Genomic DNA, 72,089 nt, shown 5'->3' on the forward strand with positions numbered 1-72,089 from the left:
AAGTGAGTTGTCCACTTTCATGCAGATCAGTGGTCAGTATGTGATGACGTTGAACGGATATTCTAGAAATTGAGAGCACAAAGTAGAGTAAAGAGGAACTTAATTTTGATTGAGTGTTGATTGTGATGAAGAAGAGAAGGGACTACAGTTGCAGGTGGACTTACATGGTGTCTGGGAGTAGCAACAACACTCATAGGATAAGTTCAAGTCCAATGTACATGAAAGTTTGATGCATTGATGAATTCAATGTGATGGAGAATATTTGTCAATGTGGACTTTGTTAGAGTTGTGAAGAATATTATGTGCAATGTAGGTTACACTTGGACTCTGAGCCATATGGTATGTAGACACTGTATATATGTAGTCATGTCCTGATAGAACACTTGTATTCCGGGACTCTTATGTAATGTGGGGTAAACGGAAACTGCATCGATGAACCCGGATATATATGAACCCACTTTGGAAAACACATCTCTAAATGCTAAAATGATCTGAAAAAGATTGCACGGATATGTCTTCATGTTTTATGTGCGTACATAAAGTTTCACGAAAAAATAACTTTTTTGTGGCCTATGCAAAAAAGACAAAAATTGTGTCGTAAAACAATATTTAGAAGCACTAAAATTTGTCTTTCTTGCGAAGACAAAATGAAAAGACATTTTTCACAAAACTTTATGCCGTGCACACACATTTGCGAACATGTATGTGTGGAATTTTTTTTTTGAATTTTTCGACATTTGAAAATGTGTTTGAAATGTGTTTTTCAAAAAGTGGGTGCATATGCCCATGGGTTCAGGACGTGCTGACTCAGGGGTACACTCACGATTTAACACATGCCAACATAATAGTACAGACACACAGGAGGCGTCGACGACGTGTGTCGGTGCCCGGGTGGCTGGTGTGCTGTATTGTAGAGCTATCATGGGGAGTAGCGCACATAGTTAGGCTCTGGGGATGTAGCCGATGTTCGGTGAACCTCGTTAACAAATCTCGGTGCCCTGCATCTTGTGATTGCTTCCTCATAAATCGATTATGCACCTCGAGTTATTCTAACATAGTGTTGTGTATTTTATCGGTAAAAAACATATCCGATTATTTGTTTTTATCATCGACCTGGTTGAAAAATATTTTTTCCATCTGATATGCAATAGTCTTGTTCTGGACGGTGATGTGTTATTAGGTGCTAAAATTAACATAAAATTATATTTTGCCTTAGCGAACTATATTTGTTTTTGAACATTAGAGCCGAAGCTTCATTAAGAAATCAGTTGGGCATACCGCTGAATACAAGTTCAGTGACTTGCGTCGGACCATTAACATTCATACTCAACGTACATTGGGTCCTCATAGCGTAAACCCATATTTGCTAAGGTGCAAGGCACCTGATAGGCATCTACACATGAAGAGAACCAGGTTTTATCAAACTATATTTTGAAATATTTGAATTGGTTTTTCTCTTTTAGAAGTAATCCAAATTGGTGTTTTTAGGCCAATATGGATTATTATTTTTAAGGTAAATATGGATTAGTTTGTAGCGTAGTCAAGTAATTATAGGAGGCGTGGAGGTTGATGGGCACATGACTAACAGTATGATGGAGCATGTTCCAGTCAATTACAGCTGCCACGTAACTTCGAGGAGGGTGCCCCCTCACCAAAAGGGGGTCACGGTGCGTAGGCTTGGACGGCAGCTTATCAAAAACACAGGGCTTCACAAAGTCGTAATATCATGTGTGGGCTTAGCTCCTGCCTACTGTCGAAAGGTCAAGAAAGTTGATGAACTGGTGACAGGGAAGTCGAAAAGTGAAGCCTTTGTGAACATCAAATGTAACTATAACGGTTTTAAGGTGACAAAATTCGTTGTAAGATAAGTACCGACCCACATGAAAGACATAAAGATGTGGGTACTATCTCAAAGAGACGGTGCAAAAACCTGTGTAAAAGAGAAATATAGCGCTTGGTGTAATGGCCAGGGCAAAAATACATTGCTTAAAGTGGCCGAGATACCCAACTACATTTTTTTTCATGACAAATGGTGCTTTTATTAACTTAAAATATAGCATCAAGAGGATAAAACTCATAATAAGCATATATCCATTCTCTACATGACTAGGATGCACACAACCAAGATAATTAGAAGTACAAAAATATAAAAGACGTCAGTCAACAATAAAGTCGTTCATGACCCAAACCATGCCTATGACAACGAATGTGGGAGGCATATCCGTAGACTATGCCGCCACTCATGTGGGGTAAATATATCCTTCACCACCTGCTCCAAGAGTGTACACACCATTGTAACATTGATTGGTGCTGCAAAAAACCTAGAGTAAAACCACAAACGAAGTTAGTGCGTATACGAGTAGATAACCTGCATAGGAGATGAATTTGTACCATTAAACACCATGTCCACCATGCTATAGCTGGCGTTCAGACTTCGTTAAGCATTTTTTTTGTTTCTATTTAATTATAGTATTTCAAACAATATATACTGGTAATAGAAATTGTTTTGAATATATCCAATGATGTTAATTATATGTCGTATAATTTATACTCTAGAATATGTGGAATTTGAATTTTATATTAGTATAATTGTTGATCAAACTTAGTTCTTGGAATATGTGTATTATGCCATAAATCTGAAACAAAGAAGTAAAAGGGGATGAGAAAGCTTCCTAGTCTCATTGGACGTTTGACCCAATGAGTCAATACAATTACCAAGGCGTGCAGTAATTCCTAGTGCCTCGTGCAAATCCATCGGCACTATAAGGAGTCACCTTTCACACACTAGGTACTACAGGTCAGCAGCAGTGCCATCTCCTGAACGCACACGCCATGGAGAAGGCCACACAAACACAAGGGCATCTGGGCAACGGATCGGTGGAGAAGCCATCGCTCACCTTCGAGTTGGTGTCGAAGTTTTTCTGCATGCTGATCCATGAGGCGGCGCGGGAGCTCGGTGTGGGGATGACGCTTCTGAAGAAGAGATGCAGGGAGCTCGGGATCCGCCGGTGGCCGGCGCGCAAGGTGAGAAGTCTACAGAAGGTCATCGATGATGTTAAGGTGCTCTCCCTGTTACAACTCTTCTAGCACTCCTGATTTCTTCAGCATACGTTTGCAAATCTGCAAGGTAGGTGAGTATCAATGTCATGTCCTGCAGGAGCTCGGGAATGAAGGCACCCTGGAAAGGGCAGGGCAAACTAAGATCCTGGTGCGGAAGTTGCAGCAGGAGATGAAACTGATTGTGGAGAGACCTGATGTTCAGCTGGATGAGAAGACGAAGGAGTTTAGGCAAGCATGTTACAAGGAGATGTATTGCCGCCGAAGAAAGAGGAAACTCGGTAAGGTTCTTGATTAATGACGGGGATGTAGACCATGTTATTTCCTGTTGTCCGTCTTGAAAAGGTTCTAGTGCACTTCGAAATAACATACTCCATCTGCCCGCATACACGTTTTGTTTACTCAAGTTCAAGGTTATGACTAGCCCTCTAGATGAGAATTAACTGGGTCACATCTACTCCCTCCGTTCCTAAATATTTATCTTTTTAGAGATTTCAAATGAAATACTACATACGGATGTATATAAATATATTTTAGAGTGTAGATTCACTCATTTTGCTTCGTATGTAGTCACTTATTGAAATATCTAAAAAGACAAATATTTAGGAACGGAGGGAGTAACAACTACACCATTTGATTTTACACCAAGATGCATGCGAATTTTTTCTTTTCTTTTCTTTGTTTGATTAATCAAATGATGTAGGAGTTACTTCCTCCGTTTCAAAATATAGCGTGTATAGATTTTTTTTCAAAAGTCAAACTTGTAGAGTTTGACCAAGTTTATAGAGAAAATTAGTTATATTTACAATATAAAATATAAAAAATATGAAACTACATCTTATGATGAATCTGATGATATATGTTTGACGTTCTAAATGTAAATATATTTTTTACAAACTTAGTCAAAGTTTGTGTGAATTGACTTTCCAAAAAGTATATGCACTACATTATGAAATGGAGGGAATATATAAGACATCGTTATTTCTCACCAAAGATGAGAATTAGCAAATCTGCTATTTCAACCTTTGACCATAAATTTCGTGTACGCTGTTTTGTCAATAGTTAACAATCAGAGTCATCTTCGGTTTTGGTTTTCTGGAATTATTGGATACTACAAATGTTGTGTCATATAAATCACATACATATTATCAAATTAATAGTGGGTTAAAGCTCGAACATTGGCAAACAAAATACATCTTGCATATATCCATACAAATAGAGTACAAAATATAGTCACGAGTAAACACCAAACATTTGTGAGGTAATCACTCAAGTGTTTTGTCACCCCTTTTTTTGTGGGGAAGTGCTTTTTTCACTTTGAGATTTATCAATGTGAGTTTTGCTTCAGAGCACACATCTTAGATTGTGACTCCTGATGCAGATTAATAGCTGAGATTAAAACTTACATTTGTTACAGGTCCATTTTAGATGGTATTTATGTTAGCATTATGCGATCTTTAACCCCATTCATTTTTTGACAAAATCCAAATTAGTTTTATAGCAATAGCTTCTGCTTCGTAGCTCATAGCTCATAGCTCGTGTGAAACTGATTTGTCACGCTCTTTCGTTCCTAACATATTGTGTTGGTCTACATGAAGCCCGAGACACAGAAGCGCGGATCGAGGGGGCTGCAACACTGCAAGACATAACCGTGACAGGACATGGTGGTGGTCATGCTGCGATGGAAGAAGTCAAAACTGAAGATGACTGAACTCCAAAGGAACTATGAACACTTCTGCCTTTGCGACAGCGCTTCGTGGCCTCGACGCTACATAAATAGTCTCTAAATTTACTTTTCTATCAGAGTTGTCTCATTTATATGTTTCGGCTGTCAAATGTAGGCGGCAGTGAACCCAGAACCCTGCTTTTGTTTTTGGCACATGGACGTTGGATGTTGGATGTTGGATGTTGGACAGTTTATTGTCAGGTCAGCTAGGTGATGGGCTGGACTATGTAGCGGCGGCGGCGCCTCTTCGTAACTCTCATCTCTATCAGTCTCTTACAGCATCTGCAGCCGGACTTGGTAAATCCGACCTTTTAAACGTCTGCAGTCGCATCTGGACGTGCCCGCAGACAGTGACCAGACACGTCTAAAAAAATGCATTCCATATCTAGATATTTCAAATTAGAAACCTCATATCCATATTATTACATTCCTTTTAGAAAAGGAGGATAGCCTCTGCATCTGGACAATACATACGGTCACTTTATTAATTATTCTCACAAGACCTTACAAAATTATACAACAGTAAAATTAAAGCCACGGTCTAAGCAACAACTGTCGCTACACATATCCAATTGATGAAGGGACGCTGATAGCCTGGGCCTAATACAAAACAGACATCGCAGCCAGACCTAACATATAAGACCTGAGGTCCCAACCAGGATGCCTGCCGGGTATGCGCACCCACCAGTCCGGCGCGCTCCTCAACCACGGACGCCTGCCGGGTATGAGGCCGCCGCAGCCACTTGCCACCAATCCATCTTCAGAGTTGTACTGTTGCATCTACCTTGCATGGTCTAGCTACCGTCCACGCCACCATGACGCCAGACAGCTTCCTCCTCCTGCGCGAGTCCATCTCCGCGCATCGGACACCGAGTCTCCACTGCGCCATGCCGCCAAGACCCACCGTCGATGATACTGTTGATGCCACACCGATCCACCTACATGCCATCTCGCGTCGACTCCGAACTACCAGCAACTCCACCACCCGCGCAGTCCTCGGCCACGCCTTCAGGAAGGAACACGACACCAAAGTGCCATCGTCACCCAAACAGAGGAACAGATGCTTTCGCCTGCGCTCATGGCAGAGGTGTGGGCGTATGATCCACAACGAAGCCTCCAGGAAGGGAATTGGCGCCGAGGGCGTCAACTTTGGTGCGGCCGCCACGCCGACCTGGAGTTTCCCCCGGATCCATGCCCACCCGCCAAATCCATCCAGGCAGTATTGGCGTCGACCGTAGTCGCTACCGTAGCCAGCATGAACCGGAGTAGATCGAGTCGGAGACGACGCCTCCCATGGAACTCCAGTCGGCCATCGAGGAGCCGCCGCAGCGCCGCCGCCTCCATGCCGCCCATGCAGTCGTGGAAGGCCCCCCCATCTGCACCCGCGGGTGCCGCCCGCCAGGCAGGCCGCACCGCGCGCCACCGACCGAGGCCGCCACCCCGAGATCCCTGCGCCGCCCGAGGCACCGGCGGTCAGATCTGAAACATATCGACCACGACCACCATAGGAGCGCCCCGAACGGCCTCCCACGCCACCACCGGGGGAAGTAGCTCCTGCCGTCGCCCCCTGAGTCCTCGCCGGCGCGCTCCGTCGCCAACGCGCCGCCAACCGCCGCCGAAGGCCACCCGCGCTAGGTCCGGCCGCAGTGGAGAGGAGAGATCCCGCTGCCGCCGGTGCCAACCGGGCTTTGCCCGGCGGCGGCGAGCAGGAGAGGTGGGAGAGGGAGCCGAGGGCTTGGCGGCGCTAGGGTTCACCCCTGGTCGCCGCGCGGGGGCGACCCAGGGGAGAGGTGGGAGAGGGAGCCTACAGGTGAACTCGATCCATATTATTACATGCAATGTGAAACCTAATCTAAACGAAGCTCGCTCGGTGCAGCTACCGGCTCGCCCTGGCCATGCCCGGCGGTCGGCTGTGCTCCTCATAATGTTGATCCTGTCGCTGGCAAGGTAAAGTAGGGCATGAGACATGAGCCAGCTCACGGGACTCAATGCGTCGCCGTCTCCCATGCCCTACTCTTCCTCGTCGGAGCCCGAAACCCGTTAGGTGCCGGTGGACATTAGATCGATGACGGATCCGTCCGGGGACGAGTCCCCGTCGTCCACCATGATGCGGCTACGTCGCCTGGACTGATGCCCCATACGGGCCGCCGGAGAATGCGACTCCGCCTTGCCGACGCCCGCCACCGCGAGGGCTGCCGCCGCCTCCTACACCTGGTGCCTTGCACAACGGGCACGCCTGGCCTCGTGGGACGATGGTGTGTCCCGAATATCGGGGCGCCAACGGAGGGGTTGCACGTCCACCAGCGCATTCGGACGCCAGACAGACTGCACGGCCTCCGGCGAGGCAGCTACGGCTGGCTTAGCGCTGGATCCATGTGCCATTTGGGCAGACACAATGGATTCCCAACAAATGGAGTCTGAGCGAAGTCGTGCACGGGCGTCCTCCCGGGCACACGGAGCGCAAGCCGAACGACCGTTTCCTACTCTGGGCCACGTGGGATGAGCTCAGGGTCGACGGATCTAGAGGTGAAGGACTCGGATCCGCTACCCGCCATGCCGGAGACGGCTGGAAGGAGCTGGAGACGAGCTTGGGTGTCGGAGGGCAGCGGAGCGGAGGGGAGTGAAGTGGCTAGAGTTTGGTACGGCGAGCAGATGGGGAGGAATTTACATGGGGTCTGTGGGCCAGCATGGGCCGGGTCCGACGTGGCAGGCGTGCCCTGGCGCCCGGGCGCCCCCATATTTGGGCTGGATATGGGGGGTGCCAGTTAGCCCGGGCGTTGAGGGTTGTTTCAGGAGTCCGTCTGGGTCAAAAAATCATGACCGGACAGTGATCGGACGGCCCGTCCGGACGTATGAGGCGAGTTTGAGGCGTCCGGCTATAGATGCTCTTATGCATATGAACTATAACATGAGTAAGATTATTTCAATTGTTAAAACTCAAACGGATATTTCTCAAACTGCTAATTGATGACTCGCTTTCGCAGTTGACTTGATTACGACATTACTTTTATTAAAGATGTTAGAGTATCGACTTCTAGTCGCCTCTACAGGCGAGAAGGGTCTCCGCACGGTCAGTTTCGCGGGCACCTATTTGGGGCTTTCCATGCCATCCGATCTATCCGGACAACGCACACCTAGGTGGCTCGCCTTGAGGGCCATGAATGTGTGGGTTGCGGGCGCGATCGGGTCCAGCGTCATGGCGTGGTTTCGGACACCCGTGGGTGCGCCCTCTCTCATGCCCGCTCACGCGCGACAGGAAGGCTGGGGCAGCCTATCAATTTCCTTTGGTCCAGGGCGGGTGTGTCGCTCACTCCAGTGGGGACCTCGCGCGCGCCCGCCTCAAGGTGGCGCGTGCCAGGTGGTTGGAGGGGGGCAGTGATCACGATGGTGGGCCAGCCGGCCATGAGTTCCATCCGGCCAGGGGTCGTGATGACAAGAGGTTAGGCACGCACACACTTGCCCTTGTCGGGTTGCTTCGCAATGGCGCTCTCTTTGTGCCGAGTTGTTTCACTCGGCTGACGCGGGCTGCATCGGGGTATGAACATAAGTTGCTTGGCGAATTGGGTTGTTGGGTCTGACCCGTGAGGGGATGCCTGGGACTGTTAACAACTTGTGTGTGTCGGGGCGTGCCAATTCGGTGGTCTTTGTGGGTATTTTGGTCTTTTCCTTAATACGGTTGTGATTTACTATAAGTTTGTTGTTTTACGCCACACATAGAGCGCCGCACACACTAGGCTTCCTTTCGCATTCCTTTGCTCTTGCTGGCAGCAAGCGTGGCCTATAGGTGGACATCCTTCGGTGTGATGGCTGGCAGACACAGGGCTACCTGTGTGTGCCAGAGGTCATCACTGTGGAGGTCAGTGTGGGCGGCAAGCAGCGCAATGCCTGGGCGCGTGGGCTGAAAGTGTATGGAAGGTCATCCATCAGCTTCATGATGAGCACCCTTGTCTAGGAAGGTGACGACGTCCTTCTCGAAACAGGAGCATGAACCAGGGGTGTAAGCTACTGTCGAAGAAGCTTTTCATCCCGATGGCGGTCGGCAACACCCTGAGGCACTCCTCAGTGCCAGGTCGCAAGCCAGCGTCCGGTTCCCTGCTTCTGTTTCGGTTCGGTGTCCCCTTCGCTCCATTGGTCGCGCTCGTGCTTCTCCCCGCTTTTGTTGTTTAAGCCCTTCGTCGCTCCGACGCTGCTGTCATTTCTCTGCCAAAAACATGAAACCGCATGTTTGGTATTGTCAATGTCCAGCAATGGTGTGCAATGTCATTGTTTTAAGAAACTTTCTAGTGGATGTTGCCTGTTTTAGCAAATATACTGTTAATCGTTGGGGCTTGCTCCAAGCAAGTTGCATAACTTGGAGCTCACGAGTTGTTTATATGTGTACCGTGTGGGTTGTTCATATATGCTCGTGTGGATAGGAATATCACATGTCACCTACATTGGCCCTTTGTGTAAGGCAACAGCTACGACTACTAACTAACAATACGTTTATCGTGATTTATTCATGTCTCAAATTATGGTTTTTTGGAGCGTCTCAATTTATGGTTGTTGTTACATGTGCGATATTGATGTGCATGTTTTCTTGTTCTTCTAGTATGCTAGATTGATGCATGCTACTTTCTGTTTTAGTCAAGAGTTATTTACTGAAATTAATCATAAATTTGCCTAATATATCAACATCACCTCCATACATCCTCCGACGACACTAGACACACTGTCATAATGTGGGCTAGGAGGGATAACCTTATTCTATCTCCATGGAAGTCATTGCTGCCCCGCCTTCCTGAACATGACACAAAGACTAAACAAACTAAATAAAAAAACTAAAAAACAGAGAAGGCGTCCTCCTGCCAGCAAGGGTCGGGGTCCACTAACGAAGATAGGAAGGCCTAAAATCTACAGTTGAGGGAGGGCGGTTGTAGATAATAGTAAAACAATTCCACTGTCCATATGCATAGTAGAAGGAAATTAGGATATTGGGAAGGGCCCAGGCCCCTGCTGACGACCTTGCCTCTGCCACCGTCGGGGTTCACCATGTCTCTGTGGCCCTAAAGTCACGTGAGATGAGATGTAATGGCAGCAGGCGGCAACGCCGATGGGAGCAGGGAACCCTGATCGCCTGGAGTGAGGTGAAGAAACACAGGGGCTGTGGAGGCGTATTGGTTGTAAATAATTATCGGTTTTGCTATTTGTCAAGTACCTAAAATTTTTCCTCGTGGCAGTCACCTCTTTCCTTCCTTCCTTCATGTTGGACATCGTCGGAGAAGAGAACCCCACTATGTATCTTAGGGGGACCATGGTCCTATTATCTATCTTAGAGGGTGGGGGTGCATGAAATCATCAGAGTTGTTTTCCGATGCGTCGGAGCTTAGAGGGATGGCCGGGACGGTGGCTAGCACGACGGTGGGGGAGGTAGAGGGGAGGGCGGGGTGGCAAGGTGGCGCTAGCTGCCGACCACGGGAGGGGGCGGGGGCGGGGGCGGAAGCAGGCGGTTAGGCATGGGCAAGCCGGCGGCTGTGTGAGGAAGAATTGCTGGAGATAGAAGATGTATAATAACACAGTATGTTTTGGACCATTGGATGAAGATCTAAGGGCCCCATACCCTATATCAAAGTGACAGATGCAGTTTTTTTTCAGTTAACTGATTTTTTTCGAAAAGGATGATGACCCCTGGCTTTCTGCATCTGGGAGATGCATGCAACCATTTTAATAATTATTCACAAAGACCTTATATAGTACATCAGGTAGTCTGAAGCCACCATCTTAGCAACAACTATCGCTAATCCTATCCACTTCATGAAGGAGTGTCGATGGTCCGAGCATAATACCAAATAGACATCGGACAAATGCCTAACATCTAAAGCCAAAGGCACCAACCAAGCCACATACTCGGTTTGGGGCACAAACCAGTCCAGAGCACTCTCATAGGTCATCGCCGCCATCCTCCATTGATCCATGTTCAGAGCAGGTATGCTTGCCAGACCTGCCGTCGATTCCCCCACGGCGCTAGACAACGCCTCATCCCTACGTGTGTCCATCATCACACATCCAGCGAGGAGGCCCCGCCGTGCCACGCTACTAAGACTCCACGTCGTTGATGCGTCATGTGGAATGCCACTCCATTGTTGGAACCGTCCACTGGTCCCTCAAGCCAATGCACACCTCCAAGAATGACGCCCCCAAGGAGAAAATGACACAAGTGCACCACCGTCATCCGATCGACCGATCTTGGGTTTCCTTCGAGGAAGCGGAAGGAGTTAGGAGCTTTACCTCGATGATGCCTTCAAGAAGGAAACGACACCAAGGGAGTCACCATCACCGGCTCCGGTGTAACACCCCGGGTGTAACTTTCCCAATTTGTACTTCAACTCTTGCCGTTTCCGGCGTTAAGTTATATTTATTTTCTCGGGTTCGGGTTTTTTGTCTCCGTGTGTTGTTGTCGTTTTCATGCATCTCATATCATGTCATCATGTGCATTGCATTTGCATACGTGTTCGTCTCATGCATTCGAGCATTTTCCTCGTTGTCCGTTTTGCATTCCGGCGCTTCGTTCTCCTTCGGTGGTCATTTCTAGCTTTCTTTCGTGTGTGGGGATTAAACGTTTCTGGATTGGACCGAGACTTGCCAAGCGGCCTTGGTTTACTACCGGTAGACCGCCTGTCAAGTTTCGTATCATTTGGACTTCGTTTGATACTCCAACGGTTAACCGAGGGACCGAAAAGGCCTCGCGTGTGTTGCAGCCCAACACCCCTCCAATTTGGCCCAAAAACCACCTAACTCTGCTCCATCATCTAGAGCGTTCGATCACGATCGCGTGGCCGAAAACCGCACCTCATTTGGACTCTCCTAACTCCCTCTATGCCTATATATACCTCCCCCATTCCAAATCTCGGATCCCCTCGTCAAACCCTAAAAAAACCATCTCCGCCGCCGCCGAACGTGTCCGCACAGGCCGGACAACGTCCGGATCCGCCTCCGCCAACCGGGAGCCGCCACGTGGGCGCCCCGGACCACATCGCCGCCGCACTCCCCGCGGGCCCGCGCGGCCCAGGCCGGGCCCCCCCCGGCCCGCATCGCCGCCCGACCCGGCCGCATCGCCCGCCTCCTCGCGCCGCCTCCCCCTCGCGCCGGTCGCCGTGCCACCCCAAGCCATCGTCGCGCCACGCAGCTCGCCGGCCGGAGCTGTTCCCCGGCCGAAGCTCCTCGCCGCGCGCACCCGCGGGCCGGCGACCCAACTCCGGCACCCACCTCCGCCGCCCCGTGCTCGTCCTCCTCCGCCGCCCCCGCGCCCGTCCTCTCCTCCGGCAAGCTCCGGCCGCCCTCTGCTTTGGACTCCGGCGAAGGCCCCCGGCGAACCTCAGATTGCGTGCCCGATCTAGATCCGGTGAACAGTAAACCCTAATCCGGAGGTTGCATTTTTCTCTAAGTCCCAGAAATTCCGATCCAAGTGCTCATGTTCGTGACCCCGTAACTTTGCATCCGTAGCACCGATTCATGCATATAGCATATCAAAATGTTCATCTCAGAGAGTACATCATTTCATTCCATTGCATCATTTTCATTTGAGTTCATCTTGATGCCCGAAATGCTGTTAGAAGAGGGCTACTTGAGTTAATTGTCAGATCTGCTACTCCGTTTAGCACTTTTGTCATTTTTGCCATGATTAATGTGTGCATGATATGCCCTGATGCTCTACATATATTTTGTTAAGGGTTTTGTCATCTTTCCAGAGGTGCAACCCATGTATTTTTGTGATGTGTGTGGTGACTTGTGCAAGCTTGCAAAGTGGTGCACTTGCTAAGTCTATTTTCAGGGACTTAGTAATTTCACTGTCCTGGAGCTGTTTATCTCATGATGTCATATGTTCATGTTGTTTCCTAGTGATCCGTGTCTCTTTTGAGGATGATAAGTAAGGATGTTTTGTTAATATTGTAGTGCTCTATCCATCCATGTCTTTGTTTGAAATTATGGAGCATCCTAGCTTGATTCAGTCGAGCTCTACTTTTGCTACTTTGTGAATCTGGGCATATTGTCAACTTGTTTGCAATTTTGCCGATGATGTTGTAGTTGATCCGTGCATGCTATGCTATTGTTCTTGCCATTTATAGCTTGCATTTTGTTCCTTCTTGCTGGATGTATGCTTGTCTTGCCATGACTTGCACTATAGTGAGTGCATCGAGCTCGTAAACATGCCTACTTGAGCTATATTTCAGCTTGCTCCAGTTTTCACTAAGTATGAAAACTGATTATGTTTTTGCTATGTTCACATGCTTGCAATTGTATTTTATGATCCCTTTTGGCTCAAGGTCACTAAGGGACTTTTGTTAAGATCTTTGAGTAACTCCATGCCATGCTTTACTTTGCCATGTTCAGATCCTGTAGCATGTAGTTTTGTTGCTCCGAAGAGGGCTACCTGATCTGAAATTCCAGACAAGTGTTAATTTCGCTAAGTGTGAGATCTGTTTGCCATATGCATTTTTGCCATGCTTGTTTGAACCTGTTAATGGATGAATTGGTCGTAGCTCAGTGCTAGACTTTTGTTAAGCATATTGTATGCATCCCTTCCATGTATTTTGTTCTCATGTTTGGTTGCTGTAGCATATTCATCTCATTGTATTTAGATGGCTACTTGCTGTAAATCGCAGACCGGTGTCATTTTTGAATCGCTTGCCATTTCCAAACCGTAACTCCGATTCCGGCGTTCTTTATATCGTTTTCAAGCGATTTCATCTCATCTTTCCAGTGGCACACTTGGTTTTCCAAGTTGAGGCCAGGTTCTTGCATATCCTGTCATATCTTGCATTTTGCATTCCACATCGCATCCCGCATAGCATATCATCTTTGCATTGTGTTGTTTGAGTTTGCACGTGGTTGATTGTATCCTTGTTGCTTGTTTGTCTTGTTTGGGTAGAGCCGGGAGACGAGTTCGCTAACGAGGATCCCGTTGAGTTTGCTTTCGAGGATCCAGTCAACTCTGACAACTATGCAGGCAAGATGATCATACCCTCGAAATCACTACTATCTTTGCTATGCTAGTTTGCTCGCTCTTTTGCTATGCCATTGCTACGATGCCTACCATTTGCTTTCAAGCCTCCCAAATTGCCATGTCAAACCTCTAACCCACCATGTCCTAGCAAACCGTTGATTGGCTATGTTACCGCATTGCTCAGCCCCTCTTATAGCGTTGCTAGTTGCAGGTGAAGATTGGAGGCTGTTCCTTGTTGGAACATTGATTTACTTGTCAGGATATCATTATATTATCTTGTTATCTTAATGCATCTATATACTTGGTAAAGGGTGGAAGGCTCGGCCTCTCGCCTAGTGTTTTGTTCCACTCTTGCCGCCCTAGTTTCCGTCATATCGGTGTTATGTTCCCGGATTTTGCGTTCCTTACGCGGTTGGGTTATAATGGGAACCCCTTGATAGTTTGCCTTGATTAAAGCTTTTCCAGCAATGCCCAACCTTGGTTTTACCATTCGCCACCTAGCCTCTTTTTCCCTTGGGTTACCGGAGCCCAAGGGTCATCTTATTTTTAACCCCCCCCCCCACCTCGGGCCAGTGCTCCTCTGAGTATTGGTCCGAACTGAGCTGCCTGCGGGGCCACCTCGGGGAAACTTGAGGGTTGGTTTTACTCATAGCTAGTCTCATCTGAGTGTGCCCTGAGAACGAGACATGTGCAGCTCCTATCAGGATTTGTCGGCACATTCGGGCGGTGTTGCTGGTCTTGTTTTAACCTGTCGAAGTGGCTTGAATTACCGAGATACCGAGTCTGATCGGAACGTCTTGGGAGGAGGTCTATTCCTTCGTTGACCATGAGAGCTTGTCATGGGCTAAGTTGGGACTCCCCTGTAGGGATTTGAACTTTTGAAAGCCATGCCCGCGGTTATGGGCAGATGGGAATTTGTTAATGTCCGGTTGTAGATAACTTGAACCTTAACTTAATTAAAATGAATCAACTAAGTGTGTTACCGTGATGGCCTCTTCTCGGCGGAGTCCGGGAAGCGGACACGGTGTTGGAGTAATGTTTGCGCAGGTTGTTCTCTAGTTTCTCGCTCGTGCTTTGCCTCCTCTTCTCGCTCTCTTTTGCGAATAAGTGAGCCACCATATTTGCTAGTCGCTTGCTGCAGCTCCACATACACTTTACCTTGCCTTACCTATAAGCTTAAATAGTCTTGATCGCGAGGGTGCGAGATTGCTGAGTCCCTGTGGCTCACAGATTACTTTCACACCAGATGCAAGGCCTGATGATTCCGCTCTAGGTGACGCGCTCGAGCTCAAGTGGGAGTTCGACGAGGACTCTCAACGTTACTATGTTTCCTTTCCCAACGATCAGTAGTGGTGCCCAGTTGGGGGTGATTGGGACCGTGTCGCATGTTGGTTCTCTTTCATTTTGGCGCCGTAGTCGGGCCATGAGTGTTTGGATGATGTAATGTTATTTATGTACTTGATTGACGTGGCGAGTGTAAGCCAACTATGTTATCTCCCCTTTATTATTATTTATATTACATGGGATGTTGTGAAGATTGCCTAACTTGCGACATATGCCTTCAATGCGATTATGCCTCTAAGTTGTGCCTCGACAAGTGGGAGCTATAGTCGCATCGAGGGTGTTACAAGTTGGTATTAGAGCCAGGTTCATAGGTGGGAGTTCTAGTAGCTCTAGTTCTTCTTCCACAGATATTGGTTTGAGATTGGGATTTCTTACCGATTATTCGTTCTTGATCCGTACCTTGTTGATTTATTTCTCTACCTTAATTCTACGTGGCTTCTCAATTTATGGATATGTGACCATTTCAAGAGGAATGCATTCGTTCATTTTGTTCGGATGTGAAGACTATATGTTGCAATTTTCATTCTGTTGGATTCAGCTTCAATATTTCTCTGTCAATGTGCTAATGGTGGTCAACCTCTTCAGGATGGCTCCTCCAACGCGCACGACTCCGAATCCTGATCCGCCACCACCTCCACCTCCTCCAGAGGCATGGCAAGCTGTAATGGCCGCAACCAATGCAAACACATAGTTGATCATGCAAATTCTCCAAGAGCGCAATCAAGGCAACCAAGGGAATCAAGGCAGCAATCAGAATCACTTTGCTACACTCAACCAGTTCCTTGCTAATGGGCCAAAGACTTTCAGCAATTGTGTTGAGGCAACCGATGCTGACGATTGGCTTGTGGATCTGTGCAAGCATTTCGAGTGCAGTAACGTCAGGCATGAGGACTTTGTCAAGTTCGCTTCCTTCCAACTCAAAGATCAAGCTGCAGAATGGTTCCAGCAGTATAAGGATTCCAGAGGTGGACGTGTTATCACTTGGGATGATTTTCGTCGAGATTTCCGAGCTCATCATATTCCTCAAAGCGTGGTTGAAAGCAAGCGTGAGGAATTCCGCAATTTGAAGCAAGGCTCTTTGTCTGTCTACGACTACAACAAGTTGTTCCAGAAGCTCGCCCGCTTTGCCAAGCAGGACGTCCCTGGTGAGAAGAGCATGATATACCAGTTCAGGGGTGGTCTCAGAGAAGAAATTCAGCTAGCTCTTGTCCTCTTTGATCCCTTGAGATACGATGAGTTCTACAACATGGCACTGAAGCAAGAGGCTGCTCAGTTGAGGTGTGATGCTTCCAAGAAGCGAGTCAGAGATGTTACTCCTTCTTCCTCTACTCAAGTGGCCAAGCAGCAGAAGTATTGGCTTCCTCCTCCTCCGTTCCGTCAGCCGTATCAGCAGACGAGCAAAGGTGGCATTGGATCTTCCCACCCACCCAACCCTGGCTTTCAGAACAAGACTTCGTCTCAAGCTCCAAGATCGAGTGCTCCATATCACCGTCCGCTTTCAGAGATCACGTGCAACAAGTGCCAACAGAAGGGTCACTATGCCAACAAGTGTTTCAACCAGAGGCGTCTTCCTCCTCCTCCTCCTGTCAGATCGGCAAGTACAGCTGTGGTCAAGCATAACCCCAAGCACGCCAAGGTCAATTTGATGAATGCAGCCCAGGCAGAGGATTCTTTAGATGTGATCATGGGTAACCTTCCTGTTAATGATATTCCCGCAAAAGTACTTTTTAACTCTGGTGCATCGCATTCCTTCATGTCATTTCCATTTGCATCGGAGAACAATTTTAGTACTAAGGCTTTACCTAGAGCTATGCAAGTCGTCTCTCCGGCTAAGCGTCTGAGTTCTAGTTTGATGGTTCCGGATATTTCTATCTTGATGGGTGATTTCAAGTTTCTAGCTTCTCCAATGGTTCTTGGTAACTCAGATATTGATCTTATTCTCGGGATGGATTGGCTTTCTAAGCACAAGGCTCAGCTTGATTGTGCAGCCAGGCAGATTCAATTGACTCATTCGTCTGAGGATGTAATTGTCTTTGCCGCTCGGGATAATACAATCCATCTGTTTTCTCTCAATGAGAAGGGTGAATTGGATGCCATCTCTCAAATTCCAGTCGTTTGCGAATATCAAGACGTCTTTCCAGAAGAACTTCCAGGAATGCCTCCGCACCGGCCAGTTGAATTCGTTATTGATCTTGAGTCTGGCACGGAACCTGTGTGCAAACGTCCTTACAAGCTCGGACCTGAAGAGTTGAAGGAGCTGAAGAAGCAACTCGATATTCAAGAGAAAATGGGTCTCATCCGGCCTAGTTCTTCTCCGTGGGGTTGTGGTGTTCTTTTTGTGAAGAAGAAGGATGGAACGGACCGACTTTGTGTTGATTACCGTCCAGTGAACAAGAAGACCATCAAGAACAAATACCCACTTCCCAACATCAATGAGCTGTTCGAACAACTCAAAGGTGCCCAAGTATTCTCCAAGCTTGATCTCCGTATGGGTTATCATCAGATTCGAATCCGTGAGCAAGATATTCCCAAGACGGCTTTCAGGACAAGCTTTGGTTCATATGAATACACTGTCATGTCTTTTGGCCTCGTCAACGCTCCTCCGACGTTCTCTCGCATGATGAACTTCATCTTCAACGCCTACACCAATGATTTCATTTTGGTCTATCTCGACAAAATTCTGGTTTTCTCCAAGAACAAGGAAGATCATGCCAAGCACTTGCGTTTGGTTCTTGATAAGCTCAGAGAACATCAGTTCTACGCCAAGTTCTCCAAGTGTGAATTTTGGCTCGATGAGGTTCTTTATCTTGGTCATATCATCTCTGCCAAGGGCATTGCCGTGAATCCTGAGAAGGTGTCTGCAATTGTGAATTGGGAACCTCCTCAGAACGTGAAGCAACTCCGTAGTTTTCTCGGTCTCGCAAGCTATTGCCGAAGATTCGTTGAAAACTTTTCTAAGATCGCGAAGCCTCTCTCTAATCTTCTTCAGAAGCACGTCAAGTACGTTTGGTCTCCGGAGTGTGATATTGCTTTCAACACTTTGAAAGAGAAATTGATCACTGCTCCAGTTCTGACTCCGCCTGATGAATCCAAGCCGTACGAGGTCTTTTGTGATGCCTCTCTCCAAGGTCTTGGCGCAGTATTGATGCAAGAGAAGAAAGTTGTTGCTTATACATCTCGCCAGTTGAAGCCGAATGAGAAGAACTACCCCACTCATGATCTCGAGTTGGCGGCAGTTGTGCATGCTCTTTTGACTTGGAGACATCTTCTATTGGGAAGAAAAGTGGACATTTTCACTGATCTCAAAAGTCTCAAGTACATCTTCACTCAGCCTAATCTCAACCTCAGGCAAACTCGATGGGTCAAAATGATTCAAGAGTATAATCCGAGTATTGAGTATACTCCAGGCAAGGCCAATGTGATTGCTGACGCATTGAGCAGGAAAGCTTACTGCAACAGTCTGATTCTCAAGCCTTATCAACCCGAGCTTTGTGAAGCTTTCCGCAAACTTAATCTACAAGTTGTTCCTCAAGGTTTCCTCGCCAACCTTCTAGTCTCTCCTACCTTGGAAGACCAGATTCGCCAAGCCCAGCTTCTTGATGCTATGGTGAAAAAGGTGAAGATTGGGATTGCCAAGAGTCAGTCCAAGTACAAGTGCTACCGCCTTGATGACAAGGATACTCTCTTCTTCGAGGATCGTATTGTTGTGCCCAAAGGTGACCTCCGTAAGGTTATCATGAACGAGGCTCACAATTCTCTCGTCTCCATCCACCCTGGGAGCACGAAGATGTATCAGGACCTCAAGCAAGCTTATTGGTGGACTCAAATGAAGCGCGAGATCGCTCAATTCGTGAATGAATGTGATGTCTGCAGAAGAGTGAAGGCAGAACACCAAAGGCCGGCAGGTCTCCTCCAACCTCTTGCCATTCCAGAATGGAAGTTTGACCACATTGAAATGGACTTCGTGACTGGGTTTCCAAAGTCCAAGCGTGGCAATGATGCTATATTCGTTGTCATCGACAAACTCACCAAAGTGGCTCATTTTCTGCCTATCAAAGAGTCGATCACTGCAGCTCAATTGGCGGAACTCTATACCTCTCGTATTGTCTCTCTGCACGGTATTCCACAAGTGATCTCTTCAGACCGTGGCAGCATCTTTACCTCGAATTTTTGGGATTCTTTTCAGAAGGCCATGGGCACTAACATCCGCTTCAACACAGCTTTCCATCCTCAAACTAGCGGTCAAGTCAAGCGTGTCAACCAGATTCTTGAAGATATGCTCAGGGCTTGTGTGATCTCCTTCGGCATGAAGTGGGAGGATTGTCTTCCTTATGCTGAATTCTCCTACAACAACAGTTTTCAAGCAAGTTCGGGCAAGGCCCCATTTGAAATTCTGTACGGAAGGAAGTGCCGTACCCCTCTCAACTGGTCTGAAACCGGTGAACGTTGGCTTTTGGGTAATGACTTAATCACAGAGGCAGAAGAAATGTGCAAAGTCATTCGTGATAACCTCAAAGCAGCCCAATCCCGTCAGAAGAGCTACTATGATAGTAAGCACCGTAATTTGGCTTTCGAGATCGGAGATCATGTTTACCTCCGTGTCTCTCCTATGAAAGGTACTCGTCGCTTCGGTATCAAAGGGAAGCTTTCCCCTAGATACGTGGGACCTTTCAAGATTGTCAGCAAGAGAGGCGACCTCGCCTATCAACTCGAGCTTCCTTCAAACTTTGCAAATGTTCATGACGTGTTCCATGTCTCTCAGCTTCGAAAGTGCTTCAAGACTCCTGACCGCACCGTCAACTTCGAGGACATTGAGCTCCAAGAAGATCTCTCTTATCGTGAGCACCCAGTTGCTATTCTTGAAGAGACTGAACGCAAGACTCACAACAAGTCAATCAAATTTCTCAAAGTCAAGTGGTCACACCATTCCGACCGTGAAGCTACCTGGGAACGCGAGGATCACCTCCGTTCTGAGTACCCAGCGTTCTTTCAGTCCTAGATCTCGGGACGAGATCCTTTCATAGTGGTGGAGTGTTGTAACACCCCGGATGTAACTTTCCCAATTTGTACTCCAACTCTTGCCGTTTCCGGCGTTAAGTTATATTTATTTTCTCGGGTTCGGGTTTTTTGTCTCCGTGTGTTGTTGTCATTGTCATGCATCTCATATCATGTCATCATGTGCATTGCATTTGCATACGTGTTCGTCTCATGCATTCGAGCATTTTCCCCGTTGTCCGTTTTGCATTCCGGCGCTTCGTTCTCCTCCGGTGGTCATTTCTAGCTTTCTTTCGTGTGTGGGGATTAAACGTTTCCGGATTGGACCGAGACTTGCCAAGCGGCCTTGGTTTACTACCGGTAGACCGCCTGTCAAGTTTCGTATCATTTGGACTTCGTTTGATACTCCAACGGTTAACCGAGGGACCGAGAAGGCCTCGTGTGTGTTGCAGCCCAACACCCCTCCAATTTGGCCCAAAACCCACCTAACTCTGCTCCATCATCTAGAGCGTTCGATCACGATCGCGTGGCCGAAAACCGCACCTCATTTGGACTCTCCTAGCTCCCTCTATGCCTATATATACCTCCCCCATTCCAAATCTCGGATCCTCTCGTCAAACCCTAAAAAAACCATCTCCGCCGCCGCCGGACGTGTCCGCACAGGCCGGACAACGTCCGGATCCGCCTCCGCCAACCGGGAGCCGCCACGTGGGCGCCCCGAACCACATCGCCGCCGCACTCCCCGCGGGCCCGCGCGGCCCAGGCCGGGCCCCCCCGACCCGCATCGCCGCCCGACCCGGCCGCATCGCCCGCCTCCTCGCGCCGCCTCTCCCTCGCGCCGGTCGCCGCGCCGCCCCAAACCATAGCCGCGCCACGCAGCTCGCCGGCCGGAGCTGTTCCCCAGCCGAAGCTCCTCGCCGCGCGCACCCGCGGGCCGGCGACCCAACTCCGGCGCCCACCTCCGCCGCCCCGCGCCCGTCCTCCTCCGCCGCCCCCGCGCCTGTCCTCTCCTCCGGCAAGCTCCAGCCGCCCTCTGCTTTGGACTCCGGCGAAGGCCCCTGGCGAACCTCGGATTGCGTGCCCGATCTAGATCCGGTGAACAGTAAACCCTAATCCGGAGGTTGCATTTTTCTCTAAGTCCCAGAAATTCCGATCCAAGTGCTCATGTTCGTGACCCCGTAACTTTGCACCCGTCGCTCCGTTTCATGCATATAGCATATCAAAATGTTCATCTCAGAGAGTACATCATTTCATTCCATTGCATCATTTTCATTTGAGTTCATCTTGATGCCCGAAATGCTGTTAGAAGAGGGATACTTGAGTTAATTGTCAGATCTGCTACTCCGTTTAGCACTTTTGTCATTTTTGCCATGATTAATGTGTGCATGATATGCCCTGATGCTCTACATATGTTTTGTTAAGGGTTTTGTCATCTTTTCAGAGGTGCAACCCATGTATTTTTATGATGTTTGTGGTGACTTGTGCAAGCTTGCAAAGTGGTGCACTTGCTAAGTCTGTTTTCAGGGACTTAGTAATTTCACTAAGTTCTGGAGCTGTTTATCTCATGATGCCATATGTTCATGTTGTTTCCTAGTGATCCGTGCCTCTTTTGAGGATGATCAGTAAGGATGTTTTGTTAATATTGTAGTGCTCTATCCATACATGTCTTTGTTTGCAATTATGGAGCACCCTACCTTGAGTCAATCGAGCTCTACTTTTGCTACTTTGTGAATCTGGGCATATTGTCAACTTGTTTGCAATTTTGCCGATGATGTTGTAGTTGATCCGTGCATGCTATGCTATTGTTCTTGCCATGTCTAGCTTAAATTTTGTGCCTTCTTGCTGGATGTATGTTTGTCTTGCCATTACTTGCACTGTAGTGAGTGCATCGAGCTCGTAAACATGCCTACTTGAGCTATATTTCAGCTTGCTCCAGTTTTCACTAAGTATGAAAACTGATTATGTTTTTGCTATGTTCACATGCTTGCAATTGTATTTTATGATCCCTTTTGGCTCAAGGTCACTAAGGGACTTTTGTTAAGCTCTTTGATTAGCTCCATGCCATGCTTTACTTTGCCATGTTCAGATCCTGTAGCATGTAGTTTTGTTGCTCCGAAGAGGGATACCTGATCTGAAATTCCAGACAAGTGTTAATTTCACCAAGTCTGAGATCTGTTTTCCATATGCATTTTTGCCATGCTTGTTTGAACCTGTTAATGGATTAATTGGCCGTAGCTCAGTGCTAGACTTTTGTTAAGCATCTTGTATGCATCCCTGCCATGTATTTTGTTGTCATGTTTGGTTGCTGTAGCATGTTCATCTCATTGCATTTAGATGGCTACTTGTTGTAAATCGCAGACCGGTGTCATTTTTGAATCGCTTGCCATTTCCAAACCGTAACTCCGATTCCGGCGTTCTTTATATCGTTTTCAAGCGATTTCATCTCATCTTTCCAGTGGAACACTTGGTTTTCCAAGTTGAGGCCAGGTTCTTGCATATCCTGTCATATCTTGCATTTTGCATTCCGCATCGCATCCCGCATAGCATATCATCTTTGCATTGTGTTGTTTGAGTTTGCACGTGGTTGATTGTATCCTTGTTGCTTGTTTGTCTTGTTTGGGTAGAGCCGGGAGACGAGTTCGCTAACGAGGATCCCGTTGAGTTTGCTTTCAAGGATCCAGTCAACTCTGACAACTGTGCAGGCAAGATGATCATACCTTCGAAATCACTACTATCTTTGCTATGCTAGTTTGCTCGCTCTTTTGCTATGTCATTGCTACGATGCCTACCATTTGCTTTCAAGCCTCCCAAATTTCCATGTCAAACCTCTAACCCACCATGTCCTAGCAAACCGTTGATTGGCTATGTTACCACATTGCTCAGCCCCTCTTATAGCGTTGCTAGTTGCAGGTGAAGATTGGAGGCTGTTCCTTGTTGGAACATTGATTTACTTGTTGGGATATCATTATATTATCTTGTTATCTTAATGCATCTATATACTTGGTAAAGGGTGGAAGGCTCGGCCTCTCGCCTAGTGTTTTGTTCCACTCTTGCCGCCCTAGTTTCCGTCATATCGGTGTTATGTTCCCGGATTTTGCGTTCCTTATGCGGTTGGGTTATAATGGGAACCCCTTGATAGTTCGCCTTGATTAAAGCTTTTCCAGCAATGCCCAACCTTGGTTTTACCATTCGCCATCTAGCCTCTTTTTCCCTTGGGTTACCGGAGCCCAAGGGTCATCTTATTTTTAACCCCCCCCCCCCTCCGGGCCAGTGCTCCTCTGAGTGTTGGTCCGAACTGAGCTGCCTGCGGGGCCACCTCGGGGAAACTTGAGGGTTGGTTTTACTCGTAGCTAGTCTCATCTGAGTGTGCCCTGAGAACGAAATATGTGCAGGTCCTATCAGGATTTGTCGGCACATTCGGGCGGTGTTGCTGGTCTTGTTTTAACCTGTCGAAGTGGCTTGAATTACCGAGATACCGAGTCTGATCGGAACGTCTTGGGAGGAGGTCTATTCCTTCGTTGACCGTGAGAGCTTGTCATGGGCTAAGTTGGGACTCCCCTGCAGGGATTTGAACTTTCGAAAGCCATGCCCGCGGTTATGGGCAGATGGGAATTTGTTAATGTCCGGTTGTAGATAACTTGAACCTTAACTTAATTAAAATGAATCAACTGAGTGTGTTACCGTGATGGCCTCTTCTCGGCGGAGTCCGGGAAGCGGACACGGTGTTGGAGTAATGTTTGCGCTGGTTGTTCTCTAGTTTCTCGCTCGCGCTTTGCCTCCTCTTCTTGCTCTCTTTTGCGAATAAGTTAGCCACCATATTTGCTAGTCGCTTGCTGCAGCTCCACATACACTTTACCTTGCCTTACCTATAAGCTTAAATAGTCTTGATCGCGAGGGTGCGAGATTGCTGAGTCCCTGTGGCTCACAGATTACTTTCACACCAGATGCAAGGCCTGATGATTCCGCTCCAGGTGACGCGCTCGAGCTCAAGTGGGAGTTCGACGAGGACTCTCAACGTTACTATGTTTCCTTTCCTGGTGATCAGTAGTGGTGCCCATTTGGGGGTGATTGGGACCGTGTCGCATGTTGGGTTCTCTTTTATTTTGGCGCCGTAGTCGGGCCATGAGTGTTTGGATGATGTAATGTTATTTATGTACTTGATTGACGTGGCGAGTGTAAGCCAACTATGTTATCTCCCCTTTATTATTATTTATATTACATGGGATGTTGTGAAGATTGCCTAACTTGCGACATATGCCTTCAATGCGATTATGCCTCTAAGTCGTGCCTCGACAAGTGGGAGCTATAGTCGCATCGAGGGTGTTACATCCGGTCACCGGCCAGAGACCAGGGTTTCACCCGGATCTGTCCCATGAGCATCCAACCAACAACATATTCACCATCCAGAATGCCTTCAAAGCCCCAGATCTAGCCACCCAGATCCGGCGACCATCCATGAGGGAGTCCTGGATTAGGGGGTCTCTGGGCAGCCGGACTATATTCTTTGGCCGGACTGTTGGACTATGAAGATACAAGATTGAAGACTTCGTCTCATGTCCGGATGGGACTCTACTTGGCGTGGAAGGAAAGTTAGGCAATACGGATATGTATATCTCCTCCTTTGTAACCGACCTTGTGTAACCTTAGCCCCCTCCGGTGTCTATATAAACCGGAGGGTTTTAGTCTGTAGGACAACAGACAATCATACCATAGGCTAGCTTCTAGGGTTTAGCCTCTTTGATCTCGTGGTAGATCAACTCTTGTAATACTCATATCATCAAGAACAATCAAGCAGGACGTAGGGTATTACCTCCATCAAGAGGGCCCGAACCTGGGTAAAACATCGTGTCCCCTGCCTCCTGTTACCATCCGCCTTAGACGCACAGTTCAGGACCCCCTACCCGAGATCCGCCGGTTTTGACACCGACATTGGTGCTTTCATTGAGAGTTTCACTATGTCATCACCATAAGGCTTGATGGCTCCTTCGATCATCGCTAGCGATGCGGTCCAGGGTGAGGCTTTCCTCCCCGGACAGATCTTCGTATTCGGCGGCTTCGCACTGCGGGCCAATTCGCTTGGCCATCTGGAGCAGATCGAGAGCTACACCCCTGGCCATCAGGTCAGATTTGGAAACTTGAACTACACGGCCGACATCCGCGAAGACTTGATCTTCAACGGATTCGAGCCCATGTCGGGTACGCCGCATAGTCATGACGAGCATGACGTAACTCTGCCGTCGGACAGTGTTCGAGAGATCGCATCCGCAACTACTCCGGCCGTTAATCCGGAGCAAATCGCACTGTCCGAGAGCGGAGGGATAGACCCTGCCATGGAGGCCGCCCTCTCAGTGGCGATAGAGCCAGATACTAACTTCACCCCTTACGAGAGCCGTATCGCCGAACCACTAGGTTCATCTCCAGCCACGGACTCCGAGCCGCTCACATCTGTGCCCGTCGAATCCAACTGGGCGCCGATCATGGAGTTCACCTCCGCGGATATCTTTCAGCACTCGTCCTTTGGCGACGTGCTAAATTCATTAAGGTATCTCTCCCTGTCAGGAGAACCTTGGCCAAACTATGTCCGGCTAGAATGGGATGTGGACGACGAAGAAATTCGCTGCCCACCCACCACCCACTTAGTAGGCACTGTCGACGACTTAACCGACATGCTCGACTTCGAATCCGAAGACTTCGATGGTATGGACGACGAAGCCGGAGACGAACAGGAACCACCGCCCTCAGGGCGCTGGACCACCACCTCATCATATGATATATACATGGTGGACACCCCCAAAGAAGGCAATGGTGACGAGACAATAGAGGATGACCCCTCCAAGAAGCAACCCAAGCGCCGACGTCAGCGGCGCCGCTCTAAGTCCTGCCACAGCAAGAGCAGTGATACTGGCATAGGAGATAATAACACTCCGGATAGCGCCGAAGACAATAACAATCCCCTCCAGCACGATGTAGACCTGGATGACGAACAAGCTAGCCCTCCAGAGTAGGCAGCAGATGGAGAACCGGAGGAGAACAATTACATGCCTCTCTTTGAAGACGAGGCGAGCCTCGGCGACGACGTGTTTATCGTGCCTGAGGACCCCGTCGAGCATGAGCGCTTCAAGCGCCGGCTTATGGCCACGGCAAATAGCCTGAAGAAAAAGCAGCAACAGCTTCAAGCTGATCAAGACTTGCTAGCAGACAGGTGGACCGAAGTCCTTGCGGCCGAGGAGCATGAACTCGAGCGCCCGTCCAAGAGTTACCAAAAACGCAGGTTGCTACCTCACCTCGAGGAGGAAGCATTGAAACCTCATTCACCAGTATACGATGCGGCTGACCGGCCACTACGCGGTCGAGCCAGAGAGGCGTTTTAGCCTGAAGTTCAGCCCGCACCCCGTCGCCACTCAATCAAAAATACTAAGGCCCGGGGTAACACAGAGGACCTGCTAGACATATTGGACAGTAAAGCAAAAAATCGCAAGGTCAATATACGGGACATGGGCATGCGTGCCAACACGGGACGATGATCGTCGCGTCAGATACACCAAGAGTAAATCCGTCCGGGCCGAATACAGCAGACAAGACTCATACGAACTGCGTCGGGATATAGCCCGGCACAGAGGCGCCGCACACCCCCTATGCTTCACTGATGAAGTTATGAATCATGAATTCCCGGAGGGTTTCAAACCCGTAAATATCGAATCATACGATGGCACAACAAAACCTGCTGTATGGATTGAGGATTTCCTCCTTCACATCCACATGGCTCGCGGTGATGATCTACATGCCATCAAGTACCTCCCACTAAAACTCAAAGGACCAGCTCGGCATTGGCTGAATAGCTTGCCAGCAGATTCCGTCGGCAGTTGGGAGGATCTGGAAGACGCATTCCTTGACAACTTCCAGGGCACTTATGTGCGGCCACCGGATGCTGATGACTTGAGCCACATAACCCAGCAGCTAGGGGAACCGGCCAGACAATTCTGCACACGGTTCCTGACTAAGAAAAAACAAATTGTAGACTGTTCGGATGCAGAGGCCCTAGCGGCATTCAAGCATAACATCTGCGACGAGTGGCTCGCCCGCCACCTCGGCCAGGAGAAGCCAAAATCTATGGCAGCCCTCACAACACTTATGAATCGCTTTTGCGCGGGCGAGGATAGCTGGCTGGCTCACAGCAACAACACATTGAGGAATTCGGATACCTCGGATACCAAAGATGTTAACGGTAGGCAGCATCGTAACAGACCAAAGCGCCGCAATAACGGCGATAACACCAAAGATACGACAGTCAATGCCGGATTCAGAGGCTCTAGATCTGGTTAGCGGAAAAAGCCATTTAAAAGAAATACTCCGGCTCCGTCCAGTCTGGATCGCATACTGGATCGCTCGTGTCAAATCCACGGCACCCTCGATAAGCCAGCCAATCACACCAACAGAGAATGTTGGGTGTTCAAGCAGGCCGGCAAGTTAAATGCCGAAAACAAGGACAAGGGGGTGCATAGCAATGACGAGGAGGAGTCCCGGCCGCCGAACACAGGAGGACAGAAGTGGTTTCCCCCACAAGTGAAGATGGTGAACATGATATACGCAACCCACATTCTCAAGAGGGAGCGAAAGCATGCACTAAGGGACGTCTATGCGATGGAGCCCGTCGCCCCAAAATTCAACCCATGGTCTGCTTGCCTGATCACCTTCGATCGCAGGGACCACCCCACTAGTATCCGTCATGGAGGATCCGCCGCACTGGTCCTAGACCCCATCATTGACGGATTTCACCTCACTCGAGTCCTTATGGACGGCGGCGGCAGCCTGAACCTGCTTTATCAGGATATAGTGCGAAAAATGGGTATCGATCCCTCGAGGATCAAACCCAGCAAAACCACCTTTAAAGGCGTCATCCCAGGTGTAGAGGCCCATTGCATAGGCTCAATCACACTGGAAGTGGTCTTCAGATCACCGGACAACTTCCGGAGCGAAGAGTTAATCTTCGACATCGTCCCTTTTCGCAGTGGCTATCATGCACTGCTCGGACGGGCAACATTTGCAAAATTCAATGCAGTGCCGCATTACGCATACCTCAAGCTCAAGATGCCAGGACCTCGCGGGGTCATAACAGTAAATGGAAACACAGAAGCTCGCTCCGTACGAAAGAGCACACTGCGGCCCTTGCAGCAGAAGCACAAAGCAGCCTGTTCAGGCAGACCACTCATTCGGCATCACAGCCCCCGGACACCTTCAAGCGAGTCCGGAACAAGCTACAACAGGATCTCCTGGCATGATCAGAGCTCGCCTAGCAATTCGGCCCCCGTCCCAGTCCCAGTAAAGCGAAGAAATCCGTGCCACGCATACATAACTACGCATTGAAAATACCATGGACATAGGCGGGGGCACGATCAGGACACGCCCCGCATTGTGGCTTAACCGCACTAGGGGCTGTATACCGTTTTCATCCCTTTTCTCTTTTAGGGCCTAACTCTCTAGAAGCCCTTTCCGGCAGTACGATTGTCGGACATATTCCGGAAGCAACAACCAAGGCGACAAGAAGCTAAGATGAACACGGGAACCGCCAGGTGATCTCTAGTAATAATTGATATACCCGCTTTTCACTATTTATGCGTAGCTTGCCCTGGGATAGGACATTTCGAATTGTCCTACTTTATGCTTATTGCACTACTTGTACCAAGTACGCTTCGACGTATTATTTAAATAACAATGCATATCATTAACCTGTCATTGCATTATTTAAGTTTTTCTCTTTCTCTTATATGTCCATTTACGACAATCCGCACCCGCACGTTCTGGTACGGTCAGTTCGCCAGGGGTTCTCGTTTACCCCATAATACGGCGCAAGAAGTCCGAACACTTTCGACAGTGTGGCACCCCGAACTTATAGCATTATATGCATCAGCTCCGAAACATTGTCTTTGGTCAAATGTTGGGTTGCCCGGCTCCCATGCTTTGGTACCTTACGTTCCGCTATATCGGCTAAGGTAGCGGTGGGAGAACTACTGCGATTGTGTCCCGGTTCTTCCGGATGAGCACCTCAGTAGAGAAAGTCAAAAACTGACTGTCATGATAAGGCGAGAGACTGGTCGCTGTTTGAGAGGTCTCAAGTCATTAAAGACTTTTTCCGCTTTGGGCGAGGAGTCGGCCTTGTCCGGCTTAGGCGTGTATAGCGCCCCAAATTCGGTCCTCCGAATACCAGGGGCTTCGCCAAAATTTAAAATCATAGACTTCTATGGCTAAGTGAGAGTGATAAAGCATTATAGTCCGATTGCCTGGTTCGTTGCGCTGAACACCTCCCTTGAAGGACCCAAAATTGGGGTAAAGAGTGCTCAGGTTTATCCCGAACACCCCAGTACTAGTTACATGGGGGCAGAAGCCGACGACTGGCCAACTCTCAGATTTTATAAACGGCCGCATAGAAGGTAATATTTTAAATTAAGAAAGCATCGCATGACGCAAATGAACTCGTTTCATATTACAGGATCACATGAGCATGTTCATTCAAAAATTACATCCTTGGCACACTCATCTGCCACTAGGCGGGAACCCTTCAAGACACTCATAATAATTCTCGGGGCAGCGATGCTCCTTGCCCTCTGGCGGCCCCTCCTTCACCAGCTCCACGGCGTCCAGCTTCGCCCAGTGCACCTTCGCCCGGGAAAAAGCCCTGAGTGCACCCTCGATGCAGACGGACCGCTTGATGACTTCAAGCCGTGGGCAGGCTTCCACAAGCCGCCTCACCAGACCGAAGTAGTTGCCAGACAGGGGCTCGCCAGGCCACATCCAGACTATAAGGCCCCTCACGGCTTGTTCGGCCGCCTTGTGAAGCTCGACCAACTGCTTCAGCTGGTCGCTCAAGGGCACGGGGTGTTCGGTCCCAGTATATTGAGACCAGAACAACTTCTCTGTTGAGCTCCCCTCCTCAGCCCGGTAAAACTCCGCGGCATCCAGTACACTGCGGGGAAGATCTGCAAACGCTCCTGGAGAGCTCCGAACTCGGGTAAGAAAAAGGAAAGTCTCCTTCACGTGCTTGCTTTGCATAATGAATGCCTTACCCGCTGCTATCTTCTTCACCGCGTCAATCTCCTGGAGGGCCTTACGTGCTTCGGCCTTGGCGCTTCGGATGCTTTCAAGAGCCTGCGCGAGCTCGGACTCTCGCGTCTTAGAGTCAAGCTCCAAGGGCTCGTGCTTTTTTGCGAGAGCCTCGAGCTCTTGCTGCACCTCTCCTACTCAGGCTTCTTGCTTCTCCCGCTCAATACGCTCCTTGGCCGCTTTGTCTTCGGCCTTGGACAGCGCTTTCCTCAGGGTCGCCACTTTGGTCGTGGCCCCTCGCAAACCCATGATGATCCTATTATTTTTTAACTGAATTTCTTCTTAACTATATATACAGGGGTATTTCTTACCTTTGCTCTCTTCAAGCTGCCTCTTGGTAAGGCCGAGCTCGTCCTCGGACCGCTTCAGGTCATGCTTCAGCGCAGAGACCTCCGCAGTACGTGCGGCAGCGGTCAGCAGTGAAGCCTGCACATACACATAGACATACTCTAATTAGACTCCTGAGTTATCATTTGATCCTCTATTCGGCTTTTCTTCGCGAACGCCGAATAGAGCATCAGGGGCTACTATCTATGCGGTAATATTTTCTTATATTTTGATTGCTTACCTCAAATCCTCTTAGAAGGCTGGCGCAAGCTTCGGTCAGTCCATTTTTGGCGGACTGAACCTTCTCGACCACCGCACTCATGATAGTGCGGTGCTCTTCATCGATGGAAGCACTGCGAAGCGCTACCAGCAAGTTGTCTGGTGCCTCTGGTTGGACAGAGGACACCGGCACGGATGGTTGGCCCCCCTTAACCGGGGACCGCCTACCGGAGTATAACACCCTCGATGCGACTATATCTCCCACGTGTCGAGGCACGACTTAGAGGCATAATCGCATTGAAGACATATGTCGCAAGCTAGGCAATCTTCACAACATCCCATGTAATATAAATAATAAAGGGGAGATAACATAGTTGGCTTACACTCGCCACGTCAATCAAGTACATAAATAAGATTACATCATCCAAACACTCATGGCCCGACTACGGCGCCAAAAAAAAAGATAACCCAACATGTGACACGGTCCCGATCACCCCCAACTGGGCACCACTACTGATCATCAGGAAAGGAAACATAGTAACGTTGAGAGTCCTCGTCAAACTCCCACTTGAGCTCAAACGCGTCTCCTGGAGCGGAATCATCTGGCCCTGCATCTGGTGTAATAATAATATGTGAGCCACAGAGACTCAGCAATCTCGCACCCTCGCGATCAAGACTATTTAAGCTTATAGGTAAGGCAAGGTAAATATGTGGAGCTGCAGCAAGCGACTAGCTAGTGGTGGCCAACTTATTCGCAAAAGAGAGCGAGAAGAGGAGGCAAAGCGCGAGCGAGAAACTAGAGAGCAACCTGCGCAAAACATTACTCCAACACCGTGTCCACTTCTCGGACTCCTCCGAGAAGAGGCCATCACGGTAACACACTCAGTTGATTCATTTTAATTAAGTTAAGGTTCAAGTTATCTACAACCGGACATTAACAAATTCCCATCTGCCCATAACCGCGGGCACGGCTTTCGAAAGTTCAAATCCCTGCAGGGGAGTCCCAACTTAGCCCATGACAAGCTCTCATGGTCGACGAAGGAACAGACCTCCTCCCAAGATGTTCCGATCAGACTCGTTATCTCAGTTATTCAAGACACTTCGACAGGTTAAAACAAGACCAGCAACACCGCCCAAATGTGCCGACAAATCCCGATAGGAGCTGCACATATCTCGTTCTCAGGGCACACTCAGATGAGCAAGACGTCGGGTAGGCCATCCCAGAGTTGCCCCTGGTAGCCCCGGACATCGCTCGGTTGGACCAACACTCAGAGGAGCACTGGCCCGGGGGGGTTAAAATAAAGATGACCCTTGAGTCTGCAGAACCCAAGGGAAAGAAAAGGCTAGGTGGCGAATGGTAAAACCAAGGTTGGGCATTGCTGGAAAAGCTTTAATCAAGGAGAACTATCAAGGGGTTCCCATTATAACCCAACCGCGTAAGGAACGCAAAATCCGGGAACATAACACCGATATGACGGAAACTAGGGCGGCAAGAGTGGAGCAAAACACTAGGCGAGAGGCCGAGCCTTCCACCCTTTACCAAGTATATAGATGCATTAAGATAACATGGAAATATAATGATATCCCAACAAGTAAATAAATGTTCCAACAAGGAATGGCCTTCAATCTTCACCTGCAACTAGCAATGCTATAAGAGGGGCTGAGCAAAGCGGTAACATAGCCAATCAACGGTTTGCTAGGGCATGGTGGGTTAGAGGTTTGACATGGAAATTTGGGAGGCTTGAAAGCAAGTGGTAGGCATCGTAGCATTGCCATAGCAAAAGAGCGAGCAAACTAGCATAGCAAAGATAGTAGTGATTTCGAGGGTGTGATCATCTTGCCTGCACAGTTGTCAGAGTTGATTGGATCCTCGAAAGCAAACTCAATGGGCTCCTTGTTAGCGAACTCGTCTCCCAGCTCTACCCAAACAAGACAAACAAGCAACAAGGACACAATCAACCACGTGCAAGGAACAAACAATATGATGCGATGATGATATGCTATGTGGGATGCGATGCGGGATGCAAAATGCAAGATATAACAGGAAACGCATGAACCTGGCCTCAACTTGGAATTCCAAGTGTGCCACTGGAAAGATGAGATGAAATCGCTTGAAAACGATATAAAGAACGCCGGAATCGGAGTTACGGTTTGGAAATGGCAAGCGATTCAAATATGACACTGGTCTGCGATTTACAGCAAGTAGCCATCTAAATGCAATGAAATGAACATGCTACGGCACCCAAATATGACAACAAAATACATGGCAGGGATGCATTCAAGATGCTTAACAAAAGTCTAGCACTGAGCTACGGCCAAATCATCCATTAACAGGTTCAAACAAGCATGGCAAAAATGCATATGGCAAACAGATCTTAGAATTAGTGAAATTAACACTTGTCTGGAATTTCAGATCAGGTAGCACTCTTCGGAGCCACAAAACTACATGCTACAGGACCTGAACATGGCAAAGTAAAGCATGGCATGGAGCTACTCAAAGAGCTTAACAAAAGTCCCTTAGTGACCTTGAGCCAAAAGGGATCAGAAAATACAATTACAAGCATGTGAACATAGCAAAAACATAATCAGTTTTCAGACTTAGTGAAAACTGACACATGCTGAAACATAACTCAAGTAGGCATGTTTACGAGCTCGATGCTCTCACTATAGAGCAAGTCATGGCAAGACAAGCATACACCCATCAAGAAGGCACAAAATGAAAGCTAGACATGGCAAGAACAATGGCATAGCATGCACGGATCAACTACAACATCATCGACAAAATTGCAAACAAGTTGGCAATCTGCCCAGATTCACAAAGTAGCAAAAGTAGAGCTCGATTGACTCAAGCTAGGGTGCTCCATAATTGCAAACAAAGACATGGATGGATAGAGCACTACAATATTAACAAAACATCCTTACTGATCATCCTCAAAAGAGGCACGGATCACTAGGAAACAACATGAACATATGGCATCATGAGATAAACAGCTCAAGGACTTGGTGGAATTGCTAAGTCCCTGAAATCAGAATTAACAAGTGCACCACTTTGCAAGCTGGTCTGACATATGTAGAACTCATGGGCATAGCATGCACATATTAATCATGGCAAAAATGACAAAAACCTAAATGGAGTAGCAGATCTGACAATTATCTCAAGTAGCCCTCTTCTAACAGCATTTCGGGCATCAAGATAAGCTCAAATGAAAATGATGCAATGGAATGAAATGATGTACTCTCCAAGATGAACATTTTGATATGCTATATGCATGAATCGGAGCTACGGATGCAAAATTACGAGGTCGTGAACATGAGCACTTGAACTGAAAATCCGGGGACTTAGAGGAAAAAATCAACCTCCCAGATCTAGGGTTTTGACCCGAGGCACGCAGATCAAGGCGGGGCCGGTGAGGCACTATTCACCGGCGGGAATGGAGCTCGCCGGAGCCGACGTTGAGGAGGGAGGAGGCGGCCGGAGGGGCGCCGGACCGGATCTGAGGCGGCGGAGGCACGGGAGGGCAGCGGCGACCGGAGCGAGGTGGCGGTGGCCGGATCGAGGCGGCGGCGGCCGGTGGGTCGACGGCGACCGGCGCGGCGGCAGGGCGGCACCGGCGAAGGCTGCAGGCGGCGCTGGAGGGCAGGCGGCGGCGGAGAGGCTTCGGGCCGCGGGGGCCTGGCCCGGTCCTCGCGGGCTTCGGCGGGAGGCGGTGGCTGCGCGCCACGTGGCGCTCTGCCAGAGTCCAAATGAGGTGCGGTTTTCGGCCACGCGATCGTGATCGAACGCTCTAGATGATGGAGCAGGTTTAGGTGGGTTTTGGGCCAAATTGGAAGGATGTTGGGCTGCAACACACACGAGGCCTTTTCGGTCCCTCGATTAACCGTTGGAGTATCAAACGAAGTCCAAATGATACGAAAGTTGACAGGCGGTCTACCGGTAGTAAACCAAGGCCGCTTGGCAAGTCTCGGTCCAATCCGAAAATGTTTAATCTCCACACACGAAAGAAAGCTAGAAATGACCACCGGAGGAGAACGAAGGGCCGGAATGCAAAACGGACAACGGGGAAAATGCTCGAATGCATGAGACGAACACGTATGCAAATGCAATGCACATGATGACATGATATGAGATGCATGACAACGATAACAACACACGGAGACAAAGACCCGAACCCGAGAAAATAAATATAACTTAACGCCGGAAACGGCAAGAGTTGGAGTATAAATTGGGAAAGTTACATCCGGGGTGTTACACGGAGTCCGGAACCATCAAAGGTTCCGGCGCAGTGTTCGGCTGAGGGCCGAACTCGGAGCTCGTAGGAGCCTCGCTCCCTTGGTACCCAGGGTCCGGGAAGTCGCCTCGAGGCGCCCCCAGGACCACCTCCCCTTGGCTCTGTGCCTTTTGAGACAATACCTCGGCGTTATCCATAGGGCGAGGGGTGGTAGCGGTCGGGAGAGAGCCGTTGTTCATATCCGACGAGTCCAGAGAGCCGCTCGACGAGGATACGTCGAGACGAGCTCGGGACGGACTGCATAATCATGTTCGGCATGAGGAGAGGCAGTGTAATAAAGTATACCATGAAGTACTATGGCGCCCGGACACTTACGATTTTGCCAGGGGCTTGACCCTGGGTAGCCACTTGTCGCCGCAGTCGGCGGCTGTCGTGGCGCAGTCCGGAGGGAGGGTCCTTCCCTTCTTGGACCCTTCGGCCTCCCCGGTTGGGTCGACCTTCCTTTTCTTGTCTCCCCCGGCTGGGGGGAGAACTTTCCTCTTCCTCCTCCTCGTCTTCGTGGGAGGAGTGCGCGTCGGAGTCATCGGACGATGAGTCCGATACAACCTTGCGCCGGAGACCTTTTCGGGTCCCTGTGGCCTTCTTCTTGGTCTTCTTCACCGGCACCTTGTAAGGTGCCGGAGTCAGCATCTCCGTTAGGAGAGCGCCTGGAGGATCTTCGGGCAGGGGGACTGGGCAATCAAGCTGCTCCGCTGTCTTTATCCAGTCCTATTAATGGCATAGAAGCTTAGATCTTGCATATGACTAAACCGGGGAAAATAAATACCCTGAGAGATATAAAAACTTACCGGATTGGCGCGGCGTTTTGCGCTAAGTCCGCGGTCCTCGGTGAGGGAAGGAGGAATCTCGACGCCCTTGAACAGCACCCTCCAGACGTCCTCGTGCGTCGTGTCATAGAGCTCTTGCAGCGTCTGGTGCTTGGCCGAGTCGAACTCCTACAAATCGAATACCCATTGTTGACACGGGAGGATCCGGCGGAAGAGCATGACCTGGACCACGTTGACGAGCTTGATTTTCTTGCTCGTCATGTTCCGGATACAGGTCTGGAGTTCGGTCAACTCTACCAAGGAACCCCAGGATAGGCCCTTCTATTTCCAGGAGGTGAGCCGCGTGGGGATTCCGGATCGAAATTTGGGGACCGCCACCTAGTTGGAGTCGCGCGGCTCGGTGATGTAGAACCACCCCGATTGCCACCCCTTTATGGTATCCACATAGGTGCCCTCGAGCCAGGTGACATTAGGCATCTTGCCCACCATGGCGCCTCTGCACTCTGCTTGCTGGCCACCCACCACCTTCGGTTTAACATTGAAGGTTTTCAGCCATAAGCCAAAGTGGGGCCTGATGCGAAGGAAGGCCTCGCATACGACGATAAACGCCGAGATGTTGAGGATGAAATTGGCGGCCAGATCATGAAAATCCATCCCATAGTAGAACATGAGCCCGCGGACAAACGGGTGGAGGGGAAATCCCAGTCCGCGGACAAAATGGGTAAGAAAAACTACCTTCTCATGGGGTTCGGGCGTTGGGATGATCTGCCCCGCATTTGGCAGCCGGCGCGCGATATCCGCGGCCAGGTATCCGGCTTTCCGTAAATTTTTGATGTTCTCCTCCGTGACGGAGGAGACCATCCACTTGCCTCCTGCTCCGGACATGCTTGGAGTGGTTTGAGAAGAGGAACGCGAGATTGGGCGCTAGAGCTCGAGTGTGTGGGAATGGGTAAGCAAGGAGGAAGAAGGCGTGGGTGAAAAGAGTGAATCCTTATCCCTTTATAAGGGCGGAAGAGGCGATGTGTCTCTCCACTTGCCTGGTAAAACCGCTTATTCCCCAGGCACCGTAATTGATGGCGCGCTTGTGTTACCCACGTCCGTGTTGATGAGAATCCCGTAATAAGGGGGACACGATCTCTGCTTTGACAAGACGTGTCGAAGAAAACCGCCCCATGTTATGTGCGGTGCTGGTTGAGAAAAACAGTTCGAATAATGACCGAGCCATGACATAACGTCATGCTGTCAAAACGTGTCAGCAGATTAGATTTGTGAAAATATTATTCTCTCTACGGTGGTATGTGGAACTTATTTTGCAGGGTTGGTGACACTATCCTTGTATTCAAACTCTTCCATGGTGTATTCGGAGGAGGAACCCGCATTGCAATACCGAAGACAACACTGCGCGCGGGACTCATCGTCATTGAAGCCTGGTTCAGGGGCTACTGAGGGAGTCCTGGATTAGGGGGTCTCCGGACAGTCGGACTATATCCTTTGGCCGGACTGTTGGACTATGAAGATACAAGATTGAAGACTTCGTCTCGTGTCCGGATGGGACTCTACTTGGCATGGAAGGCAAGCTAAGCAATACGGATATGTATATCTCCTCATTTGTAACCGACCTTATGTAACCCTAGCCCCCTCCGGTGTCTATATAAACCGGAGGGTTTTAGTCCGTAGGACAACAGACAATCATACCATAGGCTAGCTTCTAGGGTTTAGCCTCTTTGATCTCGTGGTAGATCAACTCTTGTAATACTCATATCATCAAGAACAATCAAGCAGGACGTAGGGTATTACCTCCATCAAGAGGGTCCGAACCTGGGTAAAAAATTGTGTCCCCTGCCTTCTGTTACCATCCGCCTTAGACGCACAGTTTGGGACCCCCTGCCCGAGATCCGCCGGTTTTGACACCGACAATCCACAATAGCACTGCTACCGTAAGAGCCCTGGCACACCGGCCACTGCCCCTGCGTGTGCCACCACTAGAGTCTAGGAGAGAGGGCCGCCACCCCACCTCGCCAAACCATGAGAGCCACCGAGAGGAATCTCGCGTGCTTGTCACCGTCCTGATTCGGTCCAATCCGGAGCCAAAGTCACCAGATCGCCAACGCAGATCCGCCTTGGACAAGGACATCGCCATGCCATGCCACCGCGAGAGGCCTATGCTTCGCATGTCACCACCTTCCAAGGCCACCGCCTTGGGTCGCCACCGCCACGAAGTCCTCCACGTCGTCGCATCACCCACGCAGGCACCCCACGCCAGTGAGCCGTCGTGCCGCGCCGCCCTGTGCCATGCCCAAGCCCGAGGAGGCCGGCCCACGCTGCCCCATCACGCGAGGGGAAGAAGACGCCCCGTCGCCGCCGGCACCGGTGGGAGGCAAGAGGAGGCAACCGACGGCGCAGATCGAAGGCCCCTCCCCGTTGCCTCGCGGGGGCGGCGGCGAGGGAGTGGGAGGCAGGAGGAGGCGACCGGAGGCGCAGATCGAAGGCCCCTCCCCGTCGCCTCGCGGGGGCGGCGGCGAGGGAGTGGGAGGCAGGAGGAGGCGACCGGCAGCGCAGATCGAAGGCCCCTCCCCGTCGCCTCGCAGTGGCGGCGCGGAAGGGTTAGGTTTCATTTTCAGTTAACTGATGAATTGGCGGTCCCAATAATTATTTAAGAATCTGTTGAGAGCTTTTCACTGTTTTCACCGGATATCCGACAACATATCTCTAAATTCAACGTGCTGCCTGGTTGTTGCTAACCCATTTCATTCCATTTCTCGTTCGTGAGAACAAACATGAACAAAAAGTTGAAGCCTTAGTTTATACTTCCTTCATTTCACAATGTAGTGCTTCTTCTATCCCCGTACTTTAACTTTAACCGTAAATTTAACTATTAAGACCGATTGCGGCAGGAGCAAAAATTATATCAATGAATTTGTATTCGAAAGAAGTTTTCAATTATATAATTTTTTCTCCCGTCGCAGTTGGTCTCGTTGGTTAAATTTATGATCAAAGTTATACCTCAGAAAGCGCGGGCGCACTATATTTTGAAACGGAGGGAGTACTACATTCATTCACATATCGAATATTGGCGCGCTTCAACAATCCAGACGAACTGCTCTGAAGTCTGAACATCACCGTGCATGCGTACGTTGTAAGTACAAGAAAATCGGACAGGATCGACCAAGACACGACCTCTGGATCGACGCCATTACCTTATTCTCATCTCCTCCGCCTCAAATCCGTTCGATCAGCCGCGGATCTCTGCTATACCGATCGATCCGCCGCAGTTTCGAGCGACCCAAGCAGGGTGTCAGGAGCGTTTCCGGCGGGTGGGCGATCACAAGGTGAGCTTCCCCATCTCCCGGCGCAGCGCGGTGGCCCTGACGAGGCTGCCGATGGTGTTGACGGCGAGCTTGATGTCCTCGATGGGGTTGCCCGGCACGACGCGCTTGTAGAGGTAGCTGTCGAAGGTCATCCGCTGCACGTAGTCGTCGGCGCACATCTCCACGAACGCCTCCCGCGCCGCGTTGGAGCGGTAGAACACCTTCTGCAGGATGTCCAGCACTTTGTACGTCGGCCAGTAGAGCCGGTCGAACTCCGCCAGGTACTTGCGCAGGTCGCTCTCGTCCACCAGCCGCGTCCCGTTCGCCGACCCGGCCACGATCGCCTCCGCGCACATCCGCCCGCTCTTCGCCGCGAAGTAGATCCCCTCGCCGGAGCACTTGGTCACGTACCCCGCCGCGTCGCCCACCAACGTCACCCGCCCCGACACCCTGATGACGATCGAACACGATGAGTGAGACCCAATTGATAGGGCAATCGTTCTTGCAATACAGAGGAGAGGAGAAGTTCGTCACCTCTTGGGCCTGGGGTGCTCGGGGATGGGGTGAGCCTCGACGCGGATGATCTTGCCGCCCTCGATCTTGTCCTTGGCGCGGAGGCGCGTGGCGGCCTGGAACTTCTTGATGTCGGCCTTGTGGGTGACGGTGCCGGTGCCGACGGCGACGTGGTCGCACTTGGGGAACACCCAGCCGTAGAAGTCGGGGGACACGTCGTCGCCGACGTACATCTCGGCGCGCTCCTCGTAGTAGCGCATCTTGTCGTCGGGGATCTTGACGCGCTCCTGGAACGCGATGGCGTACTCGTAGTCGCCCGCGCCCATGTCCTTGGCCACGCGGGAGTTGGCGCCGTCCGCGCCCACGATCGCGTCCACCTCGAACGAGCGCTTCTCGCCGCCCACCTTGCCGTTGGAGCTGTCGTAGTGGTTGTAATGCACCGTGTACGTGCCGTTGCGCTCCTTGGGCGCCTCATACCTGAGCCACGGTAACAGTTAGCCAGACTGATTAGTCGATCAACCACTGGTTACATCTCAGACAGAGCTAAGCCACAGCTTGATTAGAACAACCAGGCTGTGATTTTAGTATATAAGTTCTGTAAATTTTTATACGTACTCCTATTTAAGTTTGTTCAGTTGACATGTCAAATTTGAAATGGTTCTCGGTGTTGACTGCTGACACACATGCATGCAGGCCTGTAAAAGTGCATATTCTAACCAATGCAACCAAAAAATCGATCTTATGAAAGAGACTAGGCAGCACATTATACGTAACACTCCTCCTCACGTGTGGCTCCTCAGGCCTAAACGTGGACCAAAAATGAGCTGCAATTTAATTGCGTCAGCCGGGTCTTGAACTCAAGACCTCTTGGCTTCGATACCATGTATAAGTGCATACTCTAGCCAATACAACTAAAAAATCGATCTTATGGAAGAGACTAGGCAGCACATTATACGTCAACAAGGCCAAATACAATAGTCGACGAAGATGAAGTCACACAGACAGCGTCTCGTCTCTCTCGTGCTAAGTTCATCATGCAAATGTAATGCTACTACTACTACGTGCACTCTGACACTGAAGCACTTGTGCTCAGTGATATAGTGTCAGGATAACATCCAGCGCGATGGCAGGAGAAGTGCAGAACTAATCCTAGCGTACTCATAATCTTGCATTTGACGGCCGAAGTGGTATGCATACCTTAGGAAGAGGCCATTGAGGACCTCGGCGCCGGCCTTCTGCGCGCGGTTACGGAGGAAGTCGTCGAGCACCTCGCGCCTGACCATGCCAATGTACTCGTGCGGCGCGAGCGTGCGGCCGATGTCGACGGCGACGTTGGAGGGCGAAATCATCTTCATCTTGGTGACCCTCCTGTCGACGAGGTCCAGCGGCAGGTCGAACTCGGACACCATGCAGAGCGGGATGGCCCCGCCGCACGGCTTGCAGTTGTCCATCTTGCGCTCGATGAGCACCGTCTCGACGCCGCCCTTGGCCAGCGCCTCCGCGGCCGCGCCGCCCGCGGGGCCCCCTCCCACGACCGCCACCCGCAGCTTCCGCCCGCCGGGGAGCTTGGGGCTGGACGCTGCCGCGCGGGTCACGAGGAGCTGCGACCTCCTGCCGCCCGCCGGCCGCGCGCGGCAGGAGGAAGGGAGGAAGGTGGCGCGCGCCGCGGCCGCGGACGAGGAGAGGGACGTCATTGTTGCCGCGGCGAGAGGTCCTCGGCTGGCTCGAGCTGGACGTGCGGCGGGGAGTGAGCGAGCGAGTGAGGGTCTGTGAGGAGGCGCGAGCAGAGCACGCCCACACGTAGTAGTGAAGTGGGGCGGAGAGGCCGAGGATAGGATGAGGCCCGAGAGTGGGGATCGCGGGGGAGGCCAGCCGTCGGATCGGGGCCCTGGGCGGCCCGGATCGCGCGTATGGATGAGGTTTTTGTGTGCTTTCGCTTTTGCCGCTCCGCCCGCGCGAGTGGACGTGGTTTTGCCAAGTCGGACGAGCTTGTTTGTCTCGTTGTGTACGCTGAGTGATGGGTGATGGCTTTGACACGTCAAAAATAATCCATGATGAGGTCTAATAAACACTATGCATGTCACTTTTGTTTTGAAGAACGGCATATGCATCTCAGGCCCGTCCTTGCATCAAGACCGTCCATGTCGTCCAGTCCATCGTCTAGGCGCGCTAGCGTCGAAAACTTTGCATCCGTCGCCTTCTTCCACGGCCGTCTCCGGCGGATGCCCAACCGGCCAAGTCATGGGCATTAACGTGCGTCCTTGGCTAATTGGCTTTGCTCTACGGAGATCGCCGCCCGTTACTCGTCCTCGCTTGAGGCAACCGGTGGTTGCGTACGTACGTGGTGATCGAGGTTCGAGGCCGTCCCACCCGGCCGGACTATGCGGCTGACGGGCACGGGCTCCGCAAGCAGACGACGTCGCGTGTTAGTGGTTAAGCGAGTTCCGACGAGATCGTGTGTTAGTGGCCAGCCAAGTAGTACCCGTGGTAGAGGGTGTTATTTGGCCACGTCATAATGCAGGTTCATAACTTTCTGGGGAGAGAACTATGTTCTGGGGTGATATTTGGCTGGGAGACACCTCTTAGGCCTCCTTTGGTTTGCAGGAATTTCATAGGATAGGAATTTTTTCTTTAGAGTCTTTTGGTTCATAGGAATAGATTCCTATTCCTATACAGGATTGGTTCATATCCTCAACATTTCATAGGAAAATAAAAAAGAACCTAGGCTCAATAGAAAAATTCTTTTGGTGTCAACCAAATGACATCTCCTTTCCTATTCCTATTCATAGGATTTGACATACATACCATCTCATTTCCTACAAAATTGCTATTCCTACGATAATCCTATCCTATGAACCAAAAGAGGCCTAAGTGGGCAATTCCCTAGACTATATGCCCTAACTTTTAGTATTGATTTTACTGTTGCTAAAGCCTTATATGAGAACATGAGCTTGATTAGATTTTGGAAGGATATTATGGGGGGACACTGCTGATATGTGGTATGAGCTAAAAAGCATCTGTAGCAGTGTAACCTTGAATGATCAGGAGGACAAGTGTGGTTGGTTGTTAACTAGATCAGGAAAATTCTCTGTTAGATCCTTATATTTAGCTCTTAAAACTAATCAGGTACCTGCTTGGCCTCATAGAAATATGTGGAAAGTTAAGATCCCTCTAAAAGTTAAAGTTTTCATCTGGTTGGTCTTCAAGAACGGTGTGTTAACTAGAGATAATTTAGCTAAAAGAAACTGGAAAGTAAAGATAAAAGTTGCAGTTTCTGTGATCATTCTGAGACCGTGGAGCGTCTTTTTTGCACTTGTGTGGTAGTCAAGTTTGTATGGGGGGTTGTTAGGAATGTCACTGGTATCTATGACATTCCTTGCAAAATTGAAGAGTTCAACAACTGGGTAGAGATGTTTCTTAAGAAGATGAGACAAACAGCAGCAGTGGGTGTAGCGGCAGTATTCTCGTCTTTAGGGAAAACTAAAAACACTGCCACTTTTCATCACATTTACCCACATGATCCGAATGTGCTGTTTTTCCAAATAGCTTACTAGATGTCGTACTGGACTGGCTTGCAAAGAAAAGAAGGGCAACAGAAGTTGCGCGACATGGCGGTGTTGCTGGTTGATGTTGTGAATGGCTTCGATCAACAAGAGCAGAGGATGGGCGCCAATGACAAAACGTCTGGGAGTGGGTTGAGAGCTTTTCTGTTTCTATGTTTTGAGTTTTCTTCGTTGGAATAGCTTGCAGTTTCTGCCTAGATAGTATGGTTGTTCTAAGCTCTATCATTGTTGGAAAATGAGAGTAGGGGATGGAGCCCCGGGTAGTGCTTCTTTACTCGTTTCTCCCCCTGGAGGCCAAGGTAGGGTGTCTGGGGGGGCGAGAAACAAACTGTTTTATGACTCTGCTTAATCGGTTTCCTTTCATTCAATGAAATGAAATCGGGGGCGTGCCCTTCAATTCAAAAAAAACTTTCTCCTTTCTTTGTTTCTGCATTCCGGCACTGAATATTAAATTCATGCTACAGCCAACCCTAAACCTCTTGGTTGTAAGTTATATGCAGCTAACCAGTTCATCCATCAGTACGAACTAATGAAAAGGGATGAGCAATATATTTCAGCACTCCCCCTAACGTCTAGTCTATTTTAATTCTTAGATGTGGGAATGATATAGTACGCATATTTTTTTTAAACTGTGTTGGCAAGGTCTTGAACTTCGGATCTCTTGGCTTGGATATCATATTGTCTTCATGCTCCAGTCACTTGCTCCATAAGTGTAAACCGAGAGAGAGCTAGACATTATACTCCAACACTGAATGGTTTAATCGACTTGAATATTACCTTCCAACATTTCATCAACAACCGGAAAAGATGTCAAAAGGCATATGTTCTTTGGTTGACTCTACAAAAAGTACTTCCACCGTCCCAAATAAGTGTCTTAACATAAGTACAACTTTGTACTAAAGTTGAGATGCTTATTTTGGGACAGAGGGAGTAGTATCTTCCGATAATTTTCTTTGACAAAGTACATGCAACGTGTTGAAGATCACATGGCTAGAAAGTCGGAACAAACAAGACATTGTTTGTTTTTTTACAAATAACACTAGTGCATAAACCCCTTATGGAATTTCCTTAGTAGTGATATGTGGCTAAACTGGCACGCCATCGATAATATGGCAAAATAGCAATGGCGCGCCGACCTGCGGGGCAGGCCACTAATAGAGGAATATCAATGGCATGCGGTCTGTATTCCAAAATACACCAACACCTCGGCTCCTACTAGAGCTTTCGACTGCATAACCATGATCATAACCTAGAGTATACCAGCTAAATTATCTACTTGAATTTGGTTAATTTGAGTTTTGAGAATAAAAAGAACAGAGGGGCAAATTTCCTCGAGATATCTCAAATCTCTCGACTATCGCAACTTTGCCAGCATCGCAACAGTTCCAAAACATGATACTCATTGTGCCAAGTGGTGCTCCTCAGGGGAGGCCATCAATCACGCATCATTAGACTTTCCTGATTGATTTCCTTTTTGTCATTGTTCTTATATCTAATGCTAGTTTTAGGTCTCTTGGGATCTTGTTTCAGAGGGGGATTTGGGGCATACTCGGGCAGAATTAGAGCCAATGTTCCATTGCGGGGGGCACTCACAACCAAAGTAGTACTCCTAGCAGGAACTATCTCTTCTGAAGTGTGCTTCCTATTCAGGTTAGCTTCAGTTGCTGTAGCATATGGACTGTCCTCATCCTCATAGTGTCCATCATTCTCGCTCCCTCCATCCTAGTTTCACATGGCCTCCATGCCCATTACCACTACTAGACCCATGAGCACATCAAGCAACGTCCCTGGAGGTCCCTGTTGGGAAACGTAGCAGAATTTTAAAATTTTCTACGCATCACCAAGATCAATCTATGGAGTCATCTAGCAATGAGGGAGAGAGGAGTGCATCTACATACCCTTGTAGATCGTGCGCGGAAGCGTTCAAGAGAACGGGGTTGATGGAGTCGTACTCGACGTGATTCAAATCACCGATGACCTAGTGCCGAACGGACGGCACCTCCGCGTTCAACACACGTACGGTTAGGAAGACGTCTCCTCCTTCTTGATCCAGCAAGGGCGAAGGAGAGGTTGATGAAGATCCAGCAGCACGACGGCATGGTGGTGGATGCAGCAGGATCCCGGCAGGGCTTCGCCAAGCGCAAGCGGGGAGGAGAGGTGTTACGGAGGGAGAGGGAGGCGCCAAGAGCAAGCGGTACGGCTGCCCTCCCTCCCCCCCTCTTTATATAGGGGCCTTGGGGGGGCCGGCCCTAGGGAGATGGATCTCCAAGGGGGCGGCGGCCAAGGGTGGCTTCCCCCCCAAGCCAAGTGGGGGGCGTCCCCACCCCTAGGGTTTCCCAACCCTAGGCGCAGGGCAGGCCCAAGGAGGGGCGCACCAGCCCACTAGGGGCTGGTTCCCCACCCAATTCAGCCCATGGGGCCCTCCAGGATAGGTGGCCCCACCCGGTGGACCCCCGGGACCCTTCCGGTGGTCCCGGTACAATACCGGTAACCCCCGAAACCTTCCCGATGGACAAAACTTGACTTCCCATATATAAATCTTTACCTCCGGACCATTCCGGAACTCCTCGTGACGTCCGGGATCTCATCCGGGACTCCGAACAACTTTCGGGTTACTGCATCCTAATATCTCTACAACCCTAGCGTCACCGAACCTTAAGTGTGTAGACCCTACGGGTTCGGGAGACATGCAGACATGACCGAGAAGCCTCTCCGGTCAATAACCAACAGCGGGATCTGGATACCCATGTTGGCTCCCACATGCTCCACGATGATCTCATCGGATGAACCACGATGTCGAGGATTCAATCAATATGCATACAATTCCCTTTGTCAATCGGTACATTACTTGCCCGAGACTCGATCGTCGGTATCCCAATACCTCGTTCAATCTCGTTACCAGCAAGTCACTTTACTCATGCCGTAATGCATGATCCCGTGATCAACCACTTGGTCACTTTGAGCTCATTATGATGATGCATTACCGAGTGGGCCCAGAGATACCTCTCCGTCATATGGAGTGACAAATCCCAGTCTCGATTCGTGCCAACCCAACAGATACTTTTGGAGATACCTGTAATGTACCTTTATAGTCACCCAGTTACGTTGTGATGTTTGGCACACCCAAGGCACTCCTACGGTATCCGGGAGTTGCACAATCTCATGGTCTAAGGAAATGATACTTGACATTCAGAAAAGCTACAGCAAACGAACTACACGATCTTTGAGCTATGCTTAGGATTAGGTCTTGTCCATCACATCATTCTCCTAATTATGTGATCCCGTTATCAATGACATCCAATGTCCATAGTCAGGAAACCATTACTATCTTTTGATCAACGAGCTAGTCAACTAGAGGCTCACTAGGGACGTGTTGTGGTCTATGTATTCACACATGTATTATGATTTCCGGATAACACAATTATAGCATGAACAATAGACAATTATCATGAACAAAGAAATATAATAATAACCATTTTATTATTGCCTCTAGGGCATATTTCCAACAGTCTCCCACTTGCACTAGAGTCAATATTCTAGTTACATTGTGATGAATCGAACACCCATGCAGTTCTGGTGTTGATCATGTTTTGCTCCAGGGAGAGGTTTAGTCAACGGATCTGCCACATTCAGGTCCATATGTACTTTACAAATCTCTATGTCTCCATTTTGAACACTTTCATGAATGGAGTTGAAGCGACATTTGATATGCCTGGTCTTTCTGTGAAACCTGGGCTCCTTGGCAAGGGCAATAGCTCCAGTGTTGTCACAGAAGAGAGTCATCGGGCCTGACGCATTGGGTATGACTCCTAGGTCGGTAATGAACTCCTTCACCCAGACTGCTTCTTGTGCTGCCTCCGAGGCTGCCATGTACTCCGCTTCACATGTAGATCCCGCCACAATGCTTTGCTTGCAACTGCACCAGCTTACTGCCCCACCATTCAAAATATACACGTATCCGGTTTGTGACTTAGAGTCATCCAGATCTGTGTCGAAGCTAGCATCGACGTAACCCTTTACGACGAGCTCTTCGTCACCTCCATACACGAGAAACATGTCCATAGTCCTTTTCAGGTACTTTAGGATATTCTTGACCGCTGTCCAGTGTTCCATGCCGGGATTACTTTGGTACCTTCCTACCAAACTTACGGCAAGGTTTACATCAGGTCTGGTACACAGCATAGCATACATGATAGACCCTATGGCCGAGGCATAGGGGACGACACTCATCTTTTCTCTATCTTCTGCCGTGGTCGGGCATTGAGCCGTGCTCAATCTCGTACCTTGCAATACAGGCAAGAACCCCTTCTTTGACCGATCCATTTTGAACTTCTTCAATATCTTGTCAAGGTACGTACTCTATGAAAGACCAATGAGGCGTCTCGATCTATCTCTATAGATCTTGATGCCTAATATATAAGCAGCTTCTCCAAGGTCCTTCATTGAAAAACACTTGTTCAAGTAGGCCTTTATGCTTTCCAAGAATTCTATATCATTTCCCATCAACAGTATGTCATCCACATACAATATGAGAAATGCTACAGAGCTCCCACTCACTTTCTTGTAAATACAGGCTTCTCCATAAGTTTGCGTAAACCCAAACGCTTTGATCATCTCATCAAAACAAATGTTCCAACTCCGAGATGCTTGCACCAACCCATAAATCGAGCGTTGGAGCTTGCACACCTTGTCAGCATTCTCAGGATCGACAAAACCTTCCGGCTGCATCATATACAATTCTTCCTTAAGGAAACCATTAAGGAATGCCGTTTTGACGTCCATTTGCCATATCTCATAATCATAGAATGCGACAATTGCTAACATGATTCGGACGGACTTCAGCTTCGCTACGGGTGAGAAAGTCTCATCGTAGTCAACCCCTTGAACTTGTCGATAACCCTTAGCGACAAGCCGAGCTTTATAGATGGTCACATTACCATCCGCGTCTGTCTTCTTCTTAAAGATCCATTTATTTTCTATGGCTCGCCGATCATCGGGCAAGTCAGTCAAAGTCCATACTTCGTTTTCATACATGGATCCTATCTCAGATTTCATGGCTTCCAGCCATTTGTCGGAATCCGGGCCCGCCATCGCTTCTTCATAGTTCGAAGGTTCACCGTTGTCTAACAACATGATTTCCAAGACAGGGTTGCCATACCACTCTGGTGCGGAACGTGTCTTCGTGGACCTACGAAGTTCAGTAGTAACTTGATCTGAAGTTTCATGATCATCATCATTAACTTCCTCTCTAGTCGGTGCAGGCACCTCAGGAACATTTTCTTGAGCTGCGCCACTTACCGGTTCAAGAGGTAATACTTCATCAAGTTCTACTTTCCTCCCACTTATTTCTTTCGAGAGAAACTCTTTCTCTAGAAAGGACCCATTCTTGGCAACAAAGATCTTGCCTTCGGATCTGAGGTAGAAGGTATACCCAACAGTTTCTTTAGGGTATCCTATGAAGACGCATTTTTCCGACTTGGGCTCAAGCTTTTCAGGTTGAAGTTTCTTGACTTAAGCATCGCATCCCCAAACTTTTAGAAACGACAGCTTAGGTTTCTTCCCAAACCATAATTCATACGGTGTCATCTCAACGGATTTCGACGGAGCCCTATTTAAAGTGAATGCGGCAATCTCTAAAGCATAGCCCCAAAATGACAGCGGTAAATCGGTAAGAGACATCATAGATCGGACCATATCCAATAGAGTGCGATTACGACGTTTGGACACACCATTACGCTGAGGTGTTCCAGGCGGCGTGAGTTGTGAAACTATTCCACATTTTCTTAAGTGTGTGCCAAATTCGTGACTCAAGTATTCTCCCCCACGATCTGATCGCAAGAACTTGATTTTCTTGTCACGTTGATTCTCAACCTCACTCTGAAATTTCTTGAACTTTTCAAAGGTCTCAGACTTGTGTTTCATTAAGTAGACATACCCATATCTACTCAAGACATCAGTGAGGGTGAGAACATAACGATAGCCACCGCGAGCCTCAACACTCATTGGACCGCACACATCAGTATGTATGATTTCCAATAAGTTGGTTGCTCGCTCCATTGTTCCTGAGAACGGAGTCTTGGTCATTTTACCCATGAGGAAATGCCTCGCACGTGTCAAATGATTCGTAATCAAGAGACTCTAAAAGTCCATCTACATGGAGCTTCTTCATGCGCTTGACACCTATGTGACCAAGGCGGCAGTGCCACAAGTATGTGGGACTATCATTATCAACCTTACATCTTTTGGTATTCACACTATGAATATGTGTAGCATTACGCTCGAGATTCATTAAGAATAAACCATTCACCATCGGAGCATGACCATAAAACATATCTCTCATATAAATAGAACAACCATTATTCTCGGATTTAAATGAGTAGCCATCTCGAATTAAACGAGATCCTGATACAATGTTCATGCTCAAAGCTGGCACTAAATAACAATTATTGAGGTTTAAAACTAATCCCGTAGGTAAATGTAGAGGCAGCGTGCCGACAGCAATCACATCGACCTTGGAACCATTCTCGACGCGCATCGTCACCTCGTCCTTCGCCAGTCTCCGCTTATTCTGCAGCTCCTGCTTTGAGTTACAAATGTGAGCAACCACACCGGTATCAAATACCCAGGAGCTACTACGAGTACTGGTAAGGTACACATCAATTACATGTATATCACATATACCTTTAGTGTTGCCGGCCTTCTTGTCCGCTAAGTATTTGGGGCAGTTCCGCTTCCAGTGACCACTTCCCTTGCAATAAAAACACTCAGTCTCGGGCTTGGGTCCATTCTTTGGCTTCTTCCCGGCAGCTTGCTTACCGGGCGTGGCAACTCCCTTGCCGTCCTTCTTGAAGTTCTTCTTACCCTTGCCTTTCTTGAACTTAGTGGTTTTATTCACCATCAACACTTGATGTTCCTTTTTGATTTCCACCTCTGCTGATTTCCGCATTGAATACACCTCAGGAATGGTCTTTTCCATCCCCTGCATATTGAAGTTCATCACAAAGCTCTTGTAGCTCGGTGGAAGCGACTGAAGGATTCTGCAATGACCGCGTCATCTAGGAGATTAACTCCCAGCTGAGTCAAGAGGTTATGCAACCCAGACATTCTGAGTATGTGCGCACTTACAAAACTATTTTCCTCCATCTTATAGCTGAAGAACTTGTCAGAGACTTCATATCTCTTGACCCGGGCATGAGCTTGAAAAACCATTTTCAGCTCTTCGAACATCTCGTATGCTCCGTGTCTCTCAAAACGCTTTTGGAGCCCCGGTTCTAAGCTGTAAAGCATGCCGCACTGAACGAGGGAGTAATCATCAGCACGTGACTGCCAAGCGTTCATAACGTCTTGGTTTTGTGGGACTGGTGCATCACCTAGCGGTGCTTCTAGGACATAATCTTTCTTGGCAGCTATGAGGATGATCCTCAGGTTCCGGACCCAGTCCATATAGTTGTTGCCATCGTCTTTCAGCTTGGTTTTCTCTAGGAACGCGTTGAAGTTGAGGACAACGTGGGCCATTTGATCTACAAGACATATTGTAAAGATTTTAGACTAAGTTCATGATAATTAAGTTCATCTAATCAAATTACTCAATGAACTCCCACTCAGATAGACATCTCTCCAGTCATCTAAGTGAAACATGATCCGAATTAACTAGGCCATGTCCGATCATCACGTGAGACGGACTAGCCAACATCGGTGAACATCTTCATGTTGATCGTATCTTCTATACGACTCATGCTCGACCTTTCGGTCTTCCGTGTTCCGAGGCCATGTCTGTACATGCTAGGCTCGTCAAGTCAACCTAAGTGTATTGCGTGTGTAAATCTGGCTTACACCCGTTGTATTCGAACGTTAGAATCTATCACACCCGATCATCACGTGGTGCTTCGAAACAACAAACCTTCGCAACGGTGCATAGTTAGGGGGAACACTTTCTTGAAATTATTGCGAGGGATCATCTTATTTAAGCTACCGTCGTTCTAAGCAAATAAGATGTAAAACATGATAAACATCACATGCAATCAAATAGTGACATGATATGGCCAATATCATTTGCTCCTTTTGATCTCCATCTTCGGGGCTCCATGATCATCGTTGTCACCGGCATGACACCATGATCTCCATCATCGTGTCTTCTTGAAGTTGTCTCGTCATCTATTACTTCTACTACTATGGCTAACGCTTTAGCAATAAAGTAAAGTAATTACATGACGTTTATGTTGACAGGCAGGTCATAAATGAATAAAGACAACTCCTATGGCTCCTGCCGGTTGTCATACTCATCGACATGCAAGTCGTGATTCCTATTACAAGAACATGATCATCTCATACATCACATATATCATTCAACACATCCTTTGGCCATATCACATCACGAAACACTTGCTGCAAAAACAAGTTAGACGTCCTTTAATTGTTGTTGCAAGTTTTTACGTGGCTGCTATAGGTTTCTAGCAAGAACGTTTCTTACCTACGCCAAAAACCACAACGTGAATTGCCAATTTCTATTTACCCTTCATAAGGACCCTGTTCATCGAATCCGATCCGACTAAAGTGGGAGAGACAGACACCCGCCAGCCACCTTATGCAACTAGTGCATGTCAGTCGGTGGAACCAGTCTCACGTAAGCGTACGTGTAAGGTCGGTCCGGGCCGCTTCATCCCACGATGCCGCCTAATCAAGATAAGACTAGTAACGGCAAGCAAATTGACAATATCGACGCCCACAACTGCTTTGTGTTCTACTCGTGCATAGTAACTACGCCTAGACCTAGCTCATGATGCCACTGTTGGGAAACGTAGCAGAATTTTAAAATTTTCTACGCATCACCAAGATCAATCTATGGAGTCATCTAGCAATGAGGGAGAGAGGAGTGCATCTACATACCCTTGTAGATCGCGCGCGGAAGCGTTCAAGAGAACGGGGTTGATGGAGTCGTACTCGACGTGATTCAAATCACCGATGACCTAGTGCCGAACGGACGGCACCTCCGCGTTCAACACACGTACGGTTAGGAAGACGTCTCCTCCTTCTTGATCCAGCAAGGGGGGAGGAGAGGTTGATGAAGATCCAGCAGCACGACGACGTGGTGGTGGATGCAGCAGGATCCCGGCAGGGCTTCGCCAAGCGCAAGCGGGGAGGAGAGGTGTTACGGAGGGAGAGGGAGGCGCCAAGAGCAAGCGGTGCGGCTTCCCTCCCTCCCCCCTCTTTATATAGGGGCATTGGGGGGGCGGCCCTAGGGACATGGATCTCCAAGGGGGCGGCGGCCAAGGGTGGCTTCCCCCCAAGCCAAGTGGGGGGCGTCCCCACCCCTAGGGTTTCCCAACCCTAGGCGCAGGGCAGGCCCAAGGGGGAGCGCACCAGCCCACTAGGAGCTGGTTCCCCACCCAATTCAGCTCATGGGGCCCTCCAGGATAGGTGGCTCCACCCGGTGGACCCCCGGGACCCTTCCGGTGGTCCCGGTACAATACCGGTAACCCCCAAAATCTTCCCGATGGACAAAACTTGACTTCCCATATATAAATCTTTACCTCCGGACCATTCCAGAACTCCTTGTGACGTCCGGGATCTCATCCGGGACTCCGAACAACTTTCGGGTTACTGCATACTAATATCTCTACAACCCTAGCGTCACTGAACCTTAAGTGTGTAGACCCTACGGGTTAGGGAGACATGCAGACATGACCGAGATGCCTCTCTGGTCAATAACCAACAGTGGGATCTGGATACCCATGTTGGCTCCCACATGCTCCACGATGATCTCATCAGATGAACCATGATGTCGAGGATTCAATCAATCCGTATACAATTCCCTTTGTCAATCGGTACGTTACTTGCCCGAGAATCGATCGTCGGTATCCCAATACCTCGTTCAATCTCGTTACCGGCAAGTCACTTTACTCATGCCGTAATGCATGATCCCGTGATCAACCACTTGGTCACTTTGAGCTCATTATGATGATGCATTACCGAGTGGGCCCAGAGATACCTCTTCGTCATACGGAGTGACAAATCCCAGTCTCGATTCATGCCAACCCAACAGATACTTTCGGAGATACCTGTAATGTACCTTTATAGTCACCCAGTTATGTTGTGACGTTTGGCACACCCAAGGCACTCCTACGGTATCCGGGAGTTGCACAATCTCATGGTCTAAGGAAATGATACTTGACATTCGGAAAAGCTAAAGCAAACGAACTACACGATCTTTGAGCTATGCTTAGGATTGGGTCTTGTCCATCACATCATTCTCCTAATGATGTGATCCCGTTATCAATGACATCCAATGCCCATAGTCAGGAAACCATGACTATCTTTTGATCAACGAGCTAGTCAACTAGAGGCTCACTAGGGACGTGTTGTGGTCTATGTATTCACACATGTATTACGATTTCCGGATAACACAATTATAGCATGAACAATAGACAATTATCATGAACAAAGAAATATAATAATAAACATTTTATTATTGCCTCTAGGGCATATTTCCAACAGGCCCTAGGCTACAACGCATATTCTAGGAAGCTCAAACATTCTTCGAAACTAGGGTGGACCCCATCACCATGTTCCATGAATTGATGCCCCACCATTCCATAGACCTGTCACCAATCTGGTAGCCTCTCATATTTGATTGCAAAGGTCTTGTATTTTCCTCCCGTAACCAAAGAGGTTGCTTTCTTCAATGGCTTGCAAACATCGAGTCTCACCCGGACTTCTCAGAAATTTCCCTCAAAATCAAACGAAGCAGGTTCAGCCACTGCATGCTCTCTACCTTTGATGCCATGACTTGATCATACCATGGTAACCATGAGGCGGTTCATAAATTATAGCCCAAATATAAAAAATGAATAATTCAATAGAGGAATGCTTGGTAAACCCATCTTGCGGTGTAATCGGAACATGATTCCCCCTAAAGTGCCATGGCCCACCTTGAGTGACTTTCTCCCAATCCCGCACCTGAATTGCATCACAAAAAATCTGGATCCAGGGGCCAGATCTTGATGGGCAGTGCTAGATCCCAGGCGGTCCTCATGTTCTTGATTAACCAAAAGCTGCTAACTCCTTATCCATATGCACACAAATGATGGTAATCCAATGCATTCCTCCTCGTAAATCACATCACTGAGGTCTTCCTCATTAAGATCCAGGCCACACACCATAACTTCAAGGTTTTCTTCTCTGATATCCAAGATGACGAGCCCTGGTCTCTGATGCCATGAGAGTAGTCACTTCTCGATCCAGTCTGGCGCGGAAGGAAAGCCCCTAAGAGACCTCACCTCCCATGACCCTGCCACCAATCGCCAAGGCTGAGAAAGGGTTCAAGACCAACCTGTAGTCAGCCCAAGCAAGACCACGATCAGGATTAAGCAGAGGGGGGAGAAGATATACACTTAACGCCAACGCACTGATGAGAGAAGATATAGACTCAATGCAAACACACTAAGGAGGGAAGACTAAACCCTAGCGAGAGGACAAGATGGAGAGGTGTGGATGTACATTACCACATTTGCGCGGGGTGCAAATTCTATGGTTTTGGACTTCATGAGGATATGAATCTATCGAAGAAGACTTGAGAGGGAACAATATATATCCTCAAAAAATGAATGAGTGAGGCCAATGTCCCAATGGGTACCATCGGCACATATCCATCTTTACCATTCCAACAGTGGTGAATGATCTCACAAACAAAAATTACTAGAGAAAATTGGATTGATGAGAACTTTGAAAATCTAGATCTTCAGGGTATGAGAGAGAAGGGAATGAGTGGACAAAACTTTAGAAAATTGATGTACCGTCCAAGCTAAAGATGTTCCTATAGTGCCTTGCACATAGCTCAATACCTACGACTGATCTACTCGAGCATAGGAACATGGCCAACTCGGTGGCATGCATGTTATGTGGCGTGAGAGATTCATGGAGACATGCACTACTAAATTGCTCGATGGCCCGAAGTGTATGGGAATTATCTGATGAGGGACTCATGGAACAAATGTGCCAGCATTAGAACAAGAACGCAAGGGACTGGATTTTCACCATGAGTGGTGTGTTATCTCATGATAAGCTAGTTTGCATGGTGATCACCATCTGGGCGATATGGAGAGTGAGGAGAAAGGATGTATATGAGGATATCCATCAAAGCCCGTTGTCAACACATCTTTTCATCCAGTCATATTGGAATGATCTCCAAGTTTTAAAGAAACCGACTGCACCCATGTCGCAAAACAAAGTGGTGAGACCAACCCACTTGCTAGAACCGCCGGAGAAAATGGTGAAGGCTAATGTGGATGTTGCCATAGCTGGGAGTTCGGGTATAGGGGCAGTTGCGGAAGTGTGCAGAGACAGGGAGGGAATGTACCTGGGTTCATCGGTCGTTGTCTTTAGGGGCATCAGCGACCCTACCACATTGGAGGCACTAGCAGTAAGGGAATCAATGGCTCTCGCAAATGATCTTAATTTACAGTCTATCCATGTTGCATCAGATTGTAAGGTGGTGATCGAGGATATTAAGAAGAAGAGTGGGGCGGGCTACGGTGCTATTATACATGAAATCGTAGAGTATTCGAGTAGTTTCATTTTATGTAATTTTGTCCATGAGTTTAGGAGCTTGAATTTCGAAGCTCACAATCTTGCGAAGCATGCACTTCAATTAGGAGGTTGGCCGCCATGTTTGGTTAGTCTATCCCGATGAACTTTCTTTCGTCCCTGTCAACATTGTGACAGTTTCATAAAGCTTTGCATGATTATTTAAAAAACAGTGGAGCCCAAGTAGGTCAAAAAAATAGTGGAGCACAAGAGCCCGTGACGCGAAGCCCCCAATCCCACATGACATATGGGTACACAAACTACAACCGTGGACCCAGAGCGACCCTTGACCAATGGGTAGCAGCTACCACTACACATGACGCACGTTGTTGTCAAGCATGGACCCACCCGTCATCCATAGGGTGTGTCAAGACCACAGAAAATAAAAAATCCAACACTCCATCGTTCACTCCTGTCTACTCGTCGTCTTCCTCGGCACGGGCGCTCTAGCTCGTCCCCGTCTCGGCCTCCGAGATCCACCACACAAGCCGCTCGCCTCTCCCTTAGCTCCTCCACCTCCAGGCCCCCCACTCCATTTCACCGCAAAAAACCTGTAGCCAGTTTTAGGGCATTTGCTAGAGTCGCTCTTACTCCTTTCTAGGAGTACATGGCATCACTGAATGGTGTAAACCAACGAATCGATGAACTCTTTGTTGGATGAATTCATCAAGCTCATTGTTCTGAAACTCATCATCAATGAATCCGAAGAATCCATCATAATACCTACAAAAGAATAAAAAAAGCTTGGAATTCTGTCAAACACATAGAGGGCAAAGTGTATGACCGGAGGAGCGGTACGTACTGCAATAGTGTCAGAGCGGCGGAGATGGTGGGAGGGGTTTGTGCTAGTGGTGGAGGCGTTGTGGGGTTGGGACAATGGTGGAACTAGGTTGGTGACGACACTAGGGGAGGGTCGTTGCAAGAAAGCCAGAAGAGATGAGAGAAAGAAGGGTGGTAGGGCTACATTGGAAATGATTTTGAGAGATTTGGTTGTGGATCCGATCTCTCAGGTCTGACGTGACGGATGCGCCCGGACCTCCCCATTTTGCCCCCAGATATAGGCCGGGTTTGAGGGGTGCCAGACGAGCTGGACGTATAGCGCCGGTTTGAGGGGACCGGTTGGACCACGTTTTCACAACCGATTACCGACCGACCCGTCCGCTCGTATAAGGGGAATTTGAAGGGCCTGGATGTAGATGATCTAACCATCCAACCATAAAAAAACTAGACAAACTCGCGAAGCCTATATTTAATTCATCACGATGTTTAGAGAGACAAAATGATGATTATTGCGTTGACACAACCACACATGGAAGCAAACCCCTAAAGAAAGAGTGTGCTTCGCTAAATTGCGAGCTTCAAAATTTGAGCTTGAAAACTCATGAACTATGTTATAAAAATTAAGCACTGAAGAGTATTCTCTGATTTCATGGATGATCGCTCCATATATCACCGAAATACCCAACTTAATGTCATAGACCACCACCTTACAATCCGAGGCAACGTGGATTCGCTGGATATAAATATCCTCCAAAAGAGCCATGGTTTCTCTGACTGCCAACGCATCAAAGTGTAGTTGGGTCTGATTTTGCCGTGAAAAAATTGTGGAAGCACCCCAAGCTCCAGTGCTATCTCTATGCATAGCTCCCACCACTCTGAAACCATCATTACGTGATATGGCCGCATCAACATTTACCTTCAACACATCGTTCCGACCATTCTGAAACCATTATTACATGATATGGCCACATTCAGGCTGCAGATGAGAGTGGAATTAAATGGGACTAACCAGCCCATCCCACCTAAATTGCTTTAGTGGGATCCCATTAGACGGAAAAACATTAAGTGGGCTAGCCCTATTAACCCATTGGGATCCTACCGCACCCACCAGCCCCTTCCCTTCCCTTGGGGCATCATCGCGAGCGACAGAGGCGGTGTCGAAAGCCATGAGGAGATGCCTTTCAATGACTGCATGCCGGCATCCTGCCAACGCTGGTCACCTAGATGAGCGCAAATGGCCGCACCGGCACCTGAACCGTGCACACGGGGACGACCGCCGCCTGCAGCTGGGCGACGAGGCACAATTTTCTCCTCCTGTTCACGCAACTGCCCCCTGCGAGCCAGAGCTCACCGCCCCCTGCACTGGGCAACTCCACCGCACCTGAACCCGACGTGCCCGCGCCGTCGCACCCGGCGAGTTCATCACTGCTCGCACATCAAGATTGGCCGGCTCCTCCTTCTGCACCTCCAACCTACAACAGCTCGTCGGCGCAGTCGCACCCCTGCGCATGTCATGCACCACCAGAGGCGACCGAGGTACCTCGCAGTTCATCACCTCCGACGGCACCGACCCGTGGGGACCCCTGCATTCCAGCCGCGCCTCCATCTCCACTCTCCACCTCTCGATTAAGCGCCTTCCCTGGAAGGAGACCATCTCGCCGACCGAGTCCTCCATGGCCAGCTCCGACAGGGCCCAGAACCGGCTCCCGTGAATCGGCGACGACTCGTCCCGAGGCTTCCGCCTCACCCTCACTGACGGCAGTCCAGGGGAGGGCGCCGTTGCAGTATCCGCCAAGCTGTCGGCGCGTCCCGCTCCAACGGTCATCTCCTCTTCCATTTCTATGTCCCGCAAGCTACTGGCCGTCGTGTTTGTACGCGTTGTGGCTCATCTTCATCGTGAGTGCATTTGCTAGTAAGTGGGATGAGATCCCACTTGTGCCCACATAATTTGCGCAAGTTGTGACGTGATGACCGGTTATTCCTACCAAACGTAGTGGGATCAAGTGGGCTAAAGGTGGGAGTCCCATGCATACTCCCACTTGCAGTCTGAGGCCACATCAACATTTATCTTTGCACAATCCGCCTCCGAAGCCAGCCAATGTGTCTGTCTTGGGGCCACATCGACCAGTATTATGGGCACTTTGATTGTGAATAACTTGGAGCTCTACCAAATAGGATGTGCTGGAGATTCTGATTAAGGCAGTAGCGCTAGCAATCCCATCATATACTATGTCTGTGTTCAAGGTGCCGAAAGGAATCTGTAAGTCAATTACCGATGAAATATCCGGTTTTTGGTGGGAGATGGAGAGGAGAAGAGGAAAATGCATTGGTTTGCGTGGTGGAAAATGTGTGTACCAAAGAAAAGGGGTGGTATGGGATTTAGAGACCTTCACAACTTTAATCTTGCTATGTTAGTAAAGCAGTGTTGGCATCTAATCCAAAACCCTGATTCGCTGTGTGCAAGAGTGTTGAGCGCAAAATATTATCCCGGTGGAGATATATTGAAAGCTGGTCCAAAGAAAGGAGCTTCGTTTACCTGGCAAAGCATTGTTGAGGGAATTAAAACTTTTAAGAGGGGATGTATCTGGCGGGTAGGATCTGGTTCACATATCAATTTATGGGATGACCCTTGGATCCCTTCAAGTGCAACTAGGAAGTTGATCACACCTAGAGGTGGCATCATGTTGACAAGAGTAGAGGAAATAATTGATCCTCATACAGGATACTGGGATGAGGACCTCATTCGGCAAGTGTTCTCGCCAGTCGATGCAAATAGAATACTGCAAATTCAGCTTAATGTGGAAGTAGTGGAAGATCTTGTAGCTTGGAACCACACAATGTCGGGAACATTTTCAGTGAGATCGGCATATCATGTTGAGTTTGAGAACCAGTTTGGACGACACTTTAACCGAAACAGCCAAGGCAGTGCTAACGAGCATGGGGTTTGGAAAGATTTATGGAAATTAAGGCTACCAGGGAAATTTAAACATTTTGGTTGGAAAGTGCTGAAGGGAGTTTTGCCTTGCTATGGGGTGTTGGCCAGTCGGCACATACTTTTACTGCTACAATGCCCGCTTTGTAATATCGGATTGGAGGACATCCAACATTGCCTGTTCACGTGCTCTCGAGCATATGTTATATGGGAAAAGCTGGGGTTAGCGACCGAGATTGACAGGGTGATCACTCAGGACCGCTCGGGCTCGATAAACCTTGACTCCTTGCTCCAGGTACATGAGACGGTGAGTAACATCCCAGCACCCGAATTCATATTGGTGGCCATGTGGTTCATCTGGTGGCAGAGGAGATTGTATACCAAGGGGGAAACTACCCAGACGACAGAACAAGCGGCTATGTCAATACAGGTTCTAGCCACTAATTTTGTACGAGTAAATACTCCAAAACAGGCTGTTCGGAAGAGTGATCAGGTTTGGAAGAAACCGGAAGTGGGGATGATTAAAATAAATGTTGATGCATCCTTTATTGCGGATAATCTCTCAGGTGCTTGTGGAGCAATAGCACGCAATGATCAAGGACAGTTCTTAGGTGCAGCCTCTAAGCTACTACCCCATGTGCCTAACGTAGAAGAAGCGGAGATGATTGCTATCCGGTGTGGACTGAATCTAGCTGCAAATTTAGGCTGCACAAAGCTGGTGATAGAATCTGATAGCACAAGGGCGCTGGAAGCAGTTTTAGACCCTAATGCATATATGGGACCAGCAGTGCCTATTATAGCAGAGTGCTCCCTAATGACAATGGAATTTGCTCATATTTCCTTTGATCACTGCAGTAGAGAGGCGAACACAATAGCGGATGCTCTAGCAAAGCATTATATTAGCATGAAAAAGTCTGAAGTATGGGAAAACATCCCTGACTTTATTCTTCATCTCTTTGTAAACGACTTGGCTATCATTTGATAAACAAAGTTATATGCTCAAAAAAAATATAGGATGTAATGGATCCGTGGATAGAGTGCGGACTCTGAAATATGTCCTTGTGAATTGCCTTCCTTATCGCACCTCGGATCGCTCATAGGTAACCAACCATGCGGACGAACTCATCGCTTTGTATAAGGTTTCGTGTAGAGCAAAGATCCAATTCTTCGCCCAAGCTTTTTAAACCAAGCCATCGGCCTCGAAATTTTAAGCTAGGCCAATGTGCCAACGAGTACCATCGGCCCATATTTCCAACAGTGGAGCCCAAGAGCCAGTGACGCGAACCCCCAATCCTACACGGCACATGGGTACATAAACTACAGCGGTTCCCGTGGACCCGCAGCGACGCTTGACCAATGAGCAGCGGCCAGCACTACACGTGACGCACGTTGTAGGCAAGGATGGGCCCACCCGTCATCGACAGGCCGTGTCAAGCCCACAGAAAAAAAGGAAGAGCCAACACTCCGCCGTTCACTCCCCTCTACTCGTCGTCTTCCTCGGCGCGGGCGCTCTAGCTCTTCCCAGTCTCGGCCTCCGAGCTCCACCACACAAGCCGCCCGCCTGTCCCCGGCCTCCAGTTCCTCCGCCTCCCGGCCCCCCCCGCTCCGTACCGCCGCAAAAAACCTGCAGCCACACGTAGCCAGCGCAGATCTTTCTTCCACCCGCGCTTAATTTCCCTCGTGCTCGCGCCGCTCGCCGTCGCCCTCGTCCACTACTGCTCTGCCTTGTTTGTCCGGCTGTTTCTGTTCATCCCCGAAGACTTCTGGCGCGTCGGATCCCGGGATGTCGGGGCACATCGCTTCCTCGTCCGCGGCGTTCCTCTTGCTCGTGGCCTCCTCCTCGTCGTCGCGGCGCTGGCGGAGCAGCTCACCGCGCTCTTTCGGTGCCGCCGGTACGCGGCTGCATTGGGAACGGCGAGGGTTTTCTCGGGACGGATCGGTGCCGTGCCGCCGCGGCTCAGCAGCAGCGGCAGTGGCTGGTGGTGAGGAGGGCGCGGGGAAGGCAATAGCAGGGGAGGGCTCGAGGCAGGCAGCCTCTGGGCAGCGCGGCAAGCTCGAGGTTGGTAACGCTCGTATCATTCCTTCTTTTCCATTCGAAATTTCTGCAAAGGCTTTGCTTGTCAGAGTGGGTGTTATTTTTAGTGCAGAAAGCGCAGTTCAGTTTAGTCGCCCTTTCTGTCGGAAATGTAGCCTCACGTGCAGTTTTTGCCATGCGTTTTCCCTTCACTTTTGTTACTAACAGGCATCATCCGGCATTGACCTTCGGTTTTTATCATGCTTTCTTATGCTGAACTGTTGATGGGTTCCATTGCGTGCTCAGGCTGCTGAAAATGAGGATGCTGTTTCACAAAAATCAGTTGCATCTGCACCCAGGCCAGATAGTACCGTTGCAGAGCAACATTGGGCAGCTGGGAGCAGATCCGAAGTCGATCCGTCAGCTCCTGTCTCGGCGGCGGCATCAGGTTATTGGAAAGACGTCGTTGTCGCTGAACAGGTTGGGGCTAAGGTTGATGCCGGTGGAGATGCAGCAAAAGTGTGGAGTTCTCCGGTTGACAGTGAGAACAAGGGGTCTGCTCCTTTGGCTGGCCCGAATGTGATGAATGTCATCGTTTTGGCTTCTGAATGTGCTCCTTTCTGTAAAACAGGTGTGCATACATAAACTGAGCAATTAGACTTCCCTTTAGTTCTGTTTGATTGAGCTCGAGCCTCGAGCAATCAGACTTTTTTTTTCTTTTTTCTTTTTTTGCGAAGGAATGAGCCTTCAAACTTAGAATGTACTACTCTTAAACTTGTGTGAATTGTTCTCTGACTAATGATATCCTGCATAGGTGGGCTTGGAGATGTTGTGGGTGCTTTGCCGAAGGCTCTGGCAAGAAGAGGGCATCGTGTTATGGTACCCACTCCTTTGCTTTTCTCTTTGCTCCATCTTGCAAAGGGAGATCATGATTTACTTAATTAGTAGATGAATATTTTTATATAAAATGTAACCACATTTTGATGCCGATGCTCTCCATAAGAGGCTAAACATGTACGACCTCTGTTTATTTTTACAAGACGTTTTAGACTTTCAGACACTGTTCAAAACAGCACAAAGCAAGTTGTCTGAACGTCTTATAAAAACAAACGGAGGGAGTAATTAAGTTGTGCTGCAACTCGTGCTTGAGCAACATTTAGAAGTTGTTGTTCTTTTCAGTTTGTGTGCAACATGTGGAAAAGAAAAACTTACACTATAACCTTGATTGTTTGAATATTTGTCTAGGCTCTAATATTATTTATGCATATGAAAGAAGAAGAGGAAGAAGAAATGCGGCGTCATAACAGAACTATTCATTCTTCATGTTTGATGTAACATGCTCAATATAGATGAGATGACAATATGCATGCCTAAGATGCCACTTTTCTGTATAAGGGCTTTGTAAATTTAAGTGTAGAGTATGTCCGAAATTGAGTATGCTGGCCTAGTTTGGAAATAAGTAATATAAGTTTTTTCTTTAAATTTTAGGTCGTGATACCAAAATATGGAGATTACGGAGAAGCTCGTGATCTAGGTGTTCGCAAACGTTACAAGGTAGCTGGCCAGGTATGTAAAATAAAGAGTCTGCAGTATTAGATGAAAAGTGTAAGGAACCATTGACCAGATCAGTTAATTGAATTGTTGTCTGGCTTGCAGGATTCAGAAGTGAGCTACTTTCATTCTTATATCGATGGAGTTGATTTTGTGTTCTTAGAGGCCCCGCCCTTCCGCCACCGGCACAATGATATTTATGGAGGAGAAAGACCGGTAAGCGTCTGTTTCCCCAGTGCTTTCTTAGCCATAGAAAATCAAACTGAATTTCTCTTAATATTTATGTAATTAATGTGTGTACCTTTCCATCATTTTTGGCAGGATGTGCTGAAGCGCATGATTTTGTTCTGCAAGGCTGCTGTGGAGGTACCTTTGCAAATTGTATTGCTATTGATGTGTAAACAATTTCCCCCGCAAAAAAAAGATGTGTAAACAATTCACAAATAACTACTCTCTTACACAGACCATCATGGTCCGTTTCAAATACTCATCTTACACCATTACCTTTTTTTCGGAGAAAAGACCATTATGGTCCAGCTTTTGTAGAAAGCAAGTAAAAGTTTCATATAAGTCCTGGACTCACCAAATTTACAGGTAAGAAAAACTGAATGGAAAATGGCCATGCGCTGAGAACATACCTAGTCAATCACCACCATTGCTGAGACCTAGCAGCTGCGTACACATTTGTGATCAAAGTTTCTATGGCTTGATTGTGCACTAAATTGATGCCTATTCAGGAGCAGAGTGAGTAATTTGATCCAATTCCTTCATCGGTAACTATTTACATCTCGATGAAATTTTTTAAATTGACCATATAAATTGGTTCTTGATATTTGAAACGTGAGATGTCTCTTGCTCCTTTGGACTCATATAAGATGAACTCTACCATCGAACAAGCTGACAACTCAAGCTGAGTTTCTTGCAGCAAGCCGTATGTGCGCTTTATTGATCAGCTTGTCTTAAGTCATAAGAAACACAGGACAGCTCAAGCTAGCATGCCTGTATGTTTGGTTATTCTAGCGTAGATGAACTGTCATTATGATCTTCAAATTAATTATGCACCTATCCAAATGAATACAATGTTCATCTGTTCAAACATTTGCAGGTTCCTTGGTACGCTCCATGCAGTGGTACTATCTACGGTGATGGCAATTTAGTCTTCATTGCAAACGATTGGCATACTGCACTTCTACCTGTTTATCTGAAGGCGTATTACCGAGACAATGGCCTGATGCAGTATACTCGTTCTGTTCTCGTGATCCATAACATTGCTCATCAGGTTTTACACCTCAATCTTTAACTGCACATTTTTACTCGAGTACTAGTTGAACCATCAGTGTGCCTTTCATTGGAAACGAGCTGACCTTGTATTGTCATTCCATAAGAGGTTGCCATGCATGATTTTTAGGTTTAACAACTGATCAGCAGTGAGAGCTTATTCATCTGCCAATCTGTCTTACTTCCTCCAGTTTAGAACTATTTGTCATGTCACCACATTTTTATATGAAAATTATTTGGCGACTAGTATAGCTTCATGAAAGTTAATCAACAAATTATATGCTCCACATTTTTTATCTTTTATCGTGCCAAATCTGGAGACTAAATATTTGGCTTTGCAGGGACGTGGCCCTGTAGATGACTTCAACATCATGGACTTGCCTGAGCACTACATGGATCACTTCAAACTGTATGATCCCCTTGGCGGCCAGCACAACAACGTGTTCGCTGCTGGCCTGAAGATGGCAGACCGGGTGGTCACCGTCAGCCATGGCTACATGTGGGAGCTGAAGACGATGGAAGGCGGCTGGGGCCTCCACGACATAATAAACCAGAACGACTGGAAGCTGGACGGCATCGTGAACGGCATCGACACGGCCGAGTGGAACCCCGCAGTCGACGTGCACCTGCACTCCGACGACTACACCAACTACACCCGAGACACGCTGGACATCGGCAAGCGGCAGTGCAAGGCGGCCCTGCAGCGCGAGCTGGGCCTGCAGGTCCGCGACGACGTGCCGCTCATCGGGTTCATCGGGCGGCTGGACCACCAGAAGGGCGTGGACATCATCGCGGCGGCGATGCCGTGGATCGCGCAGCAGGACGTGCAGCTGGTGATGCTGGGCACGGGGCGGCCGGACCTGGAGGACATGCTGCGGCGGTTCGAGGGGGAGCACCGGGACAAGGTGCGCGGGTGGGTGGGGTTCTCGGTGCGGATGGCGCACCGGATCACGGCGGGCGCGGACGTGCTCCTCATGCCGTCGCTGTTCGAGCCGTGCGGGCTGAACCAGCTGTACGCGATGGCGTACGGGACCGTGCCCGTGGTGCACGCCGTCGGCGGGCTCCGGGACACGGTGGCGCCGTTCGACCCGTTCGGCGGCACCGGGCTGGGGTGGACGTTCGACCGCGCGGACGCCGGCAGGATGATCGACGCGCTCGGGCACTGCCTCAACACGTACTGGAACTACAAGGAGAGCTGGAGGGGCCTGCAGGTCCGCGGCATGTCGCAGGACCTCAGCTGGGACCGCGCCGCCGAGCTCTACGAGAACGTCCTCGTCAAGGCCAAGTACCAGTGGTGATGCGGCTGATGCTGACCCCTCTACTGCAACGCATGCACGTACTTAGGGGACAGCCGGAAGTGGTGCCCACGATCGCGATCACTGGCGCCCCGGAGTAGCCAAGTGTCACGCGATGCCACCGGCGGCAGCCGGACGACGGTGGAGGTAGTGAACCGTGCCCGTGGCGCCGCCCAACTTTTGGGTTCACGAGTTGTACACACCAGTTCAGTCAGGTTCGTGGCTTCTGTGAATTACCGAGTCGTAGGCGATCAAATAGGAAGTTGCGGAGTTTCTATACTGCCAATTTTCTCAGCTCTTGGTGTAGAAAAACACAGTTCTGAGAAGGTTCATCACTGGACGCTGACCACGTTCACGTTCTGTTTCATGCTCCCTCGGTTTCAAAGTAATTCAAGTTTTAGGAATATTCTAAGTCAAACCTTCTAAAGTTTGGCCAAATTTATAAAAAAATCTGCTAAGATCTGCAATATCCAATATATATAAATAATACGAAAATATATTTCATAGGTTGTTGACTCGTTAACGCGTCACCGAAGCAAGCCATGTGGTACTGTTATACATACTGTTTATTACGTCCTATTTTTTCAGATTTTAGGAGTTACAGAAACATATGTATTAAATCGATTGTTACATATTGATTTGTTTAGACTATTCCTGAAATATAAGATGCGCTTGACTTTTCACATGCTATAACACTTTTGACTATTCCTTGCAAAAAGAAAATGGACATCGATATCTTCCGATCGATCTGACCGTTAGCTACAGATTCGAACGATCCCATCCCTAGTACGTCGTGAGGCCGAGCCAGCGCAATAAAGCCCTACAAACCCACCCGGCATCCACTCCGTGTGAGGTCCCACATGACGAGGCAAAGTCCCACATGACGAGGCAAAGCGATTGACCCTGGCCCACCCCTCACGCGCCACCACCTTCATAAAACCTAGCCCTCTTACCTTCACTGCAAGAAATTGATCCCCCACGCTCACCGTCAAACCCCTTCCTCTCTCTCCCTCGCGGCATCCTCAAATCGCCCCCCCCCCCCCCAATTTCATCCTCCAATGGCTCCGCAAACCACGCCAGGGAACCTGAAGAACGAAAGTTACCACTGGATCTAGCCTAAAACCAACGACATCACAGCTTACCATGCCTTCGGGATCCATAAAATATATTTCATAGGTCATTGACTCGTTAACGTGTCACTGAAGCGAGCCATGTGGTACTTCTATACAAACTGTTTATTACATCCTAATTTTTCAGAATTTAAGGAGTTACAGAAATGTAAGTATCAAATCGATTGTTACACGCTGATTTGTTTAGACTATTCCTGAAATATAAGATGCACTTGACTTTTCACATGCTTGAACACTTTTGACTATTCCTTGCCAAAAGAAAATGGACAATGATATCTTCCGATCGATCAGACTGTTAGTGACACATTCGAACGATCCTACTCCCAGTACGTCGCGAGGCCGAGCGCGTGAGGCCGAGCCAGCGCAATAAAGCCCAACAAACCCACCCGACATCCACCCCTCATGAGGCCCCACGTGACGAGGCAAAGCGATCGGCCCTCGCCCATCCCCTCACGTGCCACCACCTCCATAAACCCTAGCCTTCTTACCTCCACTGCAAGAAACTGACCCCCCCCCTGAGGGAGTCCTGGATTATGGGGTCCTCGGGCGTCCGACCTGTGTGACATGGGCTGGACTAATGAGCTATGGAGATGCAAGACAGAAGACTCTCTCCCGTGGCGATGGGACTCTCCTTGGCGTGGATGGCAAGCCTGGCGTTTGAATATGAAGATTCCTTCCTCTGTAACCGACTTTGTACAACCCTAGTCCCCTCTGGTGTCTATATAAACCGAAGGGTTTAGTCCGTAGAGGCAATCATAATCTGACAGGCTAGACTTCTAGGGTTTTAGCCATTATGATCTCATGGTAGATCAACTCTTGTAACCCTTATACTCATTAATATCAATCAAGCAAGACGTAGGGTATTACCTCTATTGAAAGGGCCCGAACCTAGGTAAAACTTCGTGTCCCCTGTCTCCTGTTACCATCAACCTTAGACGCACAGTTCGAGACCCCTACCCGAGATCCGCCGGTTTTGACACCGACACCCCCCCACACACACACGCTCACTGTCAAACCCCTACCTCACGACATCCTCACATCGGCGGCACCACGTAACCTCTATCCCCTTCCACCACCACCAATTTCATCCTTCAATAGCTCCACAAACCACACCAGCAAACCTGAAGAACAAAAGTTACACTGGATCTAGCCTGAAACTACCAGCAACGACATCACAACTTACCAGGCCTCCGGGATCCAAAAGGAACAAGAAACGACAGGTAAAATCTAACTATCCTACAGTTGATGCATTTTCAAGTCAATCCAAAATCAAAAGCCCCCATCAAAAAGGAGAAACCTAGAAATCAAGTGGAAAAGGGGGCCTTTTCCCTATTTTTACCAATTTGTGTGCATACAAGCTACCAACATGTGTGCAAAATGAGTTACCAGGGCAATGAAAATGTGTACAAAAAGAAGTTGTGCATGATGTAGTTGTCAACTGGATCTAAATGGGTTTACAAAAAGAGTTATCAGGGTAGACATAGAAAAAATATGAAAAAGCCAACTCCTTTCAACTTATTTGACAAATCATGTAAATTTGCTACAAAACAATGATTGTATGTGAAGAGAAAGGTTACAGGTCCCCAACTGGATCCAAATTTGTTTTGATTGTTGTATAGAAAAGAAAGTAGGAAAAGCTACCATGTTGTTTCATACAAAGTTATCAGCTCTAGGATACAAAAAAGTACCAGGCTACTATCACTAAAAACCCATGTGTAGTATAGTGTTGCAGAAGGGACTAATGTTACCAAGTGGAATAGACTGCCAATTGACTACCAAGTTGTTACTGTAAAAAAATTGACAATATCCAAATCAGTGCAAAAAAAAACAATACAAGAAATTGTAATGTTGAATGTTATGCCTGATGCAATTAAATGTGTAAGCATGTACTACAAGATGGCGGATAACCACGGAGAAAACATGAATGTCATAGAGAGTGGTGGGGAAGCAAACAGCAGGATGAGGGTTTTTTTGCGAGGAAAACAGCAGGATGATGTTGCACATATGACTAGCTTTAGCTCTGCCAACCTCAACCACGATGTGGCAGGTAAGAGTCAATTCAACAAAAGTGTTAAACTCTATGTCTATGATGTACACAAAATATTCTAGTGTTATCAGCTCTACATCCGAAAAATTACCATGCTATATGCATTGTAATTACCATCCTGGATTTTAGAACTACCAGGCTTCTTACAAGTAAATTACCATAGAGTGTTTGCTATTGTTTACAAAGCTCTAGTTTGGGGAAAAACTAGCACTGCATTTTAGGGTTAACACAAAACATTGAGCATGCAAAGATACCGACTGCAACAAAGTCATATTTACTTGTCTTACTAAATCCATAAAGAAAAAATGTTTTCTGCTATTTTACCATGCCAACAGAGTGCAAGTTACCACAAAAAACAAAACATGTTTAAAAACCGATGGTCCTTTTCATGTGAAAAAATGCAGGTGCTCCACCTACGAGCAACCCGAGGATCCAAGAGCCAAACAAGGAAGCAAGTTCTAACATTGGGGGGAAGAAAGTTTCTTTGATGAATCGACCAGTGAGCCGGCAAGTCTAGAGATAGGAAGGGTGAACAGTGATGAAGGAGACGTAAGCATCGAGGCATACTCCACGCCTAAGCCTCCTTATACAACAATGAAGTTCGACACTTATGAGGAGGCTTTTGATTACTACAAGCTATATGCACTTAGGCATGGGTTTGGAATAAGGCTGGAATATGGGAGAACGGGGAAGGACAATACTGTAAGTAGAGTGCTCATGGTGTGTGAGAAAAACGACAAGCCAAAAGAAACAAGGAGGAGTTACAGGATGTGCAGAACCCAAACGACATAGTAAGAAGAGAAAAAGGGGAAGATTGTGAGGACTGAATGTCCAGCCCACCTTTATATTACGAATAAGGATGCATGATGGAGAGTCGAACGTGTCGACGATAACCACAACCATCCTCTGATAAAAAAGCCTTCCCTGACAAAATTCCTAGCATCACATCGACACATTCCCAAAGATGAGCATGACTTCTTGAGGAAATACATGCCTCGCTACCCTTTCCATCACGAGGTGAGGACTCCACAAGATTGAACCTACTACAAAGCACCTCCTCCACTGAAGATATATCAATCTAGTTGGCCAAACCAAATGGATAGTTCGGAGAGAAATACAAAGCTATAATAATCATGCATAATAAATTTCATAAAAGACTCAGTTACTTTCAATGAATAATCTAACCATAAACCCACAATTCATCAGATCCCGACAAATGCACCACAAAAGAAGATTACATCGGATAGAACTCCAAGGAGAACATTGTATTGGAGATCAAAGAGAGAGAGAAGAAGCCAAATAGCTAATCACTATGGACCCGTAGGTCTATGGCAAACTACTCACACATCATCGGAGGTGCAACAAGGTTGATGTAGAGGCCCTTCTTGATCGATTCCCCCTCCAGCAGAGTACCAGAAATGGCTTTGATGACCCACAAGTATAGGGGATCAATCGTAGTCCTTTTGATAAGTAAGAGTGTCGAACCCAACAAGGAGCAGAAGGAAATGATAAACAGTTTTCAATAAGGTATTCTCTGCAAGTACAGAAAGTACTGGTAAGCCGGTAACAAATAGTTTTGTAGTAGGATAATTTGAATCAAGTAACAACTGGCAATAATAACAAAGGTGCAGCAAGGTGGCCCGATCCTTTTTATAGCAAAGAACAAGCCGGAAAGTTCTCTTATATAAAAGCAAAGTGCTCTCGAGGGCATATGAATTCTCGTCTAGTCGCGTTCATCATGTTTAGTTGATTCACGTTCACTACTTTTATAATTTGATATGTGGGTGGACCAGTGCTAGGGTTCTGTTCTTACTTGAACAAGCAACCCTCTTATGATTACCCCCTCTCGCAAGCATATGCAACTACAAAAGAAGAATTAAGATAAATCTAACCATGACATGAAACATATGGATCCAAATCAGCCCCTTATGGAATAAGGCATAAACTAGGGGTTAAGCTTCTGTCACTCTCGCAACCCATCATCTAATTATTGCTCCCCAATGTCTTCCCTTAGGCCCAAGTATGGTGAAGTGTCATGTAGTCGACGTTCACATGACACCACTAAAGGAAGAACAACATACATATCATCAAAATATCAAATGAATACCAATGTCACATGATTACTTATAACAAGACTTCTCCCATGTCATCAAGAACAAAAGTAACTACTCACAAATTAAATTCATGTTAAAGATCAATGGTGTATGGAATATGCTTAAGGATCTGAACATATAATCTTCCACCAAATAAACCAACTAGCATCAACTGCAGGATGTAATCAACACTACTAGCAACCCACATGTACCAATATGAGGTTTTGAGACAAAGATTGAATACAAGAGATGAACTAGGGTTTGAGAGGAGATGGTGCTGATGAAGATGTTGATGCAGATTGGTCCTCCCACAAATAAAGGATCATTGGTGATGTCGATGGCTTCGATTTTCCCTTCCCGGAGGGAATTATCCCCGGCGGAATCGCTCCACTGGAGGGAAAAAGTGCTCCTGGCATGTTCCGCCTCGAGATGACAGCACTTTGTCCCAAAAATCTTCCTCCTGTTTTTTCTAGGGTAAAAGCCCTCATTTAAAACTATAGATAGGCTAGCCAACTCGCTTGGAGAAGGCTCCCCCGATTTGCATCCTTCCTGGCCGTTCGATCCTGGTCAACGAGGTCCTATTTTCGCTGCTGGCCGTTGGATGGTCGCTGGAAATCGATCTGTGCCGTTTTGACCATGTGGTGAATCGTGGACGTGGATGACATGTGGGCTCGGGCGAAATTCGATTGGCTGGGTGCCGGTTTTTTGGGTGTGCTCGGGAAGCGGGCAACCTCTCCTGCCGCGCCGCGTGGGCGCGTGGTGGTGGAATGCGGTCGTGCGTCGTGGGGTTGGTTGCTTAGGCTGCACAGAGTGGGCCGGCGCATGCGCACCCGGCAGGTGCATAAGTTTTTGAGCAGGCGCGATGACATGTGGTGTTGTTACGCCCTCGATGCGGCTATATCTCCTACGTGTCGAAGCACGACTTAGAGGCATAACCGCATTGAAAGCAATGTCGCAAGTGAGGTAATCTTCGCAAACAACCCATGTACATAAATAAAGGGGAAAGGTACATAGTTGACTTACACTCATCACGTCACACAAATACATAAATAAGTCATTACATTCATCCAATACACTCAGGGTCCGACTACGGAACCCAAATAAAGATCAACCCCCAAATGCGACAAAGTCCTCGATCGCCCCAACTGGGCACCACTACTGATTATCTGGGAAAGACACGTAGTAACGATGAGAGTCT

At 48.5% G+C, this 72,089-nt stretch overlaps 3 protein-coding genes across 3 annotated transcripts; 2 read left to right on the forward strand and 1 right to left on the reverse strand.

The window, feature by feature from the left end:
* The first annotated feature begins 2,832 nt into the window (after positions 1-2,832).
* LOC125516886 (protein RKD1-like) lies at positions 2,833-3,355 on the forward strand. Its single transcript, XM_048682164.1, has 2 exons — positions 2,833-3,060; positions 3,158-3,355. Exons 1-2 carry the CDS (start codon positions 2,833-2,835, stop codon positions 3,353-3,355), a joined length of 426 nt encoding a protein of 141 aa, XP_048538121.1.
* Positions 3,356-38,908: 35,553 nt separating this feature from the next.
* On the reverse strand, positions 38,909-41,412 carry LOC125514635 (Pyridine nucleotide-disulfide oxidoreductase family protein). The gene is made up of 3 exons (XM_048679974.2): positions 40,824-41,412; positions 39,648-40,103; positions 38,909-39,563 (listed from the first exon to the last, which is right to left on the reverse strand). Exons 1-3 carry the CDS (start codon positions 41,318-41,320, stop codon positions 39,128-39,130), a joined length of 1,389 nt encoding a protein of 462 aa, XP_048535931.1. The 5' UTR covers positions 41,321-41,412; the 3' UTR covers positions 38,909-39,127.
* Positions 41,413-60,948: 19,536 nt separating this feature from the next.
* Positions 60,949-65,988, forward strand: LOC125514636 (soluble starch synthase 2-2, chloroplastic/amyloplastic). Its single transcript, XM_048679975.2, has 8 exons — positions 60,949-61,542; positions 61,804-62,128; positions 62,312-62,376; positions 62,986-63,063; positions 63,154-63,264; positions 63,370-63,414; positions 64,154-64,327; positions 64,668-65,988. Exons 1-8 carry the CDS (start codon positions 61,267-61,269, stop codon positions 65,622-65,624), a joined length of 2,031 nt encoding a protein of 676 aa, XP_048535932.2. The 5' UTR covers positions 60,949-61,266; the 3' UTR covers positions 65,625-65,988.
* The last annotated feature ends 6,101 nt before the right edge of the window (positions 65,989-72,089 follow it).

This window comes from Triticum urartu, chromosome 6A, assembly GCF_056163025.1.
Source record: "Triticum urartu cultivar PI428250 chromosome 6A, HENAU_Tu73, whole genome shotgun sequence".
NCBI lineage: Eukaryota > Viridiplantae > Streptophyta > Magnoliopsida > Poales > Poaceae > Triticum > Triticum urartu.

Coding starts and splice junctions, on each gene's coding strand:
- LOC125516886 (XM_048682164.1), top strand. CDS start 2,833: ATGGAGAAGGCCACACAAACACAAGGGCATCTGGGCAACGGATCGGTG. Junction 3,061..3,157: donor AGGTCATCGATGATGTTAAG/GTGCTCTCCCTG, acceptor CATGTCCTGCAG/GAGCTCGGGAATGAAGGCAC.
- LOC125514635 (XM_048679974.2), bottom strand. CDS start 41,320: ATGACGTCCCTCTCCTCGTCCGCGGCCGCGGCGCGCGCCACCTTCCTC. Junction 40,104..40,823: donor CTCAATGGCCTCTTCCTAAG/GTATGCATACCA, acceptor ACCGTGGCTCAG/GTATGAGGCGCCCAAGGAGC. Junction 39,564..39,647: donor GAGCACCCCAGGCCCAAGAG/GTGACGAACTTC, acceptor GATCGTCATCAG/GGTGTCGGGGCGGGTGACGT.
- LOC125514636 (XM_048679975.2), top strand. CDS start 61,267: ATGTCGGGGCACATCGCTTCCTCGTCCGCGGCGTTCCTCTTGCTCGTG. Junction 63,064..63,153: donor GTTACAAGGTAGCTGGCCAG/GTATGTAAAATA, acceptor TCTGGCTTGCAG/GATTCAGAAGTGAGCTACTT. Junction 64,328..64,667: donor TCCATAACATTGCTCATCAG/GTTTTACACCTC, acceptor TTGGCTTTGCAG/GGACGTGGCCCTGTAGATGA.